Raw genomic sequence first — 65,198 nt, 5'->3', positions numbered from 1 at the left:
ATGATTTTTTGACTGGTCTCTGCTAAACGAAAGGAATTGCTGCGGAGCTGTTCGACCCCTGCAACATCCAACCTGCCGTACGGTAAGGCCCGATAATTCTGCTCCGGTTTTTGCTACTGTCAAAGCAGCTAAAGTTTTGGGGTTTTTTTTCTTTGATAAATTCAATGTGGTCACACCTGAAAGTGTTGGGGGCTTTATGGCTCATGCAGCCGGTGGGGGCAGCCTGCCGGATCTCCGGCTATGATTGGGAAGGAGTCCAAATGCACCCCCCCTCCTCCTTAATGTAAATTTGGGCCAGTTCAAGTCTCTACCTGCACACATCTTAAACGTCTTTAGGTTTGAGCTCGCTGGACATTTTCTGAATTTTGGGCTGGTTTACTGACGCAAGGGTTGTGGGAATGGGTTGTAATTAAAAGATGGGGGGGGGGGGTGTGAGATCATACAACTTTTGTCAAAATTTGCTGAAAGGAACTGTTCCTCTCTCTGGTTTGATGGATGGTGGGGGATGCTGCGGAAATTCAAGCTGCTACTAAATTTGATGTTCGATTTATGATCAAGAGCTTCTTTATTGCCAAAAACGTATTGAGACCAAGTGGTTGGCAATTGCTGGCCCCTATACTAATCACGAGAGGGCAGACGTGACCAACCTCTTCTATTTCCAATTGAAGATGGAGGTATAAACAACAGATTCATAGAAAAAGTTAACACATTTGGCGTGCCCCCTCTTTCCCAGTGAACTGAGAACCAAATTTCTGTTGTTTTTTTTAAGTTTTGGGAAAGCATGGCAGTATACCATCTGAATTTAATCTTTGGGGGGGGGGATTATTTCTTTATGTTGCATGGTGGTGGTTGTATAGCGAAACTATGGTTTTGTACAGATGGAAAAGATAAAGATAGTAATGGGAAAAAAACAAAACATGTATTCCTTCCCCATCGATTTCACTGAGGAATAAAAGGAACCATGACAAAAAAAAACCAATTTTGTTAGCAGGTTTGTTTGTTTTGTCCAAATGACACAAAATAAAAACTTTTTTCATAAGCTATTAGCACATTCCTACCTGTTATGAGCTTTGATTGGCATCGTCTGCTTGTTCTAGCCCCCTCCATGTCCATCTGGTTTCTCCACTGGAGAAATAGACAGGGCTCCCTCCTTCACTCTCCTGTTCTGCACTGCCTCAGCCAGAGCACTTTTTCCCCTGGAACTTCTCCTGCCTCCCTCCAGCACGCACAGCTGCCAGGCCCAGGCCTGCAGAGCCCCCACCTAAGGTGCTCCACTAACCTGCGTGTCCTGAGCCCTGGCAACTCAGCGTCACCCTGGCTGCATGTGCTGCTTCCCAGAGATCACTGCCATCGCCTGTGGGATGGAGCAGGGCACTGTGTTCCCCTTGTCCATAAAAATAAATAAAAATATTCACTTAAGGACAACCCCTCTCAATGCTGGAGCTGCCAATTTTTAAGAAATTAATTTTGAGCAAATGCTATTGCAAACCACCACCCTCCACTAAAATCCCTGATGACTACAGCACTGGAACAAAAGGGCAGATATCAGCTAGGGCCCCCCCTTTTGATTTCTGTGTTCTCTGAGCAGGGTCTTCTGCAGACTTCACCAATAATTTTCCACCCTTTCTTGCTGTGGATCTACCCTCTTCTGCCTCTACTGGCTGCTCTTGGCTTTCCTTTCTGCCTCCTTTTAAACCTTATTTTCTAGCCCTCATGTTATTTTTCCTTTATCTCTTTCTGTCCAGCAGCTGTTGCCCCATGGCTCAATCTGCTCTCAGTTCTTTATTTCATCCCCTTCCTGCCACTTCTCTCACCTTTTCTTTCCTCTTCCCTCTGCCATGTGCTCCTGTCTTCTCCCAGCCCTTCTCTATGTTTACTTCCCCTGCCAGTATCGAAGCCTTCACCACTGCTGCGTGTAGGTAAAACAAAACTTAGAAGCAAACGCTGTTCTGTGACCCAGTTTAGCTGCAGTTAGCTGTGTTTCCCACAGGCTGGACATGGCCTGTGGGAGACACAAATATTCAGTGGTATTACAACACAAGGGACGATGCGGGATTGATTATGGTAAACATTGAGTGGAGACTTACCAACTGGAAATGCAGAAATCCCTCATGGGAAACATCCTTTTCTAGAGCTACTCCTGCCTCATGGAATTCTCTTCCATATGAGTTACACACACAACGTAATGTAAAAAAATTCAGGCATCAATTAAAAAGTTTTCTTCTTCAATATGCTTATGGGTATGCTTTAAACTGAAGCTGGATACCGGTAAGTATTACTGGTGAAAACAATTTGAACTTCTTCTGGTAAATGTGTTCTGTGTTTATTTTTGTTAATAGTATGACTGTTCTATTTTGTGCATGTTTTATTGTAACTCACAGACCTATTTTGTGACAGGTGATTAATAAATTCTAATAAATGAAATAAAGATGAAGGTATTTACCATGCATGCCTAACAGGCTGAGGAAATGTGCAGAAAATATACATCAATCTAAACCTCTGAACAGATTTGTCAGTCATTAGGAAGGGACAGAAACATTTCAGAGCACTTATCCCTACCTAAGTCATAAGAACATAAGAAAATGCCATACTGGGTCAGACCAAGGGTCCATCAAGCCCAGCATCCTGTTTCCAACAGTGGCCAATCCAGGCCATAAGAACATGGCAAGTACCCAAAAACTAAGTCTATTCCATGTTACCATTGCTAAAGGCAGTGGCTATTCTCTAAGTGAACTTAATAGCAGGTAATGGACTTCTCCTCCAAGAACTTATCCAATCCTTTTTTAAACACAGCTATACTAACTGCACTGGCCACATCCTCTAACAAATTCCAGAGTTTAATTGTGCATTGAGTAAAAAAGAACTTTCTCCGATTAGTTTTAAATGTGCCACATGCTAACCTCATGGAGTGCCGCCTAGTCTTTCTACTATCCGAAAGAGTAAATAACAGATTCACATCTACCCGTTCTAGATCTCTCATGATTTTAAACACCTCTATCATATCCCCCCTCAGTCCATCATCACCGAGATTGAGAATGGAAAGGAGCAGCAACTTAAGACAAATGGAATCATTGATTTGGAGATCCTGAGGAATACATATAGTATTATCGACAGCCTGATACTCTTTTTGCATAGGCACAGGCTACACATTTTGTAAACCAGAGCAGGATAAGATGACCTACTCTTGCCACTAACCCGTGTCTCCTCTTAAACAACTGGCTATACTCCTATGTTAGCACCCAGCACACCAGTTAAATTTTCATCCTCTTGCCTTTATGTTAAACCCTTGATCCAAGTTTGATTCACCCCTGTTCAATGTAATGCACTATTATGCAACATTTATTGTTATTATGTAAACGAACTTCGGTGTATAAAAATGCTAAATAAAAAACCAAACAAATTATGTATAGCTGAAAACAAGGTTAAAGGGATAATATCCAATCTATGCAACAACACTTAAGGTTCTTGAATTGATGCACAGGAAAAGGAGCTGATGCATATTCTAGATGAAAAGCAAGATCCAGACATCGTAATACCATGCTGGGTTATACCAAGGTCCATGGAGCCCAGCATCCTGTCTCAGACAGTGGTCAGTCCAAGTTGCTTTTAAAATTCAGCTGTTTGTTCATATCCTCTGGCAATAAATGTGCACCGAGTGAAAAAAATACATTCTATGATGTGTTTCAAATCTAGCTAACATTTATTTAGTTTTGATTCTCTTCATGAAAATCTGGATATAGGCAGCACTCTAATCAAGGGGTGGCCAACTCCAGTCCTCAAGAGCCACAAATGGGCCGGGTTGTCAGGATATCTACAATGAATATGCATGAAACTCTCTCATGCATATTCATTGTGGGCATCCCTTAGTCTTGCAGCATTTTCTGCCAAGGGTTGGAGTCTTAGGAGGGCATAATACAACTTGCACCATGTAAAGCTGGTGCAGTTGATTTTCAATCCAGCAGAAAATCAGCAAACCTCATACGGATGATATTTCAGGAGAGCTAATTGAAGCCATTGACAATTCTGGTTTGCAAATCTGAAGCTACTGTGAGCAGTGATAAGCCAGGAAGCTACACTGTGACAGTCTACACCAAAAACACCACTGCTATACTTTCTGCTGGCTAAAATGTTTGCAGCAGATCCAGACTTTATAACATGCCTCTTCAAGGTGGGAATGACCCTAGCTAATGCCGGAGGTGCTAAACATTTCTGAATGGCTGCTACAGAAACACTAATTGGCAGTAAATGCTGCTCCATAATGTGCACAATTGTTACGGCTGAGACCCTAGATCATACACCCACCTTCTATAAATGGGTCTGTCTTGAGGGGCTAAAACAGACTTGTATTTCAGTAACGTCAAGGCTTAGGGAATAGGACTTGTGAGCAATAAACAGTACTTTCCTTTGGTGAGAGGCGAGGGTAGGAGCACCAAAATCATGTTTATGATGGGCATATAAATCCCAGGTCACATAATAAGTACCATAAAATCCAAATGCATTTAACATAAAAAAAGGGGGGCACACAAGAAAAATGGACTAGGTTTTGCTTCGTGGGTAATTAAAATGTGATTGGTTTATTGAGGGACTTGTAGCACATGTGAGTGGTACCACTACTTGTAAACCAACACGCTGTGAGGCATGACAGACTGTGCTGGATAGTGCAACCCTTGTAAATAAGACCCCACAACAGTTAAAAAAAAACCTCCCAAAAACACAAAAAAAATCTAGAAAACCCTGTTGCAAAAATACATCAAAATACAAGTGACACACACTCTCTTACTGTGTTTGAATTGAAAAATGCATTCAAGACTGATGGGTGTAGCTCTGGTGACAAAAGGTTCTTCAACTGGCTGAGAAGGCATTAGAAGTTTACATGTGGTTATGCTAAATTCACACAAGCTGCTAAGTTTGAGACGCTGCATTGCAAAATCGACGCACAAAGAATCAGCCAAATAAGGGACAAATGTCTCTTCATTAAATACAGTCCAGGGAGCTATAGGAGAAAGTTGTGAACTGTTTATTCCACTGAAGAAGCCTGCATGGCAAAACAGAGGCCTATGTGGGAATTGAGTGAATACATGATAGAAAAAATTGGGACAGAGATTACACAGGATATTGGAATGACATCGGGACAGTGTCAAGAGAGGCCACAAACACCTGTGGAGTCTACATCAAGTGACAGAAATGCATGGGACTCTGTACAGCACTTCTGTGTAATACTTATCAAGTATCCTTTTTAAATGCTGGTGCCTTTCATGTGGCTTTTCTCTTTTTACAAAGTAACTTTTTGAAGTCTAGCCTTATTGAAACTTTCATTGAAAGCAATTTGTATACACTTCGGCAATGCACATCACCAAAGGTGGCAAACTAAGTAGTGCCATCCCCATCTTAGTAAATATGAAAAATACTTGTTATTGCAAGCTTTATTCCAAAATATCGAAAGAAAATGACACAAGAGCACACATAATGATTGCATACCTTAGTCAAATATTCCTCACTCACAGCCTTCTAAAATCTCTTCAGTGTTATGCATTCATAGCATGTGCTTTGCCAAAGTACATTCAAATTGCTTGCAATGAAACAGTTTCAATATATATTTATATTTTAAAAGTCAGGTTGAATATGCTGTAAAGTCCTCATTGGCAGTCAGGATCTGTCCATGTTACACATGCTCTGGTTTTTGCTTGCCCTCTGGAGAGGGCAGTTCAGTTCTCCTTCAGTCCTCCAAACACTGCTGAGGGCACATTTCTCGGCTGCAGGTTTATCTCTGTTAAAGGGAGAGCAGAAGATGGGGTTAGCAAACAGAATCCACACACTCCCCCCGCCCTTCCCATGCCAGCACTGAGGCGGACGCAGCCCCGGGATTACTCAGATTTCGGGTGCTACGGGATAAGATTGGGGCTGACCCATCTTGCGAATGGGAGGAGCCGGGCTTGGAAACGTTCTGGGAGTCCAAACGTCCCTGGGCCTTCTCACAGTGCTGACACAGGAAGGACTCCAGGTCAGACTCTGCAGCCCCTAATATGGCAGGCAGCACAAAAAGTGTCGCCTGTGCTTCTTTGCTGCCGGAGCCATAATCAGCGGTAACTTGTGCGTTCAGCCGGCTAGCACCTGCATTCAAGCGCACACAAATGCGTCCCAATGTGCGTAAGTATAAGCGCGAACGTATGCACGCGTTTATGCGCTCAGGCATGTGCGACATTAAGCGCACAGCATGTGCTCAGAGCCGACCCACACCACGCTGTCTATGGGGGGGGGGGGGCAATGGTGATGATGCCGCCACAGCCTGCCACGTTAGAAGTTACTGGTAAAACCTGCAATTTCATTCTTTAGTTTTTTCAGAATTCGGGGGGGAATTTATTACTTTTTAATTAAAGCAAATCAACAATCACCACTTCTCGGTTCACTGGGATTTGATTTAGCTCCTTTGAATCACCACCCTCATAGTGTAGGTTTATCTCCTTAACACACTCCTGAGTAAACACTGAAGCAAAGAATTTACTTAGGTTCTCCTTTTATGGCCTTGTGCTTCTTTTATCCCTTTGTTATCTAGCAGCCTGACTCTGTCATAGGGTTTTTGTGTTTTGAATATACTGTATTTTTCGCTCCAAGAGACGTACTTTTTTTCCCCCCCAAAAGTGGGGGGAAAATGTTTGTGCATTTTATGGAGCGAATATAAAAAAAAAACAAAACAAAAAACACTAAACTACAACGCCCCACCTTCCTGACCCCCCCTCCCACTACCTGCCAAAAGTACCTGGTGGTCCAGCGGGGGTCCGGGAGCGATCTCCTGCACTTGGGCCGTCGGCTGCCAGTAATCAAAATGGCACTGATGGCCCTTTGCCCTTACTATGTCACAGGGGCTACCGGTGCCATTGGTCGGCCCCTGTGGCATAGTAAGGGCAAAGGCTATCTGTGCCATTTTGATTACTGGCAGCCGACGGCCCAAGTGCAGGAGATCGCTCCCAGACCCCCGCTGGACCACCAGGGACTTTTGGCAGGTCTTGGTGGGGGTGGGGGTGTTGTAGTTAATTAAATTTAAAGGGTTGGGATGGGGGGTTATTTTTGTTTGGTTTTTTTTCCCCACAGAAAGATAAGTTTTCTGATCTGGGGAGTGGACCGAAATGGCCCTCCCCAGACCCGAAAACAAAAATGGGGACAAAAAAAAAGTTTTATGCACTCCCCTAGTTTGCTCCATAAGACGCACAGACGCCCAGGAACAGAGCCGATTTAGCTCCCCATTTTTTTCCCCCTCTGAATCCTAGGTGTGTCTTATAGTCAGGTGCGTCTTATGGAGCGAAAAATATCATACTTGAAGAGTTTCATTTTGAAATTTTGCCTCTCTGGCAAGCTTCTTCTCAAATTCCCTTTTGACCTGCCTTATTCCAGTGACGATGCGCCCTCTCTCTCTCCTTTCCAGGGGTGGTTGCTATTCCAGGCATCCACAGTACTCTCTGCAAAGAAATGTTTGTACACCCTCTGAGCATCCCTCGCCTGATCCCTTGTCCTCGAGGTTCTTATTTGATGGAAAATGCCTTCTCCTTGCAATCTCTGGAAGCCTAACAGATATCTGAATTCTCCTATTATCTTCCCTTTTCCCTTTCCTTGAGGGCACATTTTGGAGTTTGGGATCGAATAGCTTCAGAGCAGTAAGCACAGAAACCTATACAGTCTATGGAATGGGTCCATGTCTTGAAAAGCACAGTGCTCTCCTCTCTCTTACCATCTGGTTCGTCCCCGTCACTCCCATCATCTTCCTCATCAATGTCAATTTCATCCGGATTGGCCTCTTTCGTGAGTTCTGCCAGCTCGCTGCGAGAAGCATCGCTCCTGGGGGATGGAGAGGGAGACACTTTATTAAACTGATCACCGAGACTACAGATAAAGGCTTGGGGTGGGTGCAGTGTTAGGCAGCTCCATATGCACACAATTACAACAGTTTCAGCTTCTCCCAAAGATATAGGCTAAATATTAACTAAGAGAACACTTTATTCATGGAGACAAGGAATTCCGTATCAAAGCTAGAAAAGCCAACATTCATATCATTTGTCTGAAAACACTATTCAGTCATGAGACAGCAAACTGTGACTTTGCTAAGGCCCACCTTACTCCATGTATATATTTCTAACCTCTGCACATTCTTTAGGCTTACATATTTTCTGGAAAGGTTTCATCAGCATAAGAAACTTGGGAGCAGTGACACCAATGACAGGGCATCGTAGGAAGCTCTTGGCATTGCTTAAGGACAACACTGTATCCACTGGGATGCAGGCAACACTGGCCATTGTGGAAACCTAGATAGCACGCCACTCTGCACCCAGCACAAGATACGGCAGCAACAAAGTTGTGTGTGCTTATTGCAAGCAACAGTGACAGTCTGGGACGGCAATGCTCTTTGCTGCCAATACTTAACAGGCAATTTCAGATGGTGATGCTCTCTTCACCATCATGGGACAGCAACACCCTCTATACCCAGTCATTGTGACAACCTGGGATACATTTTTTTTTTACACATGCCTTTGAGAAGGCGACACTAGTTATGGCAACCCAGCAATGCTTTCTCCACCCATCACCACGAAAGCAAAGTTACTTACCTGTAACAGGTGCTCTCTGTAGACAGCACAACAAAGCCAGCCACACAAGTGGGTGATGTTGTGCGACGGTGCTGATACAGAAGAAAGGCTCTCTCATAGCTCTTAGGGACTGAGCATGCGCGGGAGTTCCCACGCTGCTGCTACAGCTCAAGCTGCTTCAGTCTTCCCAAGCATTAGCAGCACCTTCGGGCAGGTGGATGGGATTGTGTGGCTGATTTGTTCTGCTGTCTATGGAGAACACCTGTTACAGGTAAGCAACTCTGCTTTCTTTGCATAACAGACAGCTAGATAAGTGGGGATTTCCCACGCTTAGGGTTGCTGAAAACCTTTTTTTTTTTTTTTTTTTTTTTTTTTTGCAATCCGTACAAGTGAAATGTGGGAAGTTCAAGCTACTAGTAAAATAACTTTTGAAGAACTGCCTGGCCAAAATAACTCTTCTTACTGGAATCCTGGTCCAAGCAGTAATGTTTATTACAAGTATGGATAGAAGCCCAAGCGGCTGCTTAACAAATATCCTGAATAGAAGCTTGATTCATTTGTGCTGCCAATACTGCAGTAGCGCTAACTTGGTGAAATTTCACCTTTTCCCAACAGTGGAATATCTAATTTGGAGAAGCAGTACGATATGTACTGAGGCAGCCAAGGTGAGAGTGCTTGTTTCTTAACGGGCAGACCTGGCATGTTATCATGCAAAACAAACAACTGAAATGATTTTATAACAGATTTTGTTCTATCCAGGTAGGACAGCAATGCTCTGACTTCTGCAGTCCAAAGTATGCAGACCTTGTTCAACTAATGATGAATGAAGCTTAGGAAAAAATGTAGGTAGGACAACTGATAGTATTGCAATTTAATTTGAAACCAAACTCAGATAGGAATTCTGGATTCATTCGTTTCTTATTAGAGAAAATCTGAGTATATGGAGGGTAGTTAACTAGGGCATGTAAAGTGAAGCTTCTTGAGACCTCCGCGGAGGTCCCTGCCCTTTCGGAGGCAGAGCCAGTGCACTAAGAAGCTCCATTGGGGTGTGATGTCCTTACCCCACAGGCCCGACACACTTTCCTGCGCTCTGCGGGAGGTGCCATGCTTCTGCTGCCGTCTGCGGCAAAAGTAAACCCCCCCCCCCCCCCAAAGTGCTGTGATTGCTGCGATGCTGTCCTGTGCCCCCGGTACTAAAGGCAAGTCATGTGCATCCCTTCTCACCCTCAGCAATTGCCTCAACACAGAGAGACAGCCAACTGATCAGCCCTGCTCTCTCAAACTTTTTTTTTTTTTTTTTTTTTTAAAGAAACAGCAACTAAGCAGCCCCAAGAAAAAGAGAGAGACTTTCCTGCTTCTGGCTGTCGGAGGCGGGTGAGAAGGCCTTAGAGGGAGCGAGGGAACCAAGACCCCTGATTTTCCCTCCCTCTGGAAGTTGAGGGCCGAGCCAGAACAGAGATTACCAACCCCCCTGCTCAACCTGAGTGATGGCCCACGAAGGAACCTAACACCTTGGGGAGCACCAGTCTTCACCAACTTCTTAGATTTTTTATTTTCTCTTTCTTTTTTTTTTTTTGGAATAATCTCCAGACTGCAGGGTTGCACCTCTACCATCTGCTGGAGACAGAGAAATACTGAGGGACTGCAGGTGGCGCTCTCATATGTGGCAGCACCTCAAAGTTTTTGTTCTCTGCCTCCATCTGCTGGTAGGAATGCAAAACCCACTTGTCTGGATTGATCAGGGGTACAAACAGGAACTTCATGCTCTTTATTTAAATCCATCTGGGCTATTTCAACCTATTGGGATATTCTAACTTCCCTTTTTGGCAAGTATCCTTAGAGGAAAGCTCCCTCCAAACCATGTGCTTCTTAGCAACTATCGGCTTTCTCCCATAATTTAGTTTAAAAGCTGTTCTAGGCAACCCAGGATACTTGTGCTATCAAGACTATCTTTGTGTGTTCTTCCATATGTACAATATACTGTAATCTTTTTTACCTTTTTTATACACTCACCGGACAAAGAGAATTTTCTCCTTGGCCTTGGGTTTGTCCTCTTCAGCTTCCACAGCCAGCTGCTCTGCTCGCTGCTCTAACAGTTTCATGTCATCCACATTTCTCTGGCCAGAGGCAAAGTCTAATGGAGAATAAACGAGGCAGAAGAGGTGAGACAAGCAGGAAAGCTGGAGGAGAGATATGGACAAAGTGACAAACCAGGTTTACAGTATATGCCAGAGAGGCTGCAGCTCCTGGGTCTGAGGAAGACTCTCAAATGTCTGCATCTCTTCCAGGCCCTGAGGTAGTCTCTCCCACCTTCCTGCACGTCTTCCCCTCGTCCCTAAGGAACTCTCCCCTGTGCCTGAACCTCTCGCTATTCCCGTGGGAGTTTCTCCCCCATTCCTGCAGCAATCTTCCATCACCAAAATGTCCCTCAACTCTACCTGTGGTACTGGAGATTTTCAGCATCTGTGATGCCATGAAGTTGACCTGTGTGTTGTATGTGGCCTGAACACTGCGCTTGAGTCGCAGCATTTCACGTATCGTGTCCTCATTCCCGTGACGTATCTCAAAATCCTTCCAGGTCTGCCAGAAGGCAGCTGTCAGCTGTCAAACAGGAAAAAAAACACAACCCAATCACAGCTCACAAAGATGCCACCTGACACAGACAGTGAATTACATCTTACTAATAGACTATCTGACCACCAAGTCGACCATGTTAGGCGAGTCATAGAAAGCACAGACCCAAGATGGCATGATGTGCCATAGGCTCATCAGGTGACACCTCATACAAGTCACAGGTTGCCAAGATGCCAAGTGACACCTCTTTCAATTTAGTGCTCAGACACATAACCTAACACTTCAAACTGCAGATCAGCAAGTAAGCCTTAAACATCCATTGGTAGGGAGTCAAAGTTCACCATGATCCCCCCCCCCCCGTTGCTGAGGCAGTGGTACTCCCCAAGGCAATCCGTCAGCTCCTCCTATTTACTGACACTAGGTATTCACTAGCCATTATAACTTTCGCTACCTCAAAACAACCTGCCCAATGGCGGTCCTCACCCGTGGGTCACACATCTGTGAGCAGTATGAATAAATGGCTCTGGCCCTGTCGATCTCTCCTAACTTGGACTCCATGTCAGCAAAGCGAAGGCACATCTCCCGAGAGTGCTCATCCGATAGCACCTATGGAAGAAAAAAAAAAAAAAAAGACTATGAGAACCCGAGCTACGCCACCTGCAGAAGAACAGCTACTGCACTGCTACCTCTCGTGGCTGAATATGCCCCTTGCTCTGCAGACACGCTGGGAGAGGAGAAATTATGATGGTTTAAAAAGGATTTAATGTGAAGGTTGTATTTGTATGATTTTATGACTGTACACAGTTTTGATCAGGCTTGTACCTGTTGGAAGGTATTTAAAAAACTGGAAATAAATTAATTGGATTGCCTTCACTGATGGCTCATACACAGCTATTGTGGGGAGGGCAAAGTCATCCCATTTACCTTCCCCACTGTCACTTTGGATCTGGGAGGGTTCTACACGGATCCCAACGTTCTCTCACAGATGCTCAATAACCAAGGGTCCTGCTCACCTTGAAGGCTCTTGCAGATACTGTGCTTACCTCAATGCTTTCTCCCAGATACTGAGGGCTCTCCTTCACCTCAATGGTTCTCTTAGAGATATTGGAGTATCCTACTCATCTTGAAGGGCCTTAGTGATACTGGGAGCCTCGAGGTGTCCTGCTCACCTTTATGCTCTCTTACAGATACCGAGCACATGGGGTGTCCTGTTTCCCTGGATGGCTCTCTCTCTCACTCACCTCAATAGCTTTCTCATAGATGCTGCGTGTGTACGTGACGCCATAAATTTCAGCCGCTCTCTTGATATAGATATTGTACATCTCATACTGCTCTGCTGGTTCCACGGCACATGTTGCCCGTTCATACACAGCCATGGCATGTCGTGCCAAGCCAAATTCCTCCTCCAGCTTAGCATATAGCAAGTAGATAGCTGGTTTAAGGAGAGAGGAAAGATGGGTGATCAGAAACAAATATATTCTCAACATAAACAGCAGATGGGTAGAGAAAGTGAGACAGAGGGGGAAGAGAAAAAAAAAAAGATATAAGACAGACAAGGTAAAAGGTAGAGAGTAAGAGTGGGGAAGAGATGTGTTCATCCAATAGCACAAATGAAAAAAAAGATTGTATGCTAACACATTCAGTCCCTTCCCTCCCTCCCTTGGGGGAGCTGAAACTTGTGGACCCTGAGGATAGAGGCTCAACAGCCATTGCACCTGGGTGGCGAGGAGTGATGGCAGTTGGAAGCTCCCTTCTGGGCAGTGCAGGGGTATCAGTCTGCCAGCCGGACATATTGTCTTGGGGACTCAACTGTCTTCTGGGTGCCAAGATCCAAGACATTGCAGGAAGTCATCAAGTCTACTGATCTTTACCCGATGCAGCCCATCCATGTTGCACAGGTGAGGCTGCTGCACAGAATGTATTAGGGATGACTTCGTGGGGCAGATGGGTATATGGGTCTGCATTCTGGAGATAAGTGAAAGGCTCTGTGGATGGCATCAAGGGAGAGCATTTCAGCTTCCTAAACCATGGGATGGTATTCTAGAGAATGGTTCACCTGTCAAGGAGGGGGAGTGGCATCTTTCAAAACAGGCTGGCGGGCCTATTGGGGAAGGCTTTGGACTGAAATCGGTGGAGATGGCTGGACAAAGCCCTAGGGTGTGTGAACACTTATGGAGAAGTTGGAAAGTAGGCAACATGTGAAGAGCTGTGTGTACTGGGGTTCATAGTAGGAGATGGAGTCCCACATCTGGAAGCAATCATGGCTGACGCGAGCTTGTTGGTGGCAATCTCAGGGATGTGATGCACAGAGAGTCTTGTCTGGAACATAGTTATCCCAGACTGTGGTTTGTTTGGGGGAAAAGGGGGAGGAGGCGTGCATTAGAAGAGTTGCTTACCTGTAGCAGGTGTTCTCCGCGGACAGCAGAATGTCAGTCCTTGCACATGGGTGACTGGCACAGAAATTCTTTATCAAAGTTTCTAGAAACTTTGAGCATGGCCTACAGGGCATGTGCAGCATGCAATACCGCCAAGTATCCACATGGGGGCCCGTTCAGTTATAATTTAGCTTAAACTTGGAAGACCAAGGGGAGATGGATTAAATGGTCAATTTTCTCAGTGGAAAAGGGTAAACAGTGGAGTGCCTCAGGGATCTGTACTTGGACCGGTGCTTTTCAATATATATATAAATGAACCGGAAAGGAACACAACGAGTGAGGTTATCAAATTTGCGGATGATACAAAATTATTCAGAGTAGTCAAATCACAAGCGGATTGTGATATATTACAGGAGGACCTTGCAAGACTGGAAGATTGGGCATCCAAATGGCAGATGAAATTTAATGTGGACAAGTGCAAGGTGTTGCATATAGGGGGAAATAACCCTTGCTGTAGTTACACGATGTTAGGTTCCATATTAGGAGCTACCACCCAGGAAAAAGATCTAGGCATCATAGTGGATAATACTTTAAAATCGTCGGCTCAGTGTGCTGCAGCAGTCAAAAAAGCAAATAGAATGTTAGGAATTATTAGGAAGGGACTGGTTAATAAAACGGAAAATGTCATAATGCCTCTGTATCGCTCCATGGTGAGACCACACCTTGAATACTGTGTACAATTCTGGTCGCCACATCTCAAAAAAGATATAGTTGCGATGGAGAAGATACAGAGAAGGGCAACAAAAATGATAAAGGGAATGGAACAGCTCCCCTATGAGGAAAAGCTGAAGAGGTTAGGGCTGTTCAGCCTGGAGAAGAGATGGCTGAGGGGGGATATGATAGAGGTCTTTAAGATCATGAGAGGTCTTGAACGAGCAGATGTGACTCTGTTATTTACATTTTCGAATACTAGAAGGACTAGGGGGCATTCCATGAAGTTAGCAAGTAGCACATTTAAGACTAATCGGAGAAAATTCATTTTCACTCAACGCACAATAAAGCTCTGGAATGTGTTGCCAGAGGATGTGGTTAGTGCAGTTAGTGTAGCTGGGTTCAAAAAAGGTTTGGATAAGTTCTTGGAGGAGAAGTCCATTAATGGCTATTAATCAATTATACTTAGGGAATAGCCACTGCTATTAATTGCATCAGTAGCATGGGTTCTTCTTAGTGTTTGGGTAATTGCCAGGTTCTTGTGGCCTGGTTTTGGCCTCTGTTGGAAACAGGATGCTGGGCTTGATGGACCCTTGGTCTGACCCAGCATGGCAATTTCTTATGTTCTTATGGACAGGTTCCGAAAAGATCAATATCTTGCTGTCCAAGGACAAGCACGATGACAGTCCTCACACATGGGGAATCCCTAGCTACAGACTGTCAGAATGAAAGGGGAAAAATGATGGGAAAAATGAGCTGTAGATCAAGTAGGGTCTGCAGAATTCAGGGAAATTGGGCAGACTATCTGCTGTCATATTTCGTTTGTTTGTTTGGGGACTCTAGCACAATCCCACCGGCATCCACTGGACTACAGTATCATAAACCTTCGTTCACAACTACCTGGGATTTTTCTTCTATTTTTTTTTTATAACTCCTCAACTAGCCCAGTTACTGCAGTGACAGCTCTTGGTAGAGGCCACACACTATGGTTCCTTCTGAAACAAGTGTGTGTGAGCACTCACGTCCAGCCAGTCAGTGTCACTATTGAGCAATAGCTAAGATTCCCTCTGCATTATCCGCCACCATAACCAGCCTGGGGATCAGAAGCTGTGCTTGGGAACCAAGGCCATGTCTTCTGCAGTACAATGAGCCATTGGACCAGCCAATATTTCTTTGTTTCTAAGAACCAATTCCTGGATCAGAGCCTGTTTTTCACTAAGTCTGAATGTTTGGCAATATTATTAATCTCTAGGCACTCATCCAGTAGACTAACTGGATTATTACTGGAACATGTTGTGCCAGCTTGGGCTTGGAATGGCTGACTTCAAGATTACAGCCCCCTTTACTGTCCCCCACACTATTGGCAGAAATCCTGCAGCTAACAGTAACCAAAAAACAGACTTGGCCACCAGCTATAAGCAGAGCAAACAGGTGACCTTGCACATCCCCCCTCTCAAGAGAAGCATGCATTATATGGGTCCTCATTCTAGCTGCATTCTACGTACTCTTTGCAAATTTGCGTGGGCAGCCGTCCAGTGCCTGTTCAAAGAGGTCCCGTGCTCTCTCCAGCTTCTTCCCTCCATAGCGGTCAATGAACTTGGTCAAGTAGGTGTTCCAGATATCGTACACATTGGGCCACCTGAAGAGGGATATTCCTCTCTCATAAACCTGCCAGAAAAATCCAGAGAGAACTTAACTCCTATCCTCTCACAAAATGTCTCACCTTTCTCTGACCACATTCTCTGGAAATTCTTCAAATACATCTCATCTTCTCTATTGTGCCAGGTCCAGTTTCCCATAATCCTTTGGGATGCTCTCCTAGAGAGGTTTCTCAGTTTGCCCTCCTCCTTTGCAGACGCAAAGTAATTAAACAGCTCTTACTAAATCCTTTCAAGAAAAATACACCCAATATACAGTACAGTGCACTAAGTGTCAGACAACAAGTAATACACCTCCCCTATGTTTTGCGTTTTTATGGCCTAGTAGTTCCTCCTTTTTCAGTCAGAACAAATGCTGAGATCATAATGCCACGAACCTTCATTTGCAACACATACTCTCTCACTACTGTACTTAATCTGGTCATTGCAGCAATAGTCCTGAGGCCAGAAGCCTCAGGGATCCCTTGGGAGTCCTATATCATGGGCTTTAAAATAAGTCATCAGGTGTTGCCTTTACTCATAACCAAGAGTCCATTCCCTCCCCAGGGACTGAATGCTGCAGCCCACCTAGGATGCAGGAGAGCTGATACGGGAATCAAACTAGGGACCTTCTGCATGGCCGTATTGCCACTGAGCTAAGTAGGCTAGCCCTGCCCCTAAGTTAACAAAAATGTTACCTTTAAATTCTAATCATTGCCTCCCCGTGCAATTGCTCAACATTCTTTGAAGTGGCCACATTTACAGGACTCTCAAAAATGGCAAGCGTTTCAGAGCTCAGCTGGCACATAATTTGTGTATTGTCATTGTGATTTCATAGCCTATATTGAGGAGCTGGATCACGTGATGGTCTACAGACTTTTTTGACTGTCAAACAGAGTTGTAGAGGGTCCAGCAACCCACTGGATTAGAGATAGTTTACTATTCTTTCCTTCAGCAGAGTCTCCAATCTTCCCACTTTCTAGCCTTCTCTCTGCTACTGCTCTTGTGAAACGGGACCACAACTGCTTTTCGCTAGTCCTGCAGCACCACTCCCGTTTCCTAGCTCCTCCCATACATTCTCTTCTGTAAATGGGGTTGCATCTATCCCACCCCAGTCTATAGTTTTGTCAAGCAGCAATGGTCTCTCTCAGGGTCTTCTTTAGTGAACACTGAACTGAAGTACTGGGAATGTCAGTACCAGGAAGTTTATTTGGTACTGATGTTCCCAGGTGGACCAAGAGCCTGGGTGCTAATTTCTCCTCTCTCTTCATCCAGCCAGACCATCTAAATACATAGGATGTACCCAAGCTATACCTTGACTGGGTGGGACACTGCCAAACCCACTCTTAAGACCTCTGAACCATAGGATGCTTCCATTCTAGCTTGAATGTCGAGATGATAAAGTATCGCACAAGAATGCTAGGAAGATCAGGTTATCAGTTTGTAAGTCTTCAGTGGTAAAACCAACCAAAGTTTGATCCAAGAACTGCTTGTGTTCTGTTTGAGAGTGGTAATCCTCAATGTAGGCCACACTTATGACATTTTAAAATCAGAATGTCAATTAAGCTTTTACAGCCATGTCTCTCATAGATGACTCCCGCATGGAGAACAAAGATGATCCAATCTCATAAAACCATTCATGATCTTAAATCTACAATTCAACACTCCGCATATCCAAGGAATGGAACAGCAAATTCACTTCCTCACACAACTCTCTATAGAAGGAAGGAAGACACACTCCCAAATAAGGTGAACAAGCAAATCACCATTAGAAAGAATGCTGAATTTGTACAAATATGTACATTCTCCCTTGAAAGACCAAGACAAAATCCCTGCACAAATGAGCTTACAGCTCAGAAATTCACCTGACTGAATAGATGTCACTAGCAACTCAGCCAAAAATAACTTCCTTAGAAGGGTTCAAAAGAAATACCCACCAGAAAGGATGTCACCACATTCAAAATCCTTTTACTGGTGGCCTCTGTTTCACACCTCACAGGGAACGATAAATGAAAGACTAAAGGCATACCCTGAATGAAACCTCTCAAACACACAACTGCCACTACCACCTTGCAAAAAAATGCCAAATGGAAGGTATCATATTCCCTCTAGGAAAAAACCTGCTTAGCAGGGGACCAATCTCCAAAAATCTGCCAAACCCTGATTATATAAGACCTCTCAAGGGCCAGGCTGCAAGACAGAACTGAACCAGATCCCTGTGAAACACCAGACTCTCCTCTCAGGAGAGCGGAGTTCTGAGGTCCAACAGCCGGAATAGAACTGCATACCAAGGCCGCCTTGATAAATCGGGTGTTACCAGAGCTACTGACCCTTGAAGCACAGAGATTGTCTGCAGGAGACTGTCTATCAGAGGACACGAAGGAAATACAAAGTAGTTGTTGCTCTAGCTAAGAGAACTTAAGGAATCCAGCCTGGATGACCCTCATTCTCTTCTTCTGTTGTAGACCCTTTCTACTTCAGATGTGTTCCTTAAGTCCTTTGTACCATCAACAACACTCGGCCCCCAGTTAGTGACAAAATGAGTCCCCAGATCAACTAAACCTCATCGGTAGCTAACTTGTTCTCCTGGGCTGACTGACTTGACTAACCAATCGTCAAAGTAAGGATGAACCAGGAGATCTTCTCAATGTAAGAAAGTTCCAGGGGCAGTGGTCAGCCAAAAGGGAGGACCTAAAACTGAAAATAACCCTCCAGCACTGAGAAATAGAGAAACTTCTGAAGGGAGTATGCAAAAAATGCTTCCGTCCAACCCATGGATGCTAAAATAAAAATGTCTTGTCTCACTGTTAAAACAGCTTGAACTGGTCTTGAATCAGTAGCATGCTAGGGTGAGAGGCAAGAGTTTAGCCTCTGAGCCACTCTGTGGTTCTTCTACAGAGATCTACAGGTCTCCATAATTGATATAAAAGCCCCCATCCTGAAGTGAGGAACCCCTTAGAACTTTGTTGACTTGTGTCCGCTCCAAAATAGGTCAAAAGGTTCCTTTTATTTAAAACCACTTAATAGATGAACAAATGACAAGAGGTGGGTGGCACCTTATAAACTAACCAATTTATTGAGGCACTTAATAGATAGAATACAGACATCAATCCCATTGTGCCAGAGGCACCAAAACTACTGCTCCAGCTTCTAGCAAACGACTGAGTGCAACCCAACAAGTTTGCATCAGAGAGGAAAGATAAGGCAAAATCATAAAAGTGTCTGAGATCAGATAGGCAAACTCTTAAGGCACAGACGCTCTGAATGACCTATAAGACCCGCTGGTCTGTCGTAACCTTGGCCCATATCTGCAGAAATTCTGAAAACTGATCATTTGTCCTTTGCTCCAGATACTGGAACCTTACTCCACAGAGATCGTTGGGAAGTCCCGCAGTTCCCAAACTCTCAAAAGAACTGAAATCTACCAAACCTTTGACATCCTGAAAGCTTCTAAAAGGCACTGACTGGATGATCCCTGCTGTTCATCCTTTAGATTTCCCTCAGGCTGTGATCCTCTTCTCTAGGTCCTCATTGAGTACAAGCCTGCCCTTGAAGGGAATTCCACAGACCAACTCTGCAGCCTCACAAACGTCTGGCTGTAGCCACCTCAAAGGCCTGCCTAAAAAAACGGTCTCTATTCTTTTCCACTCCTGTGGAGTGCCGCAGCATCTGCCTCTGTGTTGCACGTCGTGTACAGAGCGTGGGCGTTCCTCCACACTCCAGAGAGAACATACGCCCTTCACCATGTAAAACAAAAACTCTTGAATTGTGAAAAAGAGAAGCTTGCTTGCGTGCTTTTTTTTTTTTTTTTTTTAACTCACTGTGATGCTGCCTGAAGCACTGCCGAACACACTGGAGCCTCCTGAAAGGAAACAGTCCTGTCCTTGTGTTTCTTTTTACATTTATGAAACTTAACAAGGCAGAGGGAGAATCAGAAACCAACTCAGGTTTCTTTCCTGTCTTTCTTTTTTTTGTTTTTTTCTTTTTGAGGAGAACCAGTCCGAGAAGTGTGGGAAGGGATGAGGGTGTGGGAAAGGAAATGGGAGGAAACAGGGCAACATACAATGAAATATGGAGCCCAAACCAAGCCTTCGAAGCCCCCTGGTCTAAGGCCATGATCAACTGGGGGAGGAAGCCCGTGGCTTTTGCCGCATAAGCCGCCCTTCCAATCCAGTCCTGTAGAAGCAACCTAACTATGCCTCAATCCCAGAGAATACTGGCAGGCTGAGGGAAGCACGGGAGCCCATGTAAGACATCAGCAAGACATACCCCATGTGTTTGGACTGGTCTGACTGGATGAAAAGGAAATGCAATATTCTGAATCAATACAGGGAAACATATTACTGGATATAGGCCAGGGCTGGGTGGGTACTATGTCCATCCTCTGCAGACAGGGGGAATTAACAGATACTCGAGATGCTAGAATCAGTCAGCAGATCATTTTACAGAATGCAAGGCCATCTTTCTCTGAACAAAAGAAATCACAAATATCAGAATATAGCAGTATTTTTTCAGTAACTCTTAGGTAACAATGATGACACTAAAAAGACGTTGGTGCATACTTTCTTAGCAATATATAGACTTGGTCCCCTGTTCTAAGGTCATGAACAACTGGGGAAGGAAATACAAGGCTTTTGCCACATGAGCTGCCCTTCCAATCCAATCCCTTACCTTGAAGCTCTCCTCAAAGTATTTGTGCTCCTCTAGAAACAAGGCATAGTTGATTATGATTTGAGGTGTGGCAATGCGCAGGTCCAAGATCCGGTCATACACTGCCTTTGTAGCCTGACAATCAAAATAAAGTATTTAAGTTGTAAATGCATCATAAACTTCTGTATATAGCCTCTGCTTTTTATGTGCTTGGTTATCTGTAATACGTTCAGCAACTATCAGCCTGACAAAACATGTTCTAATTCTGAAAGTATCCAGTCACTTAGCAACAATGAGCAAATCTGAAGCCCACAGTCCATCAGGATAACAGGGGTGACCTAAAATGGCAATCATTGCCTGGCAACTGGTTAAAGTTTTAATCTAAGGGCATATTGGAGAGAGAAGACTGGGTTTAAGTAGGTGATTAGGTGAGCTGTGGGGATAGGGCAAACCAGGTTCTTGTGGCCTGGATTGGCCACTGTTGGAGACAGGATGCTGGGCTTGATGGACCCTTGGTCTGACCCAGTATGGCATGTTCTTATGTTCTAATGGAAGATGGGAAGGAAGACTGCTTTAGGAGCAGGGGACAGGGAAGACTAGGTGCATCTCTTCCTACATTTCAGCTTTCAGGAGTGGGATTTTCCCCTCAGCATGGCTTCCTCTGGCACCAAAACCTTCGACAGGGCATTTGACTTTCAAATTGAACTGAAGATGTCAAGCAACGTAAATCTTTGGTATTTGCTGTCCCTAAGGAACATCTTAGCTCAAATGCTGCCACTAGGGATCTTAGTCTTCCTCCCACATACTTTATGCAATCTTTGTGATAATCCATTATGAACATCTTTTGACTGTATGCGAGGCACTCTCTTGAAACTGCTGATCTGCTTCTGTGCTATTGTGGGAAAAATTTTGAGACAAAAATTAAACAAGGTTTCCAAAAAAGTAAGGCCATCGCAGAGCCACTGGTGCTCAGTGACGTCAATAAAGAAGGCCCAGAGCAGCAATGGCAAAAAAGGCAAAAGACCCTAACCAGTGAAATCCCAGACTTGCAGCAAAAACGAGGCACTTACAATAAAAAAAAAAAAAATACAGGGTCTAAACAGCAAAATGACTGCCAGAACATGAAGAGAAAACTCACACATCTGCTAACACACCAGCGAATGACAACTGAGGAGGCTCACAGGGTAGTGGCTGTGCAGGAACATCCGCACATGCTCAGAAAAGCTTTCTAGGCCCTTCTGGGCTCTGAGATAAGTTCTGGCGCATCAGAGTTGTCGGATATCATCCCGCTTGCTGATAGGGAACAGAGACATGTCAGCTCTGGGGGCATTAGAGAGCAGGGACATCAAGAGGACTGAGGCACTAAGAAGCTGGCAGAATGCCCCATGCTAGGGTCTTACTCTGAAGACCCCCAGACTTTCTACATATAGAAGACAATTTCCAGAAAGTTCTAGCCTGGTAACTGCTGAGTTGCCTGTTGAAACAACTTCACTCGGTGTCTAAAAAGACATTCCCGGAGGCACGGATAGGTTAAGGAGGTAAAATATGACATGAGGTCAAATAGACATGAGGATTATTCAGTGCACTGCAGTCTCATAGCAATAGCAAGTACGAGGTTTTTTTCTACCCACACACCGTGTCACTCGTTTTCAGAGAGAACGTAAATTCAGCAGGTTTGTGGAAACTGCCCTCCTAAAACACAGACATTGGTGAAAGGCCACATTTGAGTTAGAGAGACAGATCTTACTTTGAATGTGCCCAGACTTTCCTCCAGGTCGGCCAGCATGGACCAGACTTTCAGGGACTTGTACAAGCGGTTCTGCACTGGCTCGGTGGCATCAAAGTATTCCGCCTTCTTTCCTGGCATGGCAGTGGCTTTCTGTGGGATTTCAGAGGCAAAGAAGACGTCACTGACAGGGGACTCCAAGACGCCATTGTATGAATAACTTGGGCTGTGCTATTGCATGGGCTGGCAACTATTCAAGTACTAAGCGTGTGAGCAGCAAGGCCCAACTGCCAACTCTGCCATCACACTGGGACCCTCCTTCACACGTCCACACTCAGCTTTCAACCGCGTAAATCTAACCAGTTCAAAATGTTCCCCTTTGGCTGGCTAATATTTGTGCAAACAAAACAGCAGAAAAAAAAAATCCATATCAGGGAAGGGTTGTTTTTTTTTTTTGTTTGTTTTTTTTATTCAGCCGGTTAGTGCCTAGCAGGCCTAAATCTGTCCACCTACTGCTCAACTACCCTCTCCTAAGCCTGATAAGGCTCAATATGTGAATGGGTAATCTTGTTACATCCCAGATTGTTATAGTAAACCAGTGAAATGTTGTATTACAATTTCCAATAAACAGATTTAAACATTAAAAAGAAAAAAAAAAACCCTGCCTTGAGCTCAAAATGACCTCACTCTGGGCATTAGATAAGCATTTTTTTTTTTTTTAATACTAATCCCAAACCATAATCCCTTCTTCTATTTCCATGATTTCCTCTCCACTGGCTCCCCTCTCAAGTCAGAAGAACTTCCTCGCACTTCCTTCCTGCTCAGCGTCCAGCATTGGTCTGACCCATGGCAGAAGCTCCTAGCTGGACGCTGAGCAGGCAGGAAATCATGGGAGTTCAAGGGGCTCACAGGAGTGCAGATGTGGGGACAAAATGGGGGAAGAGAGGAGGTGAAAACAGCTAGGGTGATCTTATTTTAAATTCTTATGGAACAGGGTCAGGGGATTATCGCAGCTCATCCTGGTTTAAAAACAAAAAACAAAAAAACAAAACAAAACCACTTATTGAGCTTGGAGGGGGTAAATCTCCGGCTTGTTTTTTTCGTTTCCTTTTCTAAGAGGGCTCAGTCATTTAGTGCTGATTTCAAAGCTAACCAGCTAAGTGACGCAGCATACATCTATAATGGCTGGATTGCTCTAACTAGCCACTCAAACTGGAACCGATTTTCTGTTGGTTAGGTTCAGGTGAAAATTCACTTAAAGATAAGATATCCCATTAATTGGTTAAAATTATCCACTCAGTAACTATTTGAAAATTGATCCTGTGGAGGTCCATATTCAGTCACTGTCCGGATAGAATCAGCCGGATCAACTTATCTGGCTAACTTTGGAAGTAGCTGCACGATTGAATACAGCTGGCTAACTTTAAGACCAGACCTCAGGCAAGTAAGTTTTCCGGCTAACTCTGAATATCAGATAACTTAGCTGGCTCCTGAAGCACCCCTGGAATTCTTCTTAGCCAGCTAAGTGCCCACATATTCATTTAGGGGGATAACGTCTGAATTATCCGTCTAAATGCTTATGAATATGGATCTCAGAGAATCCTAATACAGTAACATACAGCCAGATACTGTAAGAGCAGAGAGTATTCACATTTAGGAGTTAAAGCTAGCCACTTATGTTCAGTGAGTATAGGCACCTAAAAATCGGTTCTGAACATAGGCTCCTAAATCTCTCAAGTTAGGCCAGATATTTATTTCTCAAACTTTAGGCATTCAGTGTTAGGTGTTCAGCACTGATTTCTAAGTTCATTCCTCCACCTTGGCCCTACTTCTTTTAAATCATTTACATTTAGGAACCTTGTGATTTTAGAAACTCAGAGCCAGCACATTTTTTAAATTAAAGAAATCTAGATAACAAATCACTCACTTAGACCTGCTATGCCCTTGATATATCACCTTAGGGGTCTTCCTGCTACTATGCCTACCTACCAAGCCCCTTATATCCTACCTTAGAGGTCTGCAATTACCCACACTATATGCCTTGGGGGCTTTGATGCTTTTGTGCTGTGATTTCCTGCACTTGGCGCCATGGGGGCTTTGATGCCTTTGTGTTATTTCAGATTCCCTGCACTATGTCATGGGGGCAGTGCTAGGAAGCATGTATTAGCTATACAATCGCCATAATTTTGTACAAGTAACAGATGAAACCATAACTAATTTAATGAGCCATTCGCAGTTTCACTGTAACAGTTGTGTGCACACAACACATGCATGGCTCAATTTTTACAGTTTGACAGAAGCATATGCTAGTCCACTGGTAGGATCAACCACATTCCTCTTACATGAGACAGGCCTCCCCCACTCCAGCTGTTGTCAAGCTTCAGTCCAAATCCCCTCCCCCTTCACAGTAGTTGCCAACTCTTGGGCTTGCCCTGGTCATCTCGTGGGTTTGCATACTTGCTGCATCATTCTTCAGGCTTTGAACACCATTCTTCCTGTGCATCAGCTCTTGAGGTACACCTTGGTGGTTTTACGGCTACTCTTCTCACTGCATTGCTCTGCTCCTACTGTTTCAGTTATTAGTAATCACCAGTGCCACTGCTGCTGCTCCAAGCTAGTCTTGATACCCTCTTAGGGGTAGATTTTATAAATCTACGCACACGCGAACAAAAGTACGCCGGATTTTATAAGATACGCGCGTATCTTATAAAATCCGGGGTCGGCGCGCGCAAGGGGGTGCACATTTGTGCACCTTGTGCGTGCCGAGCCCTGCGCGCTGCCCGTTCCCTCAGAGGGAACTTTCCTTCCACCTCCTCCCCCCCCCGCGCCAGCAGCAGGCTGCTGGCACCATCAACCAACCTGGGGGCTGGTCCGGAGGCCTCAACTACGCCCCCGGGCCGGCGCCATGCCCCCTGGAATGCCCCGAACATCGCGTCGCCCACCTGACACGTTCCTGACACGCCCCCCCCTTGCGAAGCCCTGGGACTTACGCACATCCCAAGGCTTGCGCGTGCCGCCGAGCCTATGCAAAATAGGCTACGCACGTACCCCTTTGAAAATCTACCCCTTAGGGTGTATCCTCTGCTGCTTCGGCTGTCTACCAGGTTCCTTCCAAATACCTATCCCCCTTCTCCTATGGTACTTGATAACTCTTGCCCTGGCCATCTGTTGCTTTGAACGCCTACTTCACCATTCCTCAGGTCCTTCATGCCACTCCAGGTACCGCTCGACCTTTACAGTTTAACAGAAGCACATGCTACTGGCAGGCTCAACCATATTCCTCTTACTGAAGCAGGCATCCCCCACTCCAGCTGTCTTCGAGCTTCTGTTCAAATTCTCTACCCTTATGGTACTAGACAACTCTTGCCATTCATTGTTTGGTATACTTACTGCACTACTCCTTGTGCCATTCATATCACTCATGGTATTGCTTTATCCCTCCTGGTGTCTTGGGCTTTTGATGACATTCTTCCTCCCTCGAGGTACACCTTGGGGGTTATAGGACTAGTCTTGCTGCATTGCTCTGCTCCTACCATCTCAGTTTTAATCAATCGCCAGTTTCACTGCTGCTGTTGGCTCCAAGGTAGTCTTGGTACCTTAGGTTGCTTCTTCTGCTTTTTTAGCTGTCTGAGGTTCCTTCCAAATCCCCTTCCCCTATGGTGCTTGCCAACTCTTGCTGTTGGCCCTGGCAATCTGTTGCTTAGCATGCTTTCTGCACCATTCCTCAAGCTTTTGATACCATTCTTCCTTCTCTCTCAGCTGTCGAGGTACACCATGGGGGGGGGGGGGGAGGGGGAGGGGTCAGCTACTCTTCTTGCTGTGTTACTCTGCTATCATTTCAGTGTTTAATCACCAGTGTAACTGCTGCTCTAAGCAAGGTTTGGTACCTTAGGGTGCTTCCTCCACTGCTCTGGCTGTCTTTTTGATGCTTTCCAAATCCCCTTCCCCTATGGTACTTGCCAACTCTTGCTCTGGCCCTAGCCATCCGATGCTTTACATAGACCTTATCTACCCAATTATCTTTAACAGTTTCAAACTCTCTTAGACATTTTCTTCAAACTCTGTTGGTTTAAGGTTCTCATGATTATTGGTCTCATCAATGGATTACATCACAGCAAAAGACAATGTTTGCAGAAGTGTAAAACCCAGAACCAGGACTGCGCGCTTTCATAATTACCACTGCTGAGGTAATGGAGCCAGTATTTACAAAAACTGATTCAGAAGAAGAATAATCATGTCCTCAAATCCTTGAATCACGGGATATTAAACAGCTAGTGGCTAAAGAGCATTTGGTGCCTCTAGTCAGTAGCATCTTAGCCTCCAGTGAAGATCAACTCCAAGCCCGAACAGTCAGCTTCTTCACTGTACAGAAATGACATCAGGCTTCCTCCAGGGATTTCCTCTGGCTTCTCCCTACCTAGGGCTTTCCACCAATTTCCACCCCTCATTTGGTGCTATGGCATGTTTTTGCCACTCTGGGTGGCTGCTGTGTGCTTCTCATGATGCTTTTGGGTCTTCATGCCACTTTTTTGCCTGCTTTCACCCTCTACCACTGCCTTGGTGTTTTTTTCCCCTCTTTATGATGCCTTGAGCTATTCATGTCACATTTGGTGCCACTTTGCCCTTCTCATACAGCCTTGGGTTCAGGCCACTGTTGCCATTTGCCCCATTTCTGCAGCTTTGGAGTGATCTGGCCAGCCTTCTCCTTTGATGATGCCTTAAATAACTCCTGCCACTGCTGGTACTGTGTTGCCCCCACTGCAGGTCCTGGGGCTCTTCATACCATGTTTGGTGCCACGTTAATAGTCTTGATGTATTGGCATGCCTTCACCCTTATGTCTACCCACCAGGTTCATTAGAAAATTCCTATTTGGGAGCCCAAAATAGAATGCATTGCTTCCCCCAATGACTATAATGGCAAAAGAATGAACAAATAAATCAAAAGATTTTTTTTTTGCATTTGAAACTACTGAAACAAATGGAGGTGCCCTACGAAAAGAACAAATGAACCTAAATGAAAAATTTTATCTCTGAACATCTCTACCAGACAGTGCCACCCTGCTGTCAGAGGAAAAACATATTCTGAGCATTATGCTATACTTTGCTGGTTACAGGTTACAAAATAAAACATCCATAAACACACACAAAAATAATGGACATCAAAAGCACTGGAGTTCACAGCATGCCAGTTCCTTACAAAAAAAAGCAGATCAGAGCTGGATTTAAGGGCAGTCACCCACCAATATTAGACTGATGCCTCCTATCTAGACAAGGATTTATTTACATAGGGGACAGTTAGGGGTCCATCTCCGTTGTTTTCACTTCTGAACATTGTGTAGATTAAGGGAATGCCCTGCTATCTAGCTTGGATTTGGATTTTATTACTCATCTTTCCAAATCTGAACTCAAGGCGAGTTACAAATTCAGGTACAGTACGTATGTTCCAAAGGGTTTACAATCTAAGTTAATACATGAGGCAAGAAGGTGAAGTGACTTGCCAAAGTTCATAAGGAGAGTCAGTAGAAGAAGCAGGATTCAAATCCTAGCTTCCTTGGTTCTCAGCCCGCTGCTCTTACTGCATGACCCACAGTGCAGGCACTCACCCGCAGGATATGAAGGGCCTGGTCGTAGTTCTCATGCCGCAGCTCCATCTCCCCGTATTCGCACCACAAGCTTGCAAGGTCGTCTACTTGCTTATAGTTCACCTTGGTGGCCTTCCCAAAGATTGTTCTTGCCTAAAAGGAAGAAAACTATCAGCATTTGCACTTCTCCCAATCCATATGTAATCCCAGGATTTCTTCCATCTGCAGCCTGAACTCCTTTCTACCCTACTCCGGTCCCAGTGCTTACTTCCATCTTGGTCCCATCCTTCCCACACCTCACTATGCTCTCCAGGTTCATCCCCAGTCCCCCTCCCCCCAAGCATAAAGAAACAACTAAAGAACAGGACAAAAAAAAAAAGTGGTAGTGCTTTATCTAAAAGCTGTACCTGCACAATATTTCAGTGAAATTTTCCCCTTTCTAGAAACTGCAGGAAATTAAATTGCTGGTAGAAAAATGCACGGTTTTAAAATTGTGCAAACTGACTAGCTGGCTATTAGCAATTTTTTCCCTAACTTTATTTAAGTCTGGCCCTTTTGTTCTCTGATGACAGCAGTACAATCAGCCACGCTGATGGGCCATAGAACCTATGCTGTGAGGGGTCAAGGTCCTGTTCTAGAGCATGAGTGGGTGTTTCCTCATAGGCTGATGGACCCCCTAACTCTTCAAATAGAATTACTATTTAGTACAACCCAAAGAACAACTCACAAACGGGGAGGTGGGCGGGTTTAGTGGTTCACTGTGCTACTGTCAGAGAACAATTACCATTTCTCTGCGCACAAGCCGCTACTAAATGCTGAATTGTAGCCTATACACCTCTCTGAATAAAGACATCCTTGTGATCACAAAACTCTCACTAAAAGACCGGTATTAATACAATGTAGGAGAACATGCAGAAGAATGCAGCCTTAGCTCTGAACGCTTGGCTTCTGTTTAGCATACGACCTGCAGAGAATGCACGTGGCAAGACAGGATGGCAGAGAAATTGGACTTGCAGAGATGGAGAAAAAGTAACATGATCTCTAAAGACAAGGAACTGGTCTAGGTATAGAAAGATGCCTGGACACTAGGAGGTAAAGGAATTTGGGAACTAGTGTAGGAAATGCTTTTGGCTCCGTGCTTGTGTCTGTATTTAATAAAACTAATTTTAGACTGAGAAGAAACGACATGATGTGATCCTTTGCGCACCTAGGCTGGAGACCTCGCGTCTCGGGGAAAAGATCCTATTGGGGTGTCAATGAAATGAAAAAAAAAGTCGAAAGACAAAGCATAAATGATGCCATTTTATCCTTTATTTTAACCACAAACATGAAAGAGAAACAGGAAAACAACTCTGTAAACTAACAGAAATGGGCTAGAGGAAGGAGGGAGTTCAACCCAGCTCTACAAACAGGCATTACAGTCTAAACCTAGAATCCCAACATGAGCCTTTAGGAAACCAATGGTGACTGGGAAATGGGTGGGACTTTACAACCTTGTGATAAACCTTAGATTGGCAACCAATGTTACCATGGCCCTAATTTCATGGGCCTTGACATACTCTAAGATCAGAAATACCAGGACAAGGCAATTAAAAATGGTATTTGTCATCACCAAAGCACTCCATCTATAGGCTATGGTCTAGTCTAGACAGAGGGCTTCTTTCTTGCACTCCACTGTATGACATGCTGTCTCTCTCAAGTGCAGGTGGAAGTGTGAAGAATATCAGATGGATGAATGGTTGATAAGGAGCATATCCTCCCGGGACTTAGATAGCAACTCAGGATGGGGATGTGCATTATCAAGCTCTGATGAAACAGTGTAAGGTGGATAAGTCATTAGGGCCTGGAGCTCACTGCCTCTGTGAGATGAAGAGACCACCACTGACCTTCTAGGTTAGGTTCTTGAGCACATAAAAGTCCAGAGGCTTCAAAAGGGGCTTTAGCTGGGTAGAAAATGGTCTTTATGGTCCATAACACATCCTAAAAGAGTAGAAAGAATGAAAAGCGATTTAAGAAAGTTTGAAGCATGGGCAAAGGTTTGGCAGCTGGGAATCAGGGCCAAGACGTGCAGAGTCATGCATTTGGGGGTGTAGTAATCCAAAAAGGCTGAAAAAATAATGTACATGGACCAGGAGAGGGAACTTGGGGTGATAGTGACTGGTGATCTGAAGGCTGCGAAGCAATGTGACAAGGCAGTAACCAAAGCCAGAAAGATGCTGGGCTGGAAAGAGAGGGGAAAAGCCAGCAGGAAAAAGGAGGTGATAATGCCCTTGTCTTTGGTAAGGGCCTCATCTAGAGTACCGTGTTCAGTTTTGGAGACCTTATCGCAAAAAGAGAGAGACTGGATGAAAGCGGTCCAGAGAAGGGTGACAAAATGGTGAGAGGTCTGTATCAGAACAGAAGAAATGCCACACTGGTTCAGACCAAGGGTCCATCAAGCCCAGCATCCTGTTTCCAACAGTGGCCAAACCAGGCCACAAGAACCTGGCAATTACCCAAATATTAAACAGATCCCTTGTTACTAATGGCAGCAACAAGCAGTGGCTACTCCCTGTTGATTAATAGCAGTTTATAGATTTCTCCTCCAGGAACTTATCCAAACCTTTTTAAAATCTAGCTACACTAACTGCCTTAACCACAAGCTCTGGAATTTGTTGCCAGAGGATATTTGTGTGCTGAGTGAAAAAGAATTTTCTCTGATTTGTTTTAAATGTGCAACTTGCTAATTTCATGGAGTGCCCCCTAGTCCTTCTATTTTCTGAAAAAGTAAATAACCAATTCAAGTCCTTTCATGATTTTATAGACCTCTATAATATCCCCCCTCAGCCGTCTCTTCTCCAAGCTGCACAGTCCTATCCTCTTTAGTCTTTCCTCATAGGGGAGCTGTTCCATCCCCTTTATCATACTGGTCACCCTTCCCTGCACTTATGAGCCACCACCAAAGGGAATAGAAGATTCTTCTCCTACAAAACTCGATTCCTGGTCCCTCCTTGCCTGTTCACGTATGCTACAGCAATCATGTTGTTGGAAGCACGCTGCCTCCTTTTGATAAGAGGAAGAAACTGACAGAAAGCCAACCTTATTGCTCTGGTTTCCAGTCTGTTGATGGACCAGAATGCCTCCTGCTGAGTTCAAAGAACCTGAACCAGAAAATGAGCCGCCCCAACCAGAAAGGCTCGCATCAAAGAAGAGAATGACAAACGTATCCCCTGCAACCGGTTCTGAGGGACCATGCACCACTGAAGACTATCCTTCACCAACTCCAGAGGGAGATGCATATCGTGTTAACAGAGTGACCAACGTGATCGGAGGGAAGACTCTATAGAGGTCTCATAGGAGCTCCGGCCCAAGGAACAAGTGTTCAACAGCAGCCTCCGTGGATCCGAGCAGCCGAAGACAGACTCAGACCCTTGGACACAGCAAGGCTCTGAACCGCTGCACTTGCTGCAACAACCTGTCCACCCTTTTCTGAGGTAGGAAAAACATGCCCTAACTTGGTGTCAAAGTGGGCCCCCGAGAAGGAAACAGATTGTGAAATTAACAAACCAGCCTAAATTTCCTAAAGCTTGAACTCCTCTGTTGCATGAACTCCCTCTTGAGAGGATTTCGCTCTGATCAACCAGTCGTCCAGGTAGGGATGAAGCAATCACTCCCTCCCCCTCCACCATGAAGGTGCGTGGTGCTGTCACCAGATCAAAGGGAAGCACCTTGAACTGAAAGTGTTCCTGCAGAACACAAAATCAAAGACACCTCTGACTGGCCTGCTGGATAGGAATACGAAGGTGACAGGATCCAGGGAAGAAAAAAAACTCACCCTGTCGGACTGCCATCAGGATGGACCAAAGGGTTTCCATGCGAAAATGAGGGACCTTGATATCACTGTTGATCCTTTTGGGATCGAGAATGGGCCTGGAAGACCCACCCTCCTTGGGCACCAAAATAAATGGAATAAATGGAATAGCTGCTGAGGCTTCTCATCCTCTATATAGCACAGGAAACCTGAAGCAGAAAGCGAAAGAATTCCAGCGAAAACTCTTCCCAATCAGTTCACGTCAAGTCCGCTGGGAGTTTTCTCCACTAGAGCAAGCAACAGAAGATCCCCAATATCCCCCTCTGAATCCATGTGCACCTGCTCGCGCCCAGTAAAACCACGGAAAGCCAACCTAAAATGGCCACCACACCTGCCCAAGCTGGCACACTGGCAGTATTCACAGGCTCCAGATCTGGGCCGTGACTCCTCCGAAGCACTCCTTCCCAACTGTGGAAGAGACTTGCCAACAGCCACGGGAGGCTGGGAGCACTCCCCCAGCACGTACACAGGCTGCACAGAACGGCCCCATAGAGATGGCCGATCGCCTGCTCCCACCTGTGCCACAATGGCGATTTATCAGCCCCTTCTCCATTAGCGGGCTTCCTGACGGCCCACACACTGCATGGACTTGCTTCAAAGGCCCCAACCCCCACCCCAAAGCGAGAAAAGCCAGAGAGAATGCAAGCCGTACTAACATGTCAGTACGGTGGCCCGTACGGTGGTCAGGTGCAGGTGACTCGCTAGAAGGCCTGCATATTCCTGCAACACAGAAACAGCACACGCTGCAGCTAGTTTTTTGTTTCTCAACAAGCTTTGTAAAGGGCAGACAGAAGGGAAAAGAAAATTATTACTTACCTGCTAATTTTCGTTCCTGTAGTACCATGGATCAGTCCAGACAGTGGGTTATGTCCCCAATCCAGCAGATGGAGTCAGCCAAAGCTTCGAGGGGGCGTCACCATAAGTACTACTACCCCCTCTGCAGGAGTTCAGTATCGAGTATATCAAAGCCCGAGTAAACAAACAAACCCCCGGATTGGATCAAGTTTAAAGTAAACGGCAACCATAAGCCGCTAAACCTAAGTAAAGAACTGCAACCTTCCCACCAACCGGTAGGAGGTGATGCAAACAGCGTGTCAACCCAAAGGGAACTGTGACAAACAGTGAAAAAGCTGAGAAATCGTGAAAGACAGAAAACACGCCAGTATCGTAGAAGACAGCCAAGCAAGATTAGAACCCAAACGTGGTGGGCGTCTGGACTGATCCATGGTACTACAGGAACGAAAATTAGCAGGTAAGTAATAATTTTCTTTCCCCTGTACGTACCTGGATCAGTCCAGACAGTGGGATGTACCCAAGCGTCCCTAAATCGGGTGGGGTCCTGCGAGGCCTGCTCGTAGAACCTGTTCGCCAAAGTGTCCAGAGACAGACAGGAGAGGCGAGGTGTAGGCGATAGTGCCTCGAGAACGTGTGCAACGATTTCCAGGTGGCTGCTCTACAGATTTCTTGAGAGGAAACCGAACGAACCTCCGCCCAGGAAGCCGCCTGGGAGCGTGTAGAATGCGCTACAATGCCGGGTGGGGGGAGTCCGCCCCACCCAATGTAGGCGGCAGCAAAGCCGGCTTTCAGCCGTCTAGCAATGGTAGTCTTCGAGGCCTGAGATCCCTTCTTAGGCCCAGACCAGAGTACAAAGAGGTGGTCGGAAGTCCGGAACTCATTTGTAGCCTCCAGATAGAGGAGCAGGGTGCGCTTGACATCCAGGAGTCGTAGAGCCCTCGGCTCAGAAGATGGGAAGGACGGCAGTTCCACCGTCTGGATTCACATGGCACGCCGATACCACCTTCGGCAGGAAGGAGGAAACAGTGCGAAGAGAAACTCCGGAATCGGAGAAACGGAGGTAAGGCTCTCTAACAGACAGGGCTTGCAGCTCTGAGATGCGGCGCGCGGAGCAGACGGCCACCAGAAACACCGTCTTGAGGGTGAGATCCTTGATCGTCGCAATCCGCAGTGGTTCGAACGGGAGCCCCGACATGGAACAGAGGACAAGGTTGAGACTCCAGGAGGGACAAGGATCCCGCAGCGGAGGCCGCAAACGCTAGACACCCTTGCGAAAGCGAACAATGTCCGGGTGTTGCAGTAGAGAGCCCCCGTCGCGCAGGAGCGAACCAAGGGCGGCCACCCAAACCCAGAGCGAGTTGTTGGCGAGCCCCTTGTCCACCCCCGCTTGTAGAAACTGGAGGATCTGAGGAAAGAAGCCGTAGCAGGGCTAGTGTTCTGACCAGTACACCACAGCTCGAAGACCTTCCGGACCCGAACATAGGCCACCAACGTTGAAGTCTTTCGGGAATGCACCAGCGTTGACACTACCGCCTCCTGGTAGCCCCGGCGTCGAAGGCGGTGCCTCTCAAAAGCCAGGCCGCAAGACAGAAGAGTTCTGTCTGATCGAAAAATACTGGGCCCTGGTGCAGGAGGCGGGGGAGATGTCCTAGTCGGATGGGTCTGACGATCCCCAGGTGGAGAAGGTCCGCGAACCAGGGACGTCTCAGCCATTCTGGCGCGACGAAGATCACATTCCCCTGATGAGCCTCTATTCTGCGGAGCAGTCTGCCCACCAGGGGCCAAGGTGGGAAAGAAGATTGGCTGGTCACGGAAGCACTAGGGCATCGACTCCCTCCGCTCCTCGCTCTCTTCTGCGGCTGAAGAAACGGGGAGCCTTGGCGTTTTGTGCGGACGCCATCAGATCCATGTGGGGAATTCAGATCCATGTGGGGAATTCACCGCTGGACAAGGAGGAGCATAGCCTCGGAGAGGGACCATTCTCCGGGATCCAGAAGCTGGCGACTGAGGAAATCCGCCTGGACGTTGTCCATGCCTGCGATGTGCAAGGCCGCCAGGCGGACCAGATGATGTTCCGCCCACTGCATCAGCATCGCTGCCTCGAGTGCGACGTGCGGACTGCGAGTGCCGCCCTGGCGATTGATATAGGCCACCGTGGTCGCGTTGTCCGATAAGATCCGAACCTCCCGATTCCGAAGGAGTGGCAGGAAGTGTCGCAGAGCCAGTCCGACCGCTCTGGTCTCCAGGCGATTGATGGACCACTGCGTCTCCTCCGCGGACCACGGCCCCTGCGTGGCGCCGCGGCCGCTCCCCAGCCGACGAGGCTGGCATCGGTGGTGACCACCACCCAATCTGGCAGATCGAGGGACACGCCGCGAGCCAGATTCTCCGGATCCATCCATCAGGCCAGGTTGATCCTGGCAAACTGCGGCAGGGGGAGGAGCATCTGGTAGTCCTGCGACAGCGATTTCCAACGGGAGAGAAGTGCTCTTTGTAGGGGCCGAAGGTGCGCAAATGCCCAAGGAACCATGACGATGGTGGAGCCCATCACCCCCAGGAGCTGCCGGTAGTCCCAGGAGGTGGGAACTGGTAACGCAGAGAACCGCTGTATGTGTTCTCGCAGGGCATGCGCTTTGTCCTGTCGCAGAAAAACCGCGCCCCGGCGGGTGTCTAAGGTCGCCCCCAAAAAATCCGAGCGCTGCGAGGGCACAAGGGAGCTCTTGGAGAAGGTCACCACCCATCCCAGGGACTGCAGGAACTCTATTACCCTGGCCACCGCAGCTTGTCCATGCAGGAAAGACTTCGCTCGGATGAGCCAATCGTCCAGGTAAGGATGAACTAAAATACCCTCTTTCCGAAGAGCCGCCGCCCCAACTACCATGGTCTTGGTGAAAGTGTGCGGTGCCGTCGTCCAGGATCTTGAACCGGAGAAGACGATGATGCTCCCGGCGGATGGGGAGGTGAAGGTAGGCCTCCGTCAGGTCCAAGGAGGCTAGGAACTCCCCTCGATGCACCGCCGCAATCACTGAGCGCAGCATTTCCATCCGAAACCGAACCACCCGGAGGGATTTGTTGACGTCCTTCAAGTCCAGGATGGGCCGGTAGGAGTCGTACTTCTTAGGCACCATGAAGGAGATGGAATAATGGCCCAAGCCCACCTCTCCGGAGGGCATGGGCGCAATGGTGCCAATTTCCCGAAGCCTGTCCAGTGTCAACTGTACCTCCCTTCGCTTGGAGGCCGATCCGCAGGGGGAGAAGATGAACTGTCCCTTTGGAGCGCGGACCAATTCCAACGCGTAGCCGTGTTCTATGGTGTCCAAGACCCACTGGTCCGAGGTGATCCGCGCCCACTCCTTGTAGAAGAACGCCAGCCGTCCTCCGATCCGGGGACGGTGGAGTGGGCGAGCCGAACATCATTGGGAGGACTTGGGAGAGGGTTGTCCCGCTCCCGAGGCAGGAAGCGCAGGCCTACGCCCGCGAAAGGAGCGCAACCAGGGCTGCGACCTGTGGACAGAGGGCCTGGAGCCCGCCGGTCTGTAGTTCCTATAGCGCCGTTGCGCCCTGGATCTGGTGCGGGAGGACGAAAACGCCCTGGAGGGCCGGTACCTGTCCTCCGGCAGGCGATGGACTGCGTTTTCCCCCAGTGACTTGATGATCTGGTCCAAATCCTCTCTGAACAGGAACTTACCCCTGAATGGCAGGGAACCCAGGCTCGACTTGGAGGAAGTGTCCGCCGCCCAGTTGCGGAGCCATAGAAGGCGACGCGCCGCCACTACCGAGCCCATGGATCGAGCCCGGACCCGAAACAGGTCGTAGGAGGCGTCAGCCCCGTACGCCACCGCAGCTTCCAGCCTATCCGCTTGGGCGGCCTCCTCGGCCGGCAGAACCCGAGAGGTGAGAAGTAGTTGCACCCAGAGAAGACTCGCCCTCTGAGCCAGCGAACTGCACATCACCGCCCGCATCCCCAGCGCGGAGACCTCGAAGATCCGCTTGAGGAAGACTTCCAACTTGCGATCCTGCGTATCCCGTAAGGCCGCGCCACCCGTCACTGGTATGGTCGTCCTCTTCGTGACCGCCGACACCGCGGAGTCCACTTTCGGTACCTTGATGAGATCCAGGAAATCCTCCGGAAGCGGATACAGCTTCTCCATGGCCCAACTGACCTTAAGGGAAGCCTCCGGGGCGTCCCATTCCCTAGTAAGAAGCTGCAGGAAGGAATCATGGATGGGAAACGCCCGAGCCCTCAGCCGGAGGGCTGCCAGCACCGGATCTCCCTTCTTGGCCGACGTGACGATGGCGGGCGCTACTGGAGCGGGCGGGTCCGGCGGCGGATCGAGATCCAGCTCCTGGATAATGAGTGGAATAAGTTCGTCCAGCTCTTCCCTCTGGAAGAGACGCAGCGTGCGCGGATCGTCCCCCTCTGTGGTGGAATCCCCTTGGCCCCCTTCTTCCAGGTCCGGCCTAGGAGACGCTGGGCCTGTCACTACTCCCCCGGAACCCACCAGAATCCGGGTGCGATCGGGAGGCGGGGTGGCCCCCACACCCGCCGGGACGGGGGGGGCCTGAGAGGGAGGCGAGAGCCGCGGGACCTTGGCTGGAGACGGTGCTGCGGGAGCGTCGAGGCCCTGCAAATACGCAGTGTGAAAATCCCGGCCTACCTGAGGAAGCCCCGGAGGGGGGGGACCCCGTAGGATCCTGGACCGTCAGGCTGTGTTCCGGCAGCAAGTTCGGTGGAGAAACCTCGGGGGAGTCCCTGTCATCCAGCGCTGCCTGAGTCCCCTCAGGGCGCTGGGCATGTAAAATGGCCGCCGTTCCCGCCAGGAATGGGGGAGGGGCCGGCCCGCGCCGCCCGGGCATGCCTGTAAAAAACGAAAATCCGCTAAGGGACTGCGACGGGCCCTCCCCCCCGGGGAGGCACCGAGCACAGATCCCTTCACGTGAAATCCGCGATCCCGGCTCGCCGCAGGCCGAGCAACGTGCCATCCGCGGCATCGTGGGCCCTGCTGGCAACGGAGGAGACAGGCAAAATTAAAAGAAATGCCTCAGGGGGGGGGGGCCGCGAAGGAAAACGCCGGTGCGGGGGGGCCCGATCGGCCTGCACTGCCCGCCGATGAAAAACGGTGCCGCGGGGGGGGCCCTCCTGGCCTCACAACCCGCCAACGAACCTCTCCCCGCTCACCTCCGTAGCCCACGAGGAACCGGCAAAATGGCCGCTGGTGAGGGAGAAAAACGCGGCGGAGCCGAAGCAGCCGCGAGCAAAATCAGCTGTAAGGAAAAACACAGAAGAATGCACTTACCCCGGTTCACAAGGTACAGCTAGCACAGAGAGAGAGATAGAGAGAGAGAGGGAGAGACAACGCAGAGGGAAGTCACGCCGTCTCAAAGTGAACCCTCTTTAACTTTTTTTTTTTTTTTTTTTTTAAATAAAACAAACTTGATCCAACAGAAAAGTGAGAGAAAAACAGAGAAGACCAGCAATCACTGTAAGAAATGGTTTAAAGCAATCTGGAGCAACCCAGATTCCACTACTCGCATCTGCTGGAGTCAGAAGATACTGAACTCCTGCAGAGGGGGTAGTAGTACTTATGGTGACGCCCCCTCGAAGCTTTGGCTGACTCCATCTGCTGGATTGGGGACATAACCCACTGTCTGGACTGATCCAGGTACGTACAGGGAAAGGCAGAAAGAGGCAACAAGACACAAGAAGGGGAAGAAAGGAGTGTGTGGGGGCAGACTTGAGAATCTTCTCCACAGCACCAAAGCAAACTTCTAGTTTAAATGTTTGGTTTTTTTTTTTTGATCAAGTCAAGGAGAAACCTCCCCCAGGCTTTACCAAATCCCCTCTGGAACTGGGAGCTTCCTGGTGGGCTCGTTCTCCTGGGTGTATCAGGGCCTGGCCCTCAGCTGCATCAAGGCTGTCATGGAAATCCTACTGCACCACCAGTGAGTCCTGCCAACTGCTGGAGGCAGAGAATCCTGGAGTTTCTCTGTGTTGTACCACCCATACAAAGTCTGCGTGATCTGCCTCTATTTGCTGGTAGGCGGACACAACCACCTGCTTGGACTGGACTGGTATGGCAGGATGAAATGGAATAGAAGAATCTCAACTGAGCAGAATGGATGAGCCAATTGATCTTTACCTGTCCTCATTTACTTATTTTAAGAGCCCACTAATCTTCCAGTCAAGCAGTATCCAATGTACCTACATCATTTTAAATGGATGTTTCTCTAACTTGTTCTTAGCAACCTCCAATGACCATAATTTCAGCACATCCCTTGGGAACGTGTTCTATTGCCTGACTGTCCATTATTGTCGGGCTACTTACATCTTCAATCTGTCCATTCTCTTCATAGAATTTGGCAAAAGACACCCAGAGTCCATGGGGTTTCCCAGTGGCTTTGACGGGATCCACGGTCTGAACTGCCTCTGTGTAGGTGTTTATAATCTAAATAAATAAAAATGAATAACTGGAGATCTCATTCTTTGGAAAAGTTTTGATGCAAGAAAAAACAAATTTCATACAGTTTTTAAGATCTGGACTATACAATTAAACCACACCAACAAAACAATCCCATACCAATTTGTTCCAAAAATACTGGCAGTTATTTTTAAATAAAGGTTATTTGTTTACCTGCAGTCATTCTCGAAAGATTGCATCCAATTGGAGTTGCACTGAACTATCATGCAACCAGTCATGTGGTCAATCTGCTCTTGATGCTCATCCTTGGAGAAAGACCCATGTCAGACAAAAGGACGAGTCACTTTTTTGAGACAGATTACAACATCAGATAATGATCACAAGATCCATCTAGTTTCTGTTTCGCATTCCTACTGTACAGCCAACTTGAATTATGGCTTTACTCTTGCTTCTCCACCACTAAGAATCCTCTGATGCTTGTTCCATGCTTTCCTGAATGCAGTTACTGTTTTTGCCTTCACTGATGGGTTTTACCTTCTACTTGATTGGTGATGGTAGGCGTCAACTGCACTACAGTGAACTCTAAAAGTTAGTTTTCATACCAGTCTCAAAGATATAAAAGCAGTTTGTGTGTAGGACAGGAGAAAAGACCTAGGGCCTTTCCCTCACACCACAGGGCAAACCTCCATTTAAAACTACACGACCTTCTGATGGAAGCCTTTCTAGTAGCCAGATGAATTTGAGATTCATCCACCGAAAAGTTCAGGGAACCCAATACAATTCTCTCAACATCCAGACTGTGAGAGCTAGGAACCCGACGTTGGGGGTGTGCCAATATTTCCTGGTTCTGTGTAATGAGACTTGGAGAACTCCCCAACCTGACTGGTTCCCTGATGGACATCTCCCAGAGGAGCAGGAACCAAATTATCTCAGCCAATAAGGAGCTATAAATATCATGGTCTCTGCGTTTTATCAAGATCTTTGGCATCAGAGAAAATGCATACAGGAGGCCATTTCCCCAATTTATGGAAAAGATGCCTGAGGTTTGTTTACCCCGTGACCCTCTCCTGGAAGAAAGCTGAGTAATCTTTTGGATGAGATGTAAATAGATTTACAACAGATATTCCCCATTCACAGGATATCTGAATTGCTACCCCAAGACTCAGTTTGTTCCAAGGATATTGTACTTGCCAGCCAGATAGATAGCTTTTAAATTCATTCTCTGCAAAATGGCCCAAGAATATATTCTGACAAGCCGCCTTACTCAGAAGGCAAGATCTTATTCCTCGTTTATGTAGTATACTTGGTTGTCAATCTGAATTAGATACATTTTGATGACCAACTGATCTTTGAAAGCTTTTAGAGAGAGTTCCAGATTGCCCCCAGCTCTACAAAAGAAATGCCATGCTGGGTCAGACCAAGGTCCATTGAGTCCAGACTTCAACTTGGAAAACAAAATATGAACATACTGCTCCCTATAGTCCTATCTCCTGAGCTCTCCCCAGGACCAGAGTCCGTCGATAACAGAATGCTAGTTGTAAAGATTTGAGGAGTTTACAGTTTGAAAGCTCCGCTGATTATGGCCACCAAATCAATGGAGGAAAGGGTGCTGAAAACCATATATAACAGGGCTAGCCCGATCTGCACCCCGCAGGACAGAGAGGGGGCCACTTGGCTCCTTGCCTCTCTCCCCCATACAGCAAAGATGGCTGCCATTCCTGCTCTGATAAGGAACTCCTGGCGGAAACAGAAAAGCAGCCAGTCCTACCGATGCGGCTCCCCCGAAAGCGGCAGCAGTGGCACTTTCACATCCCCCTGCTTTTTCAAACTAGAGCAGCAATAATCTCAGTGGGTCCCCCTACCTGAGGGGGAGTGCCCCGCACCCAGTGTCAAGTGCGATCTTCCTATGCTCAGCCACCAGCATAAGTCACGGGGGGGGGGAACCTGAATGCAAAAGGAGGCCGCCCCAGATATCGGCCAAACAAACATCGCTGCTTCCCCACCCCAGTGCAGCCTTTACTGCAGGAGTCAAGCTTGCTTTTTTTTTTTTTTAACTTTATGAAGAAAACATTCCAGGCTGAAGCAATCACTAAAAGGATGCCTGTTCCCCACCCCCGATTCTAAATTGCTGTGTTTCTTTTTTTTTTTGCCACATGAAAGGTTTCCTGGGAAGAAACCAGGAGGGGATGTGATAGGAAAGGTTAGGCATTAATATAATCCGCAGGCTCCTCCATTGATTCCCCTTCATCTAGCCTAACCAGCCTCAATTCAACAGCATGGAAAGCTTGCTTATCATCTGCTGGAGACAGAGAATACTGGCAGGCTGAGAGCAGCATGGGTGCCTATAAGGGCTAATGTCAGCAAACCTGTTGGTCTCTGTCTCCATCTGCTGGTCGGTGGTCATAATCTGTTCATCTGGACTGCTCAGACTGGAATGAGGAGGAAACAAGAAATTTTCTTGATGGCTCTTTGAAGCTGACAAAAAGATTGCTGGTGTTGCAGAGAAAAAAAAAAAAAAAAAGAACTGAGAAGAGCCCTGCAAGTGCACTCACTGATACAGGGAGTCCCACACATGCTCAGTAGAGCTTTCTACAAGAACATGAACTTCAATTAAAGCTACAACCCAGGCTCCATCGGCTGATGTCACCCACATGTGAAGACTAGCATACCCTGTTATTTAGCAGAAGGCACATGGAGGGCTTTGATCAGTTAAGAAGGAAGCCAACCAGTGTTAAAGCACAGAGGGATGACAAGAGAAAAGAGTTGGGCCCCTCATATCGGGCTGTGGTACTGAAGTGCTGCAGGGTGCTTGGGGCCCAGAGAGTTGTAGCTGAATGGAGTGAGGTAGGTACTTTCACATTCAGCAAGGAGTAACCCAGAATCATTAAAAATGATGGCAGACAACGATTTCCAGGACCATACAATCTGCCTATTCTTCCTTCCAACTGCAAGAAGACAGACCCATCTTGATCTTGTACTATTAGGGATCTTTGTCTAGCTGATGGATAGAGACCTTCATTTCCAGTTTTTATATTTTACCCAGATATTTATCAGTGTCTATTACAAAAAGAGCAAAAATAGGACAACATTTTTCCAGATAAATATTTTTGTTCTTGTAATACACACTGATAAATTCCTTGGGAAAATAAACTAAAAACAAAAAGAGGTCCCTACTGTTGGAGTCAGCACAGCCTAGGGCCCTTCGGTTACCTCTCGTGGCTTTCCCTCGTAGAGCTTCACCCTCTTGTGCCACTCGTGCACGTTGTGGGGGTTCTGCCGCAGCAGTACACTGTTCAGGAGCAAGGGACGACGAGTGATCAGATGTTCAAAACGAGCCAGTCTCAACTCCAGGTCCACATCATCTGGCAAGACAAACCCAAGCATGGGCTTTAGCACAAGCATCAGCCCCGGGGACAGCCTCCACCTTTCTCACACCACATCTGCTGATACGAGCCACTCTCGGAAAGTCCGACAGGCATGGGACCCCCATATCTGAATCATTTCACATCCAATCAAGTGACATTACAAAAACACTTGCTAACCAAGCCACCAGACACCTTGAAGCTTCATATTCTACTTATTCTGAATTTAAAAAGTGATTTTACAAGAAGAGGGTAAAAGCGGGAAGCCACTGAACAGACATCACACAGGCAGGGCACGGGACGGGGGAAGAGCCAGGAATGGAATTACTGGACCCTTCCCACAGAGTGCCAAGTAAAAGCTCTTTGAGCCAGTCCTGGCACTTGAAGCTGTCTAAGGTGAGATGGGAAGGTGCACTGGATGCAAATGGTGACGACGACTCTGTACCTGCCACACCATGCAATGCTCACCCTCCTCCTCCTTTCCCAGCTCAGATGTGGTCTCCATTTTGGCTGCTATCATGCTTTCCTCAAACTGGGCATAGCTGTCAAACACCTGTGTGAAATCTCGGACTGTCATCACCGTCTGGATTGCTTCCTCATAGACATCTCGAGCCTGAAAGAAACAGAAAAAAAACATGAGAGAGAGACAGTCATGCACCCCTTGGGTGCAGCTCCTGAAAAATGAGATGCATGTATTTCCCCCAAGGTCAAAGCACCTTCAGACACTAGAAGGCACATTACTTCATCTGATTGATGTAGCCATGGTTAGCACTCTTACATCAAACATGGGATGGCCAGATACATTACATCACTAGTTTTCCTGGCTGTGAAGATTGTTTCAAAGCTTGGTGGTAAGACATGGGAGGAGGACTGGGTGGATTAAAGGAAAATTGGTTCTTCCCTGCTAATTTTTGTTCCTGTAGTATCACGGATCAGTCCAGATTCCTGGGTTTTGCCTCCCCACCAGCTGGTGGAGACAGAGAGGTTTTGACTGACTCTACCCTATAACCGGAGGTGCCACCTACAGTCCGTCAGTATTACACTGTGTCAAATCAGAACATTTTAAAACCAATAAACTACTTTAATTTGAATTTCATCAGAAAACCCTGCAACTCACCCGTCCCGCTCACTAACCTCCAGCGGAATTGGACTGTAAGGTTTACAGGACAGGAACAACAGAGCACTATTACAAGCAGGAATACTAGAACAGGAACACAGACAAGAATCAAAGGCCTGATGGGTACGGCTTCCATGGACCAGCAACTGTGTGCCTTTTATAATGTCAATTTGGGGCACACCCAGTGCTGGTCCAATCGGGATCTGCTGTGTTTATCCCGTGCCCGTTTGAGCTCTCTTACCTCTTCTGGGAAGGCATTCCATGTGGCCAGCACTCCTTCCATGAAGATAATGTTTCCTGACCTTGCTCTTGAGTCTTCCCCATTTGAGTTTCATCTCATGACCCCCTAGTTCTACAGCTTCCTTTCCATCAGAAAAGGTTTGATTCTTGTGCACCATGAAGCCCCTTCAAGTATTTTAAACTGTGTTCCAGGGTGTACATATTTAGGACCTCCAGTCTCCTATCTTTCTTTGTAGACCCCATTTCATTTTGGTTGGCTCTCTCTGAACCACTCCCATCCTGTATCTACCCCTTTTAATTTCTCTGTTTATGCTTATTAGGGCTGATATTCAGTCGCTGAGTGGCCGGATACACCTATCCGGCTAACTTAACTGGGTTATTCAGCGGTGCAGCAACGCTGATGAACATACCCGGCCGGATAGGTATATCCGGCTAACTTTAGACCAGCCCTATGGCATGGCCATGGTTAGCTTCACTCCTGCCCCCAGAAGTCTCCTGACTTAAAATCGTGGTTTAGCCATTTACACAGATAACTTTTCAGTTATCCGTCTAAATGGCTTTTGACTATCGGCCCCATTATGTTTATTAAAATTTCTTAATTGCCTATGCACCAGGCCCAAGGCGATGTACAAATTCAAGCATACATAATTCAAGTGACATAAAACAAAGATATCACCATTAAAATATACAGAAAGCTTGCAAAAAAATGCAAAACACAAAAAACAATGAACTTGCCACCAGAAAAAAGCTATTATAGATGCACTGACTCAACTGCATCTAGCAGAGAGGGAAGCACCAGTCATGAGGGACCGCCCTCTCAGTTTTTGTTCTGACTCCATCTGCTGGAAGGGGGACATAACCCACAGTCTGGACTGATCCTGGTACGTACAGGAAATAGCTATTATAGAACTGCATCTAGCAGAGAAATGCCCGTTTAAAAAGCACTGTTTCAACGTAGATTTAAAAGGTTTTTAAGCAGTCCAATTGCCTAATCTCCTCCGGCAATGAATTCCAGAAGGTGGGTGCAGGAACAGAAGCAGCTCACTTTCGGATAACAGCCAAGCGGGCCTGTCAAGCTGAAGGAAATGTCCACGATCTTAATGCACGAGTGGGACAATATAACCAAACCAATGCATTGGCCCAGGGAAGACTGGCTGAGCTGATTCCTTTGAAGACAATCAATCATGCCCGATTTATACTGGACTCATTGAGCTACTGGGGAAACGTGATCCCTTTGCTTTTTCTCTAAGACGAGCAGCAGCATTCATAAGAAAAGTGAATGGGTTTCCATACCTGATTAAGACCCAAATAAGCGATGTTACAAATAGTCGATTAAAGGCAATATTGAGGCCTGGATCACTATATGAAAAAGTTAGCCTTATCCAACATATGTTTTAGACCATTCAAAACATACAGCTTGAAAAAAACCTGATTTAATGACAGACTTAATATGACAATGAAAATTTAAGTGAGAGTCAATCCAGACACCCAGATTTTCAATACTGGAGCGTAATCGATGGTAATAGAAATACATTTCATCTTAGCAGATGATTTTTGGACCAGCAAAAAGTTTGCCTTAAGACATGTTTAATCTGAGTTTGTTGAAAATGAGTATTAAATACTGCCATTTGATTTGCCGATTGCTTATTATTATGATCTGTACACCATATTTAAGAATTAAAACCGTGACACTGGCTCAGAACAGCTTCCTGATTTTGATGGAAACTTTTTTTTTTACCCCCAGAGTGCATGCATCTGATAGTAAATAAAGGAAGTATGATTGCAATCTATTTCTGGTTCTTGTTTTTAAAAGCATTTTTGATAATGAATCCTGGACAGATCTTCGGTGAGACCTCACCTGAAAAACTATGTTCAGTTCTGGAGACCTAATCTCAAAAAGGATGTCTATTTTTATTGTAAATGTTTCACTATATACCACTAAATACTTTTAACTATATCTTCAATTCAAAAATGGTTATTTTAATATTCATTACCTTCCTGTAACTAATACCTATATGCATAAGCTTACGCATTGCCTACGTGATCTAATGGCCAGCTTTAAGTATTGCTATATATGGTATTGCCCTGGATACTGAAGAATATGTATATTTATCCTATCATGCTCTAACTATACGTCGTCTTTGGTTCACTTGCCTTATGTTCATAAATGAGGAAGTTTTTTTTATCTAGCTGCATATCCAGAGCCTTGTCAGCCACAATGCATTAATACAGGCAGGAATCTAACCAGGGAATCCCCTCTAGATTACTGGTGTGTGTTACCTTGCTCTTAAATTAAACAGTGCAAAGTAGGTTAAAGGTAGGACAAGTGTCGGTCTCAAACCTTATGACAGCTGTCCGCACAACTAATAAAGGAATTCAAAGCTGGAACCCCTGAAATTTTTGACAGGCCCAGCAAGCTTTTTTTTAAACTTTATTTTTAGGGTAATTGCTGCTCTGCGCAGGTTAAGCCAGTTAACATGGGTTACCCCCATTTCATCCTTTAGCCGCTGGGGGTTCCTCTGTGTTTATCCCATGCCCTTTTGAATTCCATTACCATCTCTGTCCTCACTACCTCTTCTGGGAGGGCATTCCAGGCGTCCACCACCCTTTCTGTGAAAAAAATACTTCCGAATGTTGGTTCTGACTCTACCCCCCTTAGAGCTTCATATGAGCCAGTTTTCTTTCCAGCGAAAAAGGTCAGACTTTCGCCCATCACATACAGCTCCTTGGATTTCTGCACCACAAATTCATGACTCTGCACTTCTTGGCATTGAATCCCAGCTGCCAGACCTTCAACCACTTCTCAAGCTCTCTCAGATTCCTTTTCCTTTCCTCTGTTGCAGATCTTAGTGTCATCCAAAAAAAAAAACCCCTTTTCCTTCTAACTCTTCTGCAATATTGCTCACAAAGATATTGAAAAGAACTGGTCCCAGAAGCAATCCTTGAGGCACTCCTCTTAGACTTCCCTCATCTGCGTAGGCTCCATTTAAGACTACTCAATGTCTTCTGTAGTCAACCAATTTGTAATCCATTCCACTACCTTGGGATCCCGCCCAGGCTTTTCATTTTGTTGATGAGTCTCCCACGAGGGACCATTTCAAAACCTTTGCTGTCATCCAGAGAAATCATGTCACGTGCTTAGAAACATAGAAATGACGGCAGAAGAAGACCAAACGGCCCATCCAGTCTGCCCAGCAAGCTATGCACTTTTTTTTTTTCCTCTTACTTGTTACGCTTGGCTCTTAGTACCTTTTAGTTTTATTTCCCTTCCACCCCACCATTAATGTAGAGAGCAGTGTTGGAACTGCATCTAACTGAAAATGTAGCTTAGTTAGGGGTAGTAACCGCCTCAATAAGCAAGCTACACCCATGCTTTTGTTTACTCGACTATGTAATTTAGTCCTTGTTGGTTCTGAGAGAGAGAGAGAGAGAGAGAGAGACACTCTTTTCTACATTGCCCCTGCCGGTGAAGCAGAGAGCTATGCGTTGAAGGTGAAGTAACAGACTTTCTCCCCTGCCGTTGAAGCAGAGAGCTATGCTAGATATGCATTGAAAGTAAAGTATCAGGCTTATTTGGTTTGGGGGTAGTAACCGCCATAACAAGCAAGCTACAACCCGCTTTTTTGTGAATGCAAATCTTTTTTTTTCCACATTTCCTCTTACCGTTGAAGCTTAGAGCAATGTTGGAGTCGCATTAACCATGTGTATGTATATTGAATAAGGGTATTATCTCCAGGTAGTAGCCTTCATTCCCGCGAGCCACCCCCTCTTCATTCACGTCCTCTAGACTTGATGGATCCACAGTGTTTATCCCACGCCCCTTTGAAGTCCTTCACAGTTCTGGTCTTCACCACTTCCTAGTCACCCAATCAGATTTGTTTGACATGACCTTCTCAGATTCGGTAAGCCATCAGATTGACACTATCCTTTCCTTTAGCGGTCTCCATTACATTTTCTCACCACTGAGGTAAGGCCAGCCAGTTTTCAGCCTTCTTCTCTGCCACTTATGTGACGCAGGACCACAACCTCCCTTCTCCAGTCTTGCAGCACTAACCCCATCTCCAAGGACTTCAGTGGACCCACCAGAACATCTCTTAGCCTCCTCAGTATCCTGAATTGAAATTCATCGGGTCCCATGGTCTTCTCCACTTTCAGTTTTGCTAGTTATGCCCACTATACTCTGTAAACAGGGTGGTATCTCCAACACCCCCCCCCCCCCCATCGGCACGTTTGCCAACCAGCGCCCGTCCTTCTCCAAGGTCTTCTGTAGTGAAGTATTTATTGATCATTTCTGCTATTTCCTCAGCTTTCTCCACCCACTGCTCTGTCTCCTTTCAATCTTACAAAGGCACCTCTGGCCCTTCTCCTTTATTGGATAGATTTGAAAGATGTTTTGTCACCTCGCTTTTCCTGTTTGGTAATCCGTTCTTCCACTTGAGCTTTTTCTATCCTGATTTCTTTTCTCGCCTTTCAGTTTCACCAGATATTCTTCCCTGTGCTCCTCTTTTTGAGTTCCTTTCTACTTTCTGCATGCTGATCTTTTTGCCTTTTTTTCCACCTCTTTGGGGAGCCAGATCGGTTTATTTTCCCTTTTATTTAATCTCTTGCATAAAAGATTTGTTATCATGGCTCCTTTTCAATGTGATCCACTCTTATTCCACTTCTCCCAGGGTTTGAGCTCCTTTTCGACTTACGTCCCCCATTTTACCAAGGACTTTGATCTTCATGTGACGTGTCTCCATCTTGGCTGTTATATCAAACCATTCCATCTGACTGTCGCTGGTGACAGGACCTGTACAATAGATCCTTGGAGAGAAAAGGTTAGAGAGAGTGAGCAAAAGCTCCGATCCACTGAAAGTGGAAAAAGAAGCCAAGTTAGCAGGCAACACTGGTCTGGGGAGAAAAAGTTGTTTGTGCCCCGGTGTGGAAAAAGAAACTGAGGCACATTGTGGGGATGCAGAAACTACTGCTCTTGCCCAGAAGGACTTCTGAGAATTTGCTAGAAAGCACTGGGGAAAAATCCAGTCAGTGCTAAGAAACGACATCACACATATGTGAGAAGGGACAGACCAATTGGTCCTTATCTGCCATATAACATAGTAACAACCAAATGGTCCATCCAGTCTGCCCAGCAAGCTTCTTATGGTAGTATCTTCCGTGCCGTGCAGGTTGCCCCCATAAAAACATGCTGCTATGTTACTATCCCACCAGTTCTGCAAACAGTAGGCAACACAAACATCCCACGAGCCCACCAGAGGAATGGCTCCTACAAAAAAAGCGTACATACCTGAAGGGCACAGTCCCTGCAAACACCAGGAGAATTATTTATTTTAACCATACTTGACTACTCACCATGGCAACATATAATCGAACACACTATACAATATATATGTACACAGCCCAGAGGCAGGCACAGCTCCTGCAAAAGTGCTCACTTCAGGAGCGCAACCTTTCCAAACCCCAGAAATTATGCCCGCACTCCACTGGCACAGCCCAGGCAAGTAAAAAAAAGATAAAATAGTTTGCATTTATGATAAACAGGTGATGGAAACCTCCCCTCTCCCTCCCACTGCCAATGCTAGCACTACAGAGAAAATACCTTCTCGAAATGGCCACTTCTAATGTAGTAGTCTGCCAAGGAGCACCAGAGCTTGCCCAGCTGGTCTGTGAAGCGGGTCAAGCCCCCGCGGATAATCGCGCCCACGTTCAGGGACTTGACTTTGTCTGGATTCTGGGAGATCAGGTTACACAGCTCGTGCCACAGCTGAAGGAAGAAAAAAGGTAGGCATCATGCAGGCAGGGAGGATCTTATACAGAGAAATCACCCAAGGGCATCTCAGCAGGAGTATTACATACAGGTAAAACAGAAGGGCATTGGGTGGGTATTGTAGAGAAACATTACAGGGGGACAGGGACTGCAGAAAGTGGGCTCTCTCCTACTGGCATCTGTGAATTCTGAGACTCGTCTTTCTTTCTAGGCAAGCAACTCAAAGGGCGCTTCAGGAAGCTTGCAGGTGATCTTTTTACCAAAGCAGCATCCTCTAACATGAAGGGAGGACATTGCTTCACAACCTGCAGCAATTATGAGCCCACCGCTACCTCTGGCAGTCAGAAAGGGAACTTTTTCATATTAACATAGTAACATAGCAATGACGGCAGAAAAAGACCAAAATGGTCCATGTAGTCTACCCAGCAAGCTTCCCAAGGTAGTAAACTGCTGCTCGGTGCAGGTTACTCCCAAGCTTTATTTATTCCCATCCTCTTGCCTTCACTTGCAGATGTGCAGCGTTTTTTCGCTTTCTCAGGATCACCATGCAGAGAGATTTTAGACAATCCATGCAATGGTTGATCAGTCATGAAAGGCAGATTGTAAATAAAAATAAATAAATAAATTAAATATTAGAAATACCGCCTGGGGGTAAGAAACTCGGCAGAAGCCAGGCATTACATGGCAGATACAGCACTACAGAAAATCAAAGGAGGACAGTGCATATGGCTACAACTAAGGCCCAAACGCAGTAACTACTTAGGCCCTCTGTAGTGCAGGAGCACTAGAGGGGATCAGTTTATAAGAGGAAGATTTTCATCGCAGGACACGGCCTGCCTCCATGCCCTCTGACCTTCCAAACATTACATTATCACTGTGACAATTATACTGGAGGAGAAAGATACCAGCCATGTGCCACAACCCTGGAGCTGGGAGTTCCCCTGCTGATCCCGTCCCCTACCCCTCCAGACAAAACCCAACTAGCTAGCGAAGTAATCTTCAAACAATGGAAACTATTTTCCAAGGTCTGTAGTTTGAGAGGGGGAAGAGTTTTAACTTTTCCTTCCAGCTGAAGCCAGCAGCAGCAGCAGCGCTGGGATCCTGACACTACGCGGCTTCATTTACAACAGACCTAAAGTCTCCTGTTGCTGCTAGTCAGGCCCAAGAGCCATGCACCAGAACCCCGTAGCACCTGCTCTAAATTCGGCCATCAGGTGACATCCTTATTGACTACCACATCTCCCAACTCTCTCCCCTCTTTGCCCAGGGCCTGCAAACACTTGCTGCACAGCAACCTGGAGCATGGAAGACCCAATCCAAGAACCTTCGGCACAGAAGCAAAGCGGACTTGCCAAAGGGCCAGGGGCCAGCATTATAACTTCATTTCATTCAGCAAAATTGTTTACCTGTAACAGTGTTCTCCGTGGGGAGGAGAGCAGACAGCCACACAAGTGGAGTGACATCCCCCAACGGCGCCAAGTCACAGCCTGCTCTAAGCTCAAAAAGGACCTGAGCGTAAGTGGGCATTCCTGCACGCATAACCTCAGCCTATTCCCCAAGCTGACTTTCCATGGACAGGGAGGAAGGGGTGTGGTTGTTCGTTCATGCTGTAAACGAAGATTTAGGTTCCCATGATTGCAGGGTTCCAGAAGAAGCCCTGGCTGAGGACTGGCGCTGCCATGGGTCCTCGTTTCAAGATACATCAGGGGTATCTTCGCCTTCCATCAAGCCGTGATGTTCTTCACTCTTTTCAAATCACATTCTTGTACATGCTCATAAATTCGAGCACTCATAGATCCAAGTACTTCCAAGTAAGACGCTGGTGCCAAGATCCAGTGGGTTAACCGGATCGAACCAGACTCAGGCTTTGGGCATGCCAACTACACCCTTGGCTCCAGACACACAGCACTTTTTCTTCTTGTACACCAGCAAGCCCTTCAGGGCCTGCTCACGACAATTCCACATCTTGCTCGACCCCTGCTCTGCAGTGGATCCTGGAACTAGGACAGCAGAAGTGGGAGCTTTCCTTGAGGAGCTTCTGCTCAACTCGGCACAGAGGGACCCTCAAGGACCTCCCCCCTCCTCCCACACACACACTCCAGGCCTGTCACCGACCTACAAAGTTCTTCCATCTTCCAGGCCCTGGGTCTCTGGGACCTCGGTGATATCTGGCCACAATCCTAGAAGTCTGCTGTGTCATGGTCTGGTCCCAGGCATTTGTAACAAATATTATGGCCATCAGCAATAAGACGCCTTGCAGCCACACACAAAGTCCTTGAAGCGGACATTCTTTATCCCCTCTTGTAGATAACATTGAAAAGTGCCATTGAGGGGCTGCTGAAGCAGTGAAACAACTCAGAGCAAGTTTGATAGGAAAGAGAAACTACGAAGCACTAAAAACAGGAAAGAAAGAGGGGTTACACATCTTGTGAAAGTGAGGACAAAAAAATGACTGAGTGGCTAATGAGGCAGAGTGCTCAGAGAAACTCTCACGCAAGCTCAGTGGATGAGCTCAAGAGAGATGGTCCATTTAGCGCCATCGGATGTCACACCTGTCGCATAGATGATTCTGCCCTGCTTGTCGATGGAGCATTAGATACAGCAGAATATAAATCCCAAATAAATATATATAAAAAGATATGACCAGCTCTCCCTTCAGCATTACCCCAGTAGTTGCACATGTCAAACCTTCCTCCTCCTCCTAAACTATTACCTGGTAGTTTGACTTGCCCTCTTTGGACACGAAGCTCTCGTCATTGACAATGATGGCAAGTCGCTGAGCGGCTTCATCTAGCCGATCGATAGACTGGAGGTACTCAATGTATTCTTCAGCATTCTCAGGGCTCAGCTAGTAAGAAGGGAAGATACAAGGGGATCAGTACAAATGTTCCACGTTCCGCCACCTCCTCATCCCAGCACACTCATCTGCCAGGGAAGGCAACAAAAAAAGTGACACGACCTAAATAGCAATACTCCAAGCTAAGCTTGCCTGATGCTGTTCCTCTCTTTACTGCCACAGGAAAAATAGTACTACAGAATCCGTCCCAGAGAAAACGGAATATTTGCAATCTGATGAAAGATAACGATGTACAAGAGTTTTCACGGTCAGTCCCCTGTCACGGTCTATGTTTCAATGGAGGGGCAACAGAAGTGGAAACACCTTATATCATTTCGCAAAGGTACTCTAATGTAAGAAGCCTGGGCGTTATATTAGAGTACCTTTGCAAAATGATACAAGGTCTGCCCCGAAGGTGAAGCAGATCGAGACACTGCGTCTTAGAAGCGGCTAACTACATACATTGTTGCAACATGTTTGGGCACAATGTTTCTTCTTCGTATATTGGCTCCTGATGAAGCAACATAGTTGAGAAACACCACTGCTGTCGAGCCATTAAACGGGATTAGACAGACCTTTCTTGAAAATACTATTTTTGATAAAAGATATTTGAGAGCACTCGTTGACTAACATAACCACAGATGATTGAGCAGTCCAGACGGCTTTGGTTTTGACAAGGCACGTCATCAGGCTTGCTGATGCAGCTAAAACTCATGAAGAAATAAGAAAAATAAAACATTAAAATAATTAAAATAATTTAAAAAAAATAAGATAAAATTGATGAACTATTAAACTAGTGAAGTGAGTGGTGTCTGTTTGAAGGTAATCGGCGGATTCCTTTTGTATTGTTTTCATTTTGCCCCCTTGAAGAACTACATTTCCCAGCTTCCCCAGCAGTAGTTCCTAGAGAGCTATCACAGCTATAGGCTGCCAGATGTTATAAAAAGGCAATAATGGAATAGCAGGGGAGAGAGGAAACAAGCCCAGCCTATCCCATAATCGAAAATGATGCAGACACACGCAGAGCCAGAAGAGCCTTCCAATTACATGCTAAGCTAAGTTTATGTTCCCAGCTTTTATGAAGGGAAACTGTGCTTGTACTTAATGAGACTTTAGGAAGAATTTAAGCAAAGAAATGAGAGGACTGGAACTTAACATTGTACTTATCAAGGAAAGTGTATGACTATGAACAGTTTAGAGCCCTACCCCCTGCTGAAAGCAGTTCTGTGAGAGAATAAACCTTATAGAGAGTGGATGGTTTCATTTGCATTGATGGCTCACATTATCTAGAAGAGGTTGCACATACTGCTAGAATAAGTTATATAAATAAGAGGGGAGCTCTTGGACTGCACAGGCTTATGTTGAAACAATTGTTAATTAACATTTAGGGAGAACTGAAGCCGTTTCAGCAAAGGAAAATTGTGTATTTAAATCCAGCATGTTTTGAGAGTTCAACTTAAACTTGGTGGATGCAGAAATACAGGAATGAGAGAAGTAAATTTAAATCCCTGTGCCTAATTATTAATCAAGACTACTGGACCGTTTTACAAGGAGAAAGCAAGAGTTGCTTACAGGTGTTCACCGAGGACAGCAGTATGTCCATGCTCACACACGGGCAACATCATCCAAGAGAGCCTGGCATAGAAAACTTAGGTCAGAGTTTCTAGAACGTTGACTGAGCCTCTCTGAGCATAATCTCTCTTTACAATAATGTCCTGTTCCTTTCCTAAAATGGATAGCCAGGCATCCGATATCAAGCCAGATCTCAGCTGATTGCCCCTGCTTTTCCACTCTCCCCCTTTCAGTAGCTCTTCTACCTATGCATTGCTCTTGCTTTCTCCTGGTGGCTGCCCCCTTACCTTCAGGTACCTCCTGTAGACTCGCACAGCAGTCTCTGGCAATGGGTAGAGGCGTACAAACTTGAGGTAGAGGGGCCAGATACGATGGTGCTGTGTGATGGGGAGGGCTCGAAGTGCTCGATCGAAGGTTCGACGTGTTCGGGTGATCTTACACTGATCCACGAGGAACCGACAGTAATCCAGCCAGATCCGGGGCATCTACAAGGAAGACACAGCAACATGAATACAAGAACGACAGACAGTGATACTGTCACAGCAAAGGCATTTCTAAATGCACAGGATCATGTCTTAAGCATGATGGAGACAGAACAATCCCTTAACCGCCCCTTCCTCCACCCACCGGATGCACTGCAATGCTCCGAAGGGAGATAGTCTAAACGAACGGCTGCCTCACCGATGGAGCACATCCCAGCCTATCCCTAACCCTCCCATGCCTAGCTCTTGGTTCCCTTTTATGAACGCTCTCGTTAATGTTATTTCTGTTATTGTCTTGATTAAGCGCGGCATCTTAGAACTGTAAATCAATGCGATGTACAGTTAACGCATTGGGCAAGTATAGCACTAAACCCCTGCAGTGCAACGTGCGTGAAAGTTACATTCCACAACTCTTTCTACGTGACCGTCATGGCTCTCTACCTCTCCCCCTGCCCCTGGATTGTCTTTACCTTGTGCATGAACACCAATGCCCTCTCATGGCAGTTGTTCACCTCCTCGTAGCCTGTATCGGAGGACACACTTGACTTCTCACCTGCTTCCGACGTTGCTTCAGGTAATTATACCACAGCTTGTAGCTGAAAAGAATGTGGGAAATGCCGATTAATGCAGGCCACAGTCTCCAGTTCAGAACTAAAACGAGGGAGCCACCAGTCCCCGCACTGCGGCAGAGGCCTGGGAGCTTGCACTTGTGGTCCTCTGTGTCGCCACCCCCCCACCCTTCTCCCCACCCCCAGCTATAAAGCTTCTCTACTGCACCTCCTTACTGAAAGCAGCTTTACGGACGCTAGCACAGGCGGATTCTGCAGGTTCGGCCTCCAGTACGTAGATCCATTGCTGTTTGACCCCAGAGGATACGAACAGCCCAAAGAAAGGCATGAGAGACTGAGGGCTTGCTGCCAAGTTAGAACGCATGACAGTGGCTGAAACTGCACAGCCGAGTACCCCAAGACAATGCACAGCAGTGCTGGGCCATGTAAAAGGAGAGGGCTGTTTTACTTATATCACTTCTTTTTCCTCCCATTAAGTTCCCCCTCGCCACTTGCTGTCTTCCACACCAACTTCCACCCCCCCCCCCCCCAAAAAAAAACCAAAACAACCACAGCCAGAAATCCTACCCTTGAGCAAGGCTTTGCACTTATGCAGCAGGTTTTCCTTCTACTCTAGAACAAGAGAGGGCACACAGCTGGCAGAAGCAGACCAGAGTCTCCTGCTACACCATGTCATGCAGACATTGCTCCATCTTCAGTCCCCACAGCATCTCCAACTGGAAGAGGCTGGAGCATTCCACTGCACTTCACATGAGACCTAAGAATCCTGAACTGCTTGACTACAGGAAAAAAAACAAAACCCAGTACAGAGCATGAACTATAACCCCTCTGCTTGCCTCTAATCAGTGAGAGTACGGGAGAGAGAGCATTCAGGATCTTTCTATATTTTCTCTGTCCCAATGTGTGCTCACAATCCTGTGTCTTTGATCAGAAGGAGGACACGAGTTAGGCAACATATTGCCCTTCCCGCTCATGCCTATGGAGGGAGACAGAGGACAGAGAGTGTGATCACAAGGCAGGCAGGCAAGCGTCAGGCCATTTGCTGCCATTCTCAGCCCTCCTAGGCCTTTGGTGGGGGAGAAGTGGGGGGCAAACAGACAGAGTATTGTTCAAGTTCCTGTGTCTGATGAAGAGGTGGGGAAGGCTGTACATTTGGGTTTTCCTACCTGCCTGGCAGTTCCTTGAGGGCTCTCTCATAGATCAGATTCAGCACACTCGGGGGAGCATTCTGTTTGAACTCAATGTAACGGATCCAGCACTTCACAGAGAATGGATTACGAAGGATTTCCTCTTCATACTGCAGGTCCTCTTCCTCCTGCATAAGGGAATAGCATTTATCCAGAAACAGCTCTTAGTCACTGCCTACTCACTTTCCCGCAGAAGCATCTCATCCTGCACAGGGAAAATAACTAGCTCAGTACCCCACTGGATGTTAGATACAGGCTTCGGAAGCTGAAAGGAGCATGTTGACAGATATGGCAGCATATTACCTCCAATACTGTGACCTAGAAACAGGGCTGCCAACAAACCTCTGTCCCAAATAGAGAGGAGCCCAAAAGAAAAATGGGATCCACTAAATTTTCATTCTTGTAGTACCACAGATCACTCCAGACTCCTGGGTTTTGCCTCCCTTCCAGCAGATGGAGACAGAGAAAGTTTCGTAGGCACCGCCTCTTAACCCAGTGTGCCACCTGCATCTCTTCAGTATTAATCAGTACCCAAGCAGAAAATATTTTCTTTTTGTAAATGGTATTTTATTGAAATTGACTGTCATCATAACAAAAACATACAATTACACATTGAAATAAACTCTACATATTCAAAAACCAAATTATCTTGATTGCTTCATTTTCAGTGGCCTGTATGATTAGAAATACAAAAAGATTGCATAATGCGTACCTCTGTCTGGCTTGGTGGGCGTTTGAGACCAGCTAGTTGGAAAGACCAGCCTATCTTATATGCCTGCTTTATTACGCAGCCCTCCATTATACATATGGATTCCACCCCTGAGAGAACTTGGGTAGCATGTGATGTTTGCGGGCTGTCACCTATATAGTTCACACATCTTATCCAACTTTAAGAGTATCGCTGTTAGCTGAGGGGGCGTTAGGTGCTTTCCAAGCTGCTGCCCAGAATAATTTGGTGCACTAATGTCCATGCATGTCTAGAGCATTCAGCAGGTGTGTTCAATAGTGCTATTTCAGAGGTTAGCTGTATGGGAGATGGAGAACTTGTTGGATAAGGTGAGATACTGCGCTCCATAAATCGCCTTATATTGGGACATTCCCACTACATATCAACAAAGGATCCTTTTTGACCACATCCCTTCCAGCATAAATCATCACTACTAATGTGAGCCTTATATAGCCTAGTGGGTGCCATCTGAGTAATAATTTATAACTATTTTCAAATAGTAGCACTGAACTAGCCTTTCAAAAATTTGAGGGAACATTGCAATGCACTGTCTCCGTGCTCTCTGGGAGCTGCTAAAGCCAACACAATACTGCTCAGTGTACATACAAGCTTGTATCGCCAAAGCATTTGTGGAAAAGGTCTATTTTAGAATGGTCTCTATTTTCCTATCCTGTATATCTTTTAATGCCGTTCCTCCCTCTCCTGGGATTGCTGTTTTGCAGGTTACCACTGGAACTAAGACATCTACCCTAGGTATTCTAAGGAGATTGTATCTATTTTCCAGAGGTAGGGGCTATAATTTACCCATGACCCTGCCCCCTTTAAAACCCCCTTGACATGGTGACCATGCGATTCAGGGCCTTCGGTGGTTTTCTTATCCTCTGGAGGATGGGGTCTACCTCTTCTGGGTCTTCTGCCTTGGAGTCTAATATTCTAAGAGCACCTAACACATTAGTAATGAAGGCTGAGAACACATCTTTCCAGGACAGTCAGACTACTGCTTCCAAGGAGCACTCCCCTTCCTCCTGAGAGCCTATAGAAGTGCTATAATCAGAGTCATCCACTGACCAGGATTTCTCCGGCGTGAGCATCTGGACAGAAGGGGTTGAGGGCTCGATGATTGCTCACTTAGGGGCCAGTGCTTTGGAAAGGTGGCTCATCTCTTAGGCCCCACAACAGAGTGCAAAATGTTTGGTGCATAAGCACCACAAACTCTGGGGAGAATCCTCCACCCCCCATTGGATCCCCTGGATAGCTGCAGCCCCCACAATGGGGATTTTAAACCCTAAGATTCTGCCGGCACTGACCATGGGGGTGGGAGGGCAGGAAATTTCCTTAGGTCCCTCGCTAGGCCAGTTATAGCCTGTTCCCCTTCGGCTGGGGAAGGAAGGGACCTCCTCCCCATCTAGGGAGTCCAGGTCCAGCACCCCATTGCACAAGGGGCAGAAAGACACCAAGATGCTGGGACTTTGTTGTGTGTTGCAGGCTACACACATTTCCACCCTCTCGGCATGAAGTCAGACTCAGGATAGCTGTGTTACACACTGCTATTCACATGCAGAGAAGATAGAAGGGAGAAAAACTTACTGCGGTTTGGTTGTTCCCCTTCCATTCTGTACTACTCTCTTCCTTACTAGTTACTCAGCGCCCCAGGAAATCTGTTCTGAATGCTTGAGCTGCTTTTTCCTCTTCTCTTTCTCACTTTTTTTTTTAATATAGATTTATTTAGCTGGCAGATGCTAGAGAGCAGGAGAGAGATCAAGAAAGAGAGGGGAGGCTTTTAGGACCCCTTGGTGCTTACCAAGGTCACCCCTCTTGGTTCACTAGTCGTACCATCTAAGGAAGTCCACAGACCCCCCCCCCCCCCCAGGAGTACTGGCATCAACCCTGAGGGTATGCTCTACCATGTTTCCCTAGGAGATAGCCTACACAAGTGGCATCAGCCCTGCAGGACTGTTGCCCCAGGAGCAAGAGGGCTCAAACAGGCCAAGGCCAAATTTGGCTCTAAACCAACCAGTCCTTAATTGTCCACAGTTGCAGGAGACAGAGACTACTGGCAACTGCCTAAGACCACACCTCTCTTATAGCACAGGATGAGATTATAGAAGAACTGTTAAGGACTGGTCTAACAGGAAGAAAAGGAAGAGAGGTGTTATGCCCCTGTATACTGTAAACAGTACTGGAGCCTGCATCTTCAAAAGGATATAAACTGGCTGAAGTCAGTTCAGAGGGTAGCTATTAAGATGATCAGTTATTTTCTCTTCTAAAGCATATGGGAACAGACAAATATCTATATACATATGCCCTAGAGCAGTGGTTCCCAAACCTATCCTGGAGAACCCCTAGCCAGTCAGATTTTCAGGATATCGGCCATGAATATGCTCGAGGGAGATTTGCATGCACTACCTCCATTGCATGCAGATTTTATTTCATAAATATTCACTGCTGATATCCTGAAAACGTGACTGGTTGGGAGTCTTCTAGGACAGGTTTGGGAACCACTGCCCTAGAGGAAAGGCAAGATAAGAGAGAGATATTTAAATACCTCCAAGGTTTTCCATGCACAAGAGGTGGGTCACTTTCAAAGGAAAAAGAGGCTCTAGAGGTTATGGAATGAGGGTGAAAGAGGGTAAACTCAGAAGAGTAAGCTAAGGAAATATTTCTTTACAGAGGGTAGCGGATTCATGGAACAACTTCCCCATGAAGCTGGTGGAGACAGTATCTGAATTCAAGAAAGCATGGGATAAACAGAGAGGTTCCCTGAGGGAGTGGTAGGGACTGTAAAGCTGGTATGGATGACCAGACTAGATAGGCCATATGGTCTTTTTCTGTCATCAGGTTTCTATGTTTAAATATTAACAAATAATTTCTGCAAGCAGTGCATATGCCTAAAATGCACCAAATAATTTTTGGCAATTATTTTATGTAGGGCGAAATGAGGTATGTAGGGCAAAGTCCTGTCCACTTACAATAATCCTCCACCACCCTACCATTCCCTGAACGAGGCAATGTGAATCTTTTAATAAGTGCAGACTACAAGTTTTTATTAAATTCTAATTTAAAAGAAAAATTTGAAAATGTAAGCTGTCTGGCACTCCCTTCCTCTGTTACAGCGTCCTCAGTTCCTTCCCCAAGTTTCAAGCTATCACCAATTTGTTACAAAGACAAATCACTGCAAGGAATGTGATCACTCCATCATCACTTACTGCTATACTTGATCTGATCTGAATTCAACAGCAAGAGAGCATCATTATGATGGCAAAACCGAATATATGGTATACAAAACACGTTAAATAAATACATAAATCTGTTATGCTTGTTTGGCAGTTCAATGCCAAAGCCCAAATATTACACTGGAATATAAATAAAGAATTTGCTGTGAATTTAGAATTCTCGTGATCCTGGAAGTACCCAAGGCACCTCAACATTTGAAAAGCATGAGAATCACCACTGATCTAGGCCATCATAGATAGGATGTACTATTTGTACTTTAGGTTGCATCATATTCTATTACCCTGGGATTATAGTGCCCATTTCACCATTAACAGCAGGAACAGAATGCCTGGAATGCTCTTCTGAAAGAGGTGGTGACAACGAGAATAGTAAATAAATTTAAAAGAGCATGGGATAAATATTACTGATCCCTAAAGGCATGAAAAGGTAATGGGGGGGGGAAAAAAAAGGGTAACGCATGGAGGTAAACCTGAATGGTGCGACAGTTACCAGCATAAGCCACTTGCTGGGCAAACTGGAAGGACCATTTGGTCTTTATCTGCTGCCATTGCTATGTTACTATTATATAGAGCAAGATAAAATAAACACACCTGGCCCATGCCAACTCACAGTAACACAGAAATGAAGGCAGAAAATGATCCATCCAGTCTGCCCAACAAGCTTCTTATGCTATACTTTGGGATCCACTTACTATAATGCACCTTGGCCCTCTACGGGCCCCAAACACCTGTTTTGGCACCCAGTTACCAAATACGGAAAAAGCAGAAGAAAGGGAACAAGTTTGAGTAACAGAAAACCCGAGGCTGACCATTCTAGAAAACAAAACGAAAGAGGGAGGCTCATTACAGCCTGTTGGGTTCTGAGAACTCACTTCCAAAAGTGTCTAGAGGTGAAAAAGGGTTTAGCATCACAAACTCTTAACTTCCCCCCCAATAACCCACGGTTTAATGAACGTTACTGCTTTGCACAAGTTGCGGCGACCTATCCCCGAACTCATTTTCCTTTCATAGCGTCCCCTCTCAGATACTCACAAAACGCAGATCGCGGATCCCCGTCGCCGCTTCCGGCATCTTCACCACCTGTCTAATCCAAGGTTTAGGCCTTCCACCGACTACAATACCTCCAATACCCCGCAGTCGCCGACTGACATCGTCACAGCTCTGCCCAGCCGCAGGCCGTGTACGTCGCGAACACGCAAAGCCGCCTACAGCCCTGCGCCCAATCGCTTCCCCTCATGTGACAAACGTGGGCTGGCGCGGAGTCATCTTCCACTTGGGAAAAATGAGGGGAGGAATTGGCTAGCTCCAACGCCATCTTTAGCTTGGCAGAGGGCCTTTGGATACCGGAAACGGGGTGGAAGAAGCAGAATGGGTCTCCTCCAGTGATCGCCAAACTTCCTGATGTCAAATTCAGCTAACTATATTGGCATGGTAATTTTACGTGTGTTGCCAAAGGAATATATTAATTGATCAAAATAAAAGGAAGAAAAAAAATAAACATTTACAAAATAGCAACGCGACAGGTTACGGAAAGTACAATAGGAGGGACATGTTTCAGGTTTTGGTGCTGGTTCAAAAGCAAGGAACTAACCTTTAAACAATTAAAAAAAAAATTCAAAAAACATGTTTGTTAATGATATGGAATGGTGTTCTAAGCACATTTTTTCAAGGTTGTGGGTGCAATTAACACACGTTTTTTGAAATGATAGGTGTTTTTTGGCAGTTATGATTAAAACATTTATCTACTTTTTCATGAGTAGAAACAGTATGGTATGAAATGGTCTTTTCACACACACACTTTTTCTTTTAATTTTTGTAAGTTTTTTAAATTTGAAGAAAGATCATGAAGCAGGTCTAGGAGATTTTCTCTTTTCAGAGTCCATTTTTTTTTTTTTTTTATAATTTTTGTTTAATTGTTTAGGGGTTAGTTCCTTGGTTTTGTTTATCGTCATGTTACGAACACCTCATATACATTTTTTATTGCCACATTTGTTTTGACTTGAGGTTAATTTATGGCCTAGTAGTAAGATGCATAAGAAGCAGCCTGGTAGTAAGATGCCACATATTTTGCTGCTTTAGCTACTGTTCATAGGTGCCAGCTCTGTAGGTAGCGTTGCCAACTTTTCCACAGACCAGGACTGGACACAAGGACCTGCTGGGGAGGATACCTGACCCCCCTCATTTACATTCATTTAAAATCAGTGAGCTAGATATTAAAAAATCATTTATAATGATAACTGAAAAGTTATCCATCTAAATGGCTATCCGGCTATATTCAAAGTAGGGGGTATTCTACATGCACTCATTCACTTCTTTCCCACACACACATGCATTCTCACTCACACACACTCATTCACATCTCTCCCTCTTCCACACTAATACATGCACTCTCTCACATACATTAACACTCACTCTTCTCCCTTTTCCACATGCATTCTCACTCACACACACATGTATTCTCACTCACACACACACACACATTCACTTCTCTCCCTCTTCCACACTAATACATGCACTCTCTCACATACATTAACACTCACTCTTCTCCCTTTTCCACATGCACTCATTCACTTCTTTCCCACACACACATGCATTCTCACACACACACACTCATTCACTTCTCTCCCTCTTCCACACACACTCATTCACTTCTCTCCCTCTTCCACACATATATGCATTCTCATACACATACATTTATACTCATTCTCTTTTCTCAGCCACAGGAGCCGCCTCTTTCCTCAGGCTCATGAGACAAATGTGCCACTTCATCATCTCCTGCAGCATCAGGCCCGTGCAGCCCTTGTTTCATTTCCTGTGCATGGCCCATTGCTGCTGCTCTTCCTGTGTCTACTCAGGTGTTGCATATAGGGAAAAATAACCCTTGCTGTAGTTACATGATGTTAGGTTCCATATTAGGAGCTACCACCCAGGAAAAGGATCTAGGCATCATAGTGGATAATACTTTAAAATCGTCGGCTCAGTGTGCTGCAGCAGTCAAAAAAGCAAACAGAATGTTAGGAATTATTAGGAAGGGAATGGTTAATAAAACAGAAAATGTCATAATGCCTCCGTATCGCTCCATGGTGAGACCGCACCTTGAATACTGTGTACAATTCTGGTCGCTACATCTCAAAAAAGATATAATTGCGATGGAGAAGGTACAGAGAAGGGCGACCAAAATGATAAAGGGGATGGAACAGCTCCCCTATGAGGAAAGACTGAAGAGGTTAGGGCTGTTCAGCTTGGAGAAGAGACGGCTGAGGGGGGATATGATAGAGGTGTTTAAAATCATGAGAGGTCTTGAACGAGTAGATGTGACTCGGTTATTTACACTTTCGAATAATAGAAGGACTAGGGGGCACTCCATGAAGTTAGCAAGTAGCACATTTAAGACTAATCTGAGAAAATTCTTTTTCACTCAACGCACAATTAAGCTCTGGAATTTGTTGCCAGAGGATGTGGTTAGTGCAGTTAGTGTAGCTGGGTTCAAAAAAGGTTTGGATAAGTTCTTGGAGGAGAAGTCCATTAATGGCTATTAATCAATTTTACTTAGGGAATAGCCACTGCTATTAATTGCATCAGTAGCATGGGTTCTTCTTAGTGTTTGGGTAATTACCAGGTTCTTGTGGCCTGGTTTTGGCCTCTGTTGGAAACAGGATGCTGGGCTTGATGGACCCTTGGTCTGACCCAGCATGGCAATTTCTTATGTTCTTACTGTTTCTTTTTCCTTGCGGGGGGCGGAGTGCTATGCTCCTGCTGCGCGGCTCTGCACTTCTCATCCTCCTGGAGTGCAGGTGCTGATGCTCCTCCTCCTTCAGATCTGTACTGTTCCACCCATTTTTTCTTCCAGCCTTATGCAGCAGGGACCTGGAGTTTTCAGGTGTTGGCCCGGAGACCCAGGAATTTGTTCAGAATTCTGGAGTGTCCAGGCCAAATCTGGAAAGTTCCCAGGTATGGTCCTAAAGCTGGCCGGATATACTTATATCCTGTTGGGGATATTCAGCGCCACAGCCTGTGCCTGCCCCGGATCCCAAAGGCTCAAACCGCAGGAAAAGGGGCTGGTATAGGCAAAGCCTCAGCTAAGTCTCTGCATTGTCTTCAGCCGGTTGGCAGTGAGGACCTACTGGGGCTTCCCAGTAAGTGGCATCAACTTCACTCCAGCACAAGGGTCCACAACTCTAACATCACCTCAAGCTTGTATAGCTTTTTCCCTCCCTACTGCCCAAGTTACCAAGTTGCCACCTTTCCACTTTTGCTTTCTGTCCCTTTCTCCTGCCTCTGGCCGCATGAGAGAGAATGAGAGTGTGTTTGAGTTTTTTCCTTCCCTGCTGTCCATAGTCACTTTTCCACTTTTGCCCACGCTCCCTTTCTCCTGCCCATGGCCAGCTGACAGAAAGAGTGTGAGCATGTATACTGTATGTGTGCGTGTTTTTGCCCATTTACAGACCACCTCAAACGTATGCCCTCTCTCCCTTCCTCCTGCTTATTTCCACCTGATGGCTGCATTCCTGCCAGCATGGACTGGAGACAGAGGCTAGGTTTATTGGTGCTGCTGATGCGCCAATGACAGTGGTCAGTGGTCCCCGTGCTTTGAGCGGCTGCCGCAAATGAGCTTACTTCTGTGCAGTTTTCACACATCAGCAGACACCGGACTCTCCTCGTACCCAACACCCCCCAGCCAGGAACTGCCATCCTGAATGAGTGCTGCTCCTCTCTTGGGTCCCGCAACCTCTCTTTCCCTTCAGTCATGCACTGTGGGCCCAGCCAACACTGCTCCATCCTCCACCTCCTGCAGCTCCTGCTTCTTCATTCACGTGCAACCTTGATTGGACATTACAGTGTCCAGTTAACTCTGTAACCAGACACTGTATAATTAGCTGGGAAGTCGGTCACTCTATCTGTGGTTCCTGTGGATGCATGAGCACCCCCAATATTGTCTCCTGCACTCCAGATTGGGAGCTGTGAGCTCCTTTTTGAAAAATTTGATTTATATTCCGCTTTTCAGCACTTCAAAGCGGATTACATTAAGGAAGTAAAAAGGATCCCAAAACAAGGACCACAGGGAAGAATATCTGTTAAAACTGAGGGAGATGAAGGAAGAAATAAAGAAGAAAAAAGATCAAGCAGAAGAAAGGATTGCCAAAGAGATAAAGCGAAGAGACAAAATTTTTTTCAAATATATCAGGGAAAGAAGGGAGGTCGGAAGTGGTATAG

At 46.2% G+C, this 65,198-nt stretch overlaps 1 protein-coding gene across 1 annotated transcript; it reads right to left on the bottom strand.

Annotated features, from left to right (window-relative positions):
• Positions 1-4,555: 4,555 nt before the first annotated feature.
• XAB2 (XPA binding protein 2) lies at positions 4,556-61,258 on the bottom strand. Its single transcript, XM_029584909.1, is given in 20 exon segments — positions 4,556-5,767; positions 7,724-7,830; positions 10,587-10,707; positions 11,012-11,174; positions 11,631-11,753; positions 12,389-12,579; positions 15,739-15,901; positions 20,542-20,655; positions 22,268-22,399; positions 27,850-27,981; positions 38,800-38,919; positions 42,103-42,254; positions 42,723-42,867; positions 49,211-49,375; positions 52,092-52,226; positions 54,074-54,271; positions 54,739-54,803; positions 54,806-54,864; positions 56,004-56,152; positions 61,017-61,258. Coding segments are annotated over 20 exon segments (2,535 nt in total). The 5' UTR covers positions 61,056-61,258; the 3' UTR covers positions 4,556-5,705.
• Between the last annotated feature and the right edge of the window lie 3,940 nt (positions 61,259-65,198).

Source organism: Rhinatrema bivittatum, chromosome 19 (genome assembly GCF_901001135.1).
Source record: "Rhinatrema bivittatum chromosome 19, aRhiBiv1.1, whole genome shotgun sequence".
NCBI classification, from domain to species: Eukaryota; Metazoa; Chordata; class Amphibia; order Gymnophiona; family Rhinatrematidae; genus Rhinatrema; species Rhinatrema bivittatum.
Note: the sequence above shows the minus strand (reverse complement) of the source record. Positions and strands in the feature narration are given on the sequence as shown.